This window comes from Mytilus galloprovincialis, chromosome 1, assembly GCF_965363235.1.
Source record: "Mytilus galloprovincialis chromosome 1, xbMytGall1.hap1.1, whole genome shotgun sequence".
Classification (NCBI taxonomy): Eukaryota; Metazoa; Mollusca; class Bivalvia; order Mytilida; family Mytilidae; genus Mytilus; species Mytilus galloprovincialis.
This window is the reverse complement of record NC_134838.1, coordinates 42,469,970-42,525,465: the sequence shown is the minus strand read 5'-3', so window position 1 is coordinate 42,525,465 and position 55,496 is coordinate 42,469,970. Positions and strand designations below refer to the sequence as shown.

At 31.0% G+C, this 55,496-nt stretch overlaps 3 protein-coding genes across 4 annotated transcripts; 1 reads left to right on the top strand and 2 right to left on the bottom strand.

Moving 5' to 3' along the window:
* Positions 1-6,022: 6,022 nt before the first annotated feature.
* LOC143075140 (uncharacterized) lies at positions 6,023-28,448 on the bottom strand. 2 transcript variants are annotated; one of them, XM_076250460.1, is made up of 10 exons: positions 28,307-28,448; positions 18,876-19,026; positions 17,400-17,556; positions 15,614-15,731; positions 14,564-14,647; positions 11,793-12,571; positions 9,686-9,800; positions 9,295-9,364; positions 7,649-7,700; positions 6,023-6,104 (listed from the first exon to the last, which is right to left on the bottom strand). In XM_076250460.1, exons 1-9 carry the CDS (start codon positions 28,367-28,369, stop codon positions 7,696-7,698), a joined length of 1,542 nt encoding a protein of 513 aa, XP_076106575.1. In that variant the 5' UTR covers positions 28,370-28,448; the 3' UTR covers positions 6,023-6,104; positions 7,649-7,695. The 2 variants fall into 2 exon arrangements, with proteins under 2 accessions (XP_076106575.1, XP_076106584.1); XM_076250469.1 differs by having other exon boundaries at positions 17,412-17,556.
* A 10-nt stretch (positions 28,449-28,458) lies between these two features.
* Positions 28,459-54,859, top strand: LOC143075124 (ATP-binding cassette sub-family D member 1-like). The gene is made up of 10 exons (XM_076250435.1): positions 28,459-29,485; positions 32,063-32,249; positions 33,008-33,132; positions 34,544-34,697; positions 35,575-35,669; positions 36,135-36,280; positions 38,208-38,353; positions 39,531-39,615; positions 46,474-46,599; positions 48,624-54,859. The coding sequence occupies exons 1-10, from the start codon at positions 28,565-28,567 to the stop codon at positions 48,859-48,861; spliced, it is 2,223 nt and encodes a 740-aa protein (XP_076106550.1). The 5' UTR covers positions 28,459-28,564; the 3' UTR covers positions 48,862-54,859.
* On the bottom strand, positions 40,568-44,870 carry LOC143075130 (uncharacterized). Its single transcript, XM_076250448.1, has 2 exons — positions 44,670-44,870; positions 40,568-43,908 (listed from the first exon to the last, which is right to left on the bottom strand). Exons 1-2 carry the CDS (start codon positions 44,688-44,690, stop codon positions 41,938-41,940), a joined length of 1,992 nt encoding a protein of 663 aa, XP_076106563.1. The 5' UTR covers positions 44,691-44,870; the 3' UTR covers positions 40,568-41,937.
* Positions 54,860-55,496: the final 637 nt, after the last annotated feature.

Sequence of the window (55,496 nt, the reverse complement as noted above, 5' to 3'; positions counted from 1 at the left end):
ATCTGTAATTATTACTTTCTGTCAAACCATTTAAAACCAGATGATCTGCAGGACGCAACTTTATACGACCGCAGAGGTCGAACCCTGAACAGTTGGGGCAAGTATGGACACAACATTAAAGCTTGATACAGCTCTGAATTTGGATTGTGATTAAATAGTTGACACAGCAAAGGTTTCTGACACAGAATGAATGTGGTCTAATGAACTTCAAAAAATCATTTTTTTGCTTTTGAGCACTACACTATGCTGTTGAATATAAAGCCCCTCAAAAAAAATATTTGAAGAAAAATTCTTTTTAATTTCTGAAACCTGAAAAAAAAATTTTTACCACCAAACCCTCCCCATTTTTTTTCACCTCCCCCAATCCCTTATTCCAAAAATAATCTCTATTCAAATTTCTAATTTAGTTGGCAACAATAACTACTCATTTAAATACAGTTAACTCTCGTTGTCTCGAACTCGGTTGACTCGAAATTTCGGATGAGTCGATGTTTTCACGTGGTCCCGAACTTTATTCCATACAAAAGTATGTAATTCGACTCCTGATGAGTCGAAATTGGATGAGTCGAAATTTCGGTTGAGTCGAACTAAATTTACGGTCCCAAGGTTAACAAAAGCATTCACAATTCAATTTTTATCTCGAACTAATGCACATATGTCAAAACATGACCTCCGGGATTTAAATGGATTGAAGAGTTAATCTGACAATACACGTGTAATTAAATTTCCGGACACTGACCACTGTATTGATTTATGACATGCTATTTCCATGAGTGTTTACCTAAGATTATCTTTTATAGAATTTTGATAAATAATTAGTGATACATTGGTAATGTTAATGAAAAAGTATTTAAAATGTTTACAAAACAATTAATTTGTGATTTACACTTATGAGCTTGGGTGTGTATAAAATGAGGATTATGGATTCCGATGATGATCACCTAAAAACTACTCAAACGGCATCTTTAATCTTGTTATATTTTCTTTTGAAAAGAAAGAGTGAGATAAAACAAAATGAATAGAAATCAAAATATCCGAGAATACACAATTTTGTCAACTATAACCGACCTGAATAACGAAATTATCGATTGGAAATTACTCTCTTGGAAAAGCCATAGGATTTTTTTTTTTCATTAAACAATGGAATAAGTAAAATTAATGTCATTATAATAATAAAAGACTGTGACATACAAATACATCGATCTGATATTAGAATATCGATCCCCTTGCCATATTCACCCGGATTTATTTTAGCTTTACCAAGCTAAGCAAGAGTTGTGTCCCTTAGATTGTCGAACTTCCGGTGTTCGTTTGAGTCGAACTACGTGTATCTCGAAATATTTCTCTGGTCCGGCTGACTTCGACATAACGAGAGTCGACTGTACATCATAAAGTATTAAAATCATGAAAATATAAAATAACTTACAGTCATGGCTTAAATTAATATTAATTAACAGTAACTTCTAAAAATAAATTTACAGCTACACATCTGAAGACAATTATCACTTCCCTTAACATAATTTTCAAGCAGAGTAAGGGAGGTAATCAAGTAATCAAACATATATATAACTGTATTCTTTAAATTTTAATTGGAATTGGATTACCTCCCTTACACTGCTTTTAAATTGTCTAAATTGTCCTTTAACCAGAAAAACCCTTGTTCCCCCCTAATTCCTTAATGATTTGATCCATTACCCCGTAAAACCATCCCTTTGTAGTATTGAAACTTGTGGTATAATTTCAGAGAGATTTATACACTTATACACACGTTATTGACTGAAAACTACAAAAATGCTTATTTGGACCCCTTTTTTGGCCCCTCGGTTATTGAACCCCCTTTGGAGCAAGAACCCCAAAACTCAATTCTAGCCTTTCCTTTGAAGTAAGAAACCTTGTAGTATAATTTCAGAGAGATCCATACACTTAAACACAAGTTATTGTCTGTAAACTTGAAAAATGCTTCTTTTTGGCCCTTTTTGGCCCCTTATTCCTAAATGTTCAGGGATATTAAACCCAAACTAATACCAAGCCTTCTATTCATTATATGGAACCTTGTGGTACAATGTAAGAGAGATCCATACAGTTAAACATAATTTATTGTCCCGAAACTTCAAAAATGCTTGTTTTTGGTGCCTTTTTTGCCCTTAATTCCTAGACTGTTTGCCCTATAACCCTTAAAATAAATCCCAACCTTCTACTTAATAGTATGAACATTGTGGTACAATTTCAGAGTAATTAAAATACTGATACACAACTTATTGTCCTGAAACTATATAAATGTATGTGTTCGGCCCCTTTGGGCCCCTAATTCCTAAACCGATGGTACCATAACCCCCAAAATCATTCCCAACCTTCCTTTTGTGGTTATAAACATTGTGTTAAAATTTTATTGATTTCTATTACCGGTAATTTGTACTAAAGTTAGTATCTGGAAACCATCCGTCTTCGGACTACGCTGACAACGACGTGATACCAATATACAACCACAAAAATTTTTCCGTCGTATAAAAATGATTGCTTCCCAGGCTAATTCAAATCAAATATTTTAAGAAGAAACAAAAAGAAATGCTACTATGTTATGATTGTATGATACTAAACCCCTAACGGGAAGAATTGTGCCTGATATTCATATGATGAAGACATAATCTTTCAATCAGTTTAATTGAAGTCTAGAGCTGGCATGTCAGTTAACTGCTAGTAGTCTGTTGTTATCTATGTATTTTTGTCATTTTGTTTATTTTCTTTGGTTACATCTTCTGACATCAGACTCGGACTTCTCTTGAACTGAATTTTAATGTGCATATTATTATGCGTTTACTTTTCTACATTGGCTAGAGGTATAGGGGGAGGGTTGAGATCTCATAAACATGTTTAACCCCGCCGCATTTTTGGCCTTTGTTAGTCTTGTATTATTTTTAATTTTAGTTTCTTGTGTACAATTTGGAGTGTAGTATGGCGTTCATTATCACTGAACTAGTATATATATTTGTTTAGGGGCCAGCTGAAGAATGCCTCCGGGTGTGGGAATTTCTCGCTGCATTGAAGACCTGTTGGTGACCTTCTGCTGTTGTCTGTTCTAAGGTCTTGTTGTTGTCTTGTTAACACATTCCCCATTTCCATTCTCAATTTTACTATATAAAATATCATTTATTAATCAAATGTAGATTCAGAAATTATTGCTTGTATTTATGAATGTGATTTTTGAAGGATGGACAAAATATGTGATTAATTAATGCAATTTCAAGAAGATCTGCCTGCAGATGTATAAATCAGATATCTGAATAAGAGCTCTTTTTATTGCAGTACTCACTATTACGTTGCATTATTCGCAATATTAAAAACCTCACAATAGTTTCTGAATTTACTGTAATCATATGCAAATACTGTGAATTCATTTTTTTCTTGGGTACCAATTTTCGTAGGTTGAGAGAAAATAATTTGTTTTCTTGGATATTTGATTTCGTTGTTTTGCCAGAGTCTGCATAAAAGCTTATAAAAAATTTGTACTGCATCAAACATTGAAATTGGTGGTTCATCTATACAGATAACAATAATAGTATCCAAAGAATAAAAATTAATCCACAGTTAAGTAGAGCCCAATAAAGATAATAAAACCACATTATTTTTAAAGGAATTTTCAAAGAATGTACCACAAAATTTCCTTTAAATATAATAGTATATATGAAGTTCATGCAACTATATATCATGTTAAATGAAATACTTACTGTAGTTTTCTTAGCTTTTTCTTTATTCTTCTTTTCATGAGAATCATTCTTGCAAACTGGTCAAAGAAAAATGATAATAAAAAGAGAGAACAACGATAGAAAGAAAATCTTTGAAAATCAGGAAGAAACTTTTTTTGTGTGTCAAGCTTACAAGTTATTGGAAAAGTCAAACTAACAAGCAATTTTTTTTTCACAATGTTTGTCATACCTTTATATAATATTTCAATCTTCTATTTAAATAATATCCTAATTAAGTTTTTTCAATTGGATAGCTTGTCTGTTGATGCTAAACATCTGTTTGATTGTCGTCTGTAAACATCTTTGACTACCGTATTGTTTGATTTCAGCGTTCCAGATGAAGATAAATCCACAAAAAATGCCACTTAGGACACCCAGATTTACAAAGTTTAAAAAAATTACACTCAAGTGAACCAATGCCTGGTATATCTTCTGTCAGTAGATTCAATAAAATGGATACCTTGGGCATGCAGGGTTGTTACAATAAAACATAAAATGTAGAAGGTCCTATAACAACAACACTATAAAGAATGCTCCAGTAATTTAAAATTATGTTTCGGTGGCTAAGGCCAATGTTTTTTATTTTGTCATCATGTGTTAGCAGTCTTGCACTGTGCAGAATAATTTTAACAAACATTTTAACAACAAAACATTGTATTTTTGTTTTATTTTATTTTATTTTAAAAGTTTACTTCCATATATACTTACTTTCGCTTTCACTATCTCTTTCAATTGCCATTTATAATGTTACTCATCATAGCAACATTGTGACGTTTTAATTTTCTAAACCCCTTTTTGTACATCAGCATGATTTTCTGTATTGTTTTATACCCTGATGATGGTGACCATGTCAATCTCAATCAGGTGCTCTGCAGGGCGCAGCTTTATACGACCCCAGTGGTCGAACCCTGAACAGATGGGGCAAATTTGTTCACAATATTCAAGCTTGATACTACCTGAATTTGGATTGTGATAAAAAAATTGACATAATATAGGTTTTTGTCACAAAATAAATATCCATGGCCAAAGATCTAACAAATCTATTGCACAATACTGTGCAATTGAAGATTTCTTCTTGAAACTTTTCAAAATTCGAAATTTGAAAAAATTTGAAAAAAAGGAATCCCTTAAAAAAATGGTAAACAAAAAATCCCCCCCACCCAACTTATTGAAACCCCCCTTGGAGCAATAACCCTTAAACTCAATCCCATGCTTTCCTTTGTAGTATTGAACCTTATAGTACAATTTCAGAGAGATCCATACACTTAAACACAAGTTATTGTCATGATTGTTTGGAAACTAGAAACATGCTTCTTTTTGGCCCTTTTTTGGCCCCTAATTCCTACATATTTTGGGCAATTACCCCAAAACTTAATCCAAGCCTCCCCTTTGTTCTATGGTACATTGTGGTACAATTTCAGAGAGATCCATACAATTACACACAAGTTATTGGCTGAAAACTAGAAAAATGCTTGTTTTGGCCCCTTTTTTGGCCCTTAATTCCTAAACTTTGGCCCAATAACCCCTAAAATGAATCCAAACCTTCTACTTGTGGTTTTTAAAACATTGTGGTATAATTTCAGAGCAATTGAAATACTTGTACACAAGCTATTATCCTGAATCTAGAAAAATGTTTGTTTTTTGGCCCCTTTTGGGCCCCGAATTCCTAAACGTTTGGGACCATCATCCCCAAAATCGATCCCAACCTACCTTTTGTGGTATTGTACCTTTTGAAAAAATTTCATAAAGATCTATCAACTTAAACTAAAGTTATTATCCGGAAACCAATGTGTCTTCGGACGACGCAGACGACGACATCATACCATTATACGATCCCAAAATTTTTTTGGGGTAGTATAAAAATTACTGGAGCATTCCTTAAAGTGCTGTTGTTATGAGCTGGACCTTCTGCATTCATAAATTTATCATTGAATTATTTATTTCATTTACAGTTTGAGATTTAAAATCTTCGCAAGCGAATATCATGCAAAGTATCCCAACTTTTGTAATGCATTGCCATATATTTCTGCATATATTTACAGAAGATAACAATTATCTTGTACCTCACAGGAACCAGAAAAGTCCTCCAATCCTATAAATTCTGGACATTTACTTATATTGATTTTCTACTTGTAAACATTTCATTTCATAATTTAGTTATTCATACAATAGTGATAACTATTAGGGTCTTTATTTTTTTGTTATACTTTAGTCAGTCCTTTCTTTCTGTATAATGTACAACTTGTAACTATGATATCCATAAGTTTTTAAAGATTTACCATCAATGTCCTCTCCATTCATGAGTGTCTCTTCCATGTCAAATACATCCTCTAAGCAGTCTTGTTTTTCCAGTTCTGTTAACTAAAATAAAACAAAGTTTAACATTTTACTTGAAGTGTTGTCATCCAACAAGTTCATAAATTTACTCTAAATATATTTCTATTTTCAACATATCAACAGCACCTGTGTATGAAAGCCTTATCTTTTCACTGGTGAAATTTCATAACTTTTTAGTATTGTTAAAATTGCAATGAACAGGAATATTTTATGGTTTGTCCAAAATATGTATACAGTATTTCACAATATTTGAAAAAATAAATCTCACATTTTTGTGCAACAATCACAAAATAGATGCATGTAAATGGGGCCTTTTATACCCAACCATACATTGTAGATTTTTTTCTCACTGTTGAAGGCCATATTGAAGCCTATAATTGCTTACATCCACATCATCTGAACTTTGGTGAATAGTTGTCTCATTTGCAATCATACCATATCTCCTTATTTTTATAATAAATTTCTGAATTAACCATATTAAAATTGTTAAGATATGGAACAACCAAGCAGAAACTTCAGACACTCTGCAAAACCAAGTGGGGATAACTTCTGCAATATTAAAATCAATCACAAAAGTTACAGGGTTTTTCAACTTTTTAATAATCAAAATCCCTTTACTCTGGAAGGACACATGACAGACTCTTTAATTTCATTTACCTAAGGCCCTTATTTGCCTAAAAAATTACTGCAACTTTAAAAGTTATCATGCATATTCTTAAATTACTGAAAACTTGACTAAGACACAAGGTATTCAGTAAAACAAGCAATTTGACAGTGAACAAGTAACCATGGCAACAAATTATGACTTAATTTGATATTTTGTAAAATTTCGTGATTTTCCTTGTTATTCAACAATTTTAAGTATATTTTAGATTGAAAAAGTATGTGTGCACCCAAGAAAGAACTTCATTTTGGGAGATTATATCGAAATGTATAATAAAGCTTCTATTAAATTATTTTGTTGTTTCTCGACTACGCATGATGTTTCCACCACGGAAATAAAGATAGAAAACTGCATGAATTCTGTATTTTTCATCGTTTTTGTGAAAACAGTACATTTCATGACGTAATTGTGACGTCATCTGAAAAAAATCTTTATGTTTTTCATTTATATTTCTTGACCCTACCAAACATTATGTGCCAGTTTGAAATAGTTATTAAACATTTTATTTGCTTGGAGCAAAACTAGGCCTAAATGCCCTACTCCTTTAAACTTAATCTGAAATTTGTGGTAATACGCATTGTGTATAAGATTCATATCATTTCATTGAGGCAAACTTAAGTTTGAGAACAGAAACAAAAATATCCATTTGTAAAGGGGCTTAACTCTAGCAAGCTTAAAGTGATTTCATCAAAATTCAAACTTGATCTGTGTTTTGTGGTAATTAGCATTGTGTATATGATTAATAACATTTGGTTGAGGCAAACTTAAGTGAACAGAAACAGAAAAATCAGAAATTTTTCCATTGGTAAAGGGCATCACTCTAGATAAATAAATTTAAAAAACAACCATTTCAACAAAATTATATTTTCAGGAGTAAAGATGGGTAACAAATTACTATAAATACCTCTTCTAGCACTTCTGCCATCTGAGAATCTGTACTGTTTTTTCTCTTTATACTGAAATACAATCAGAAAATGAGCTAGAATTGTCATACAACTTTTTAATCATATTAAAAAATATTTTCAAAAAACTTTTTTTGATATAGAATTACATGGAAAGATTTTTGTTGAAATATGCGTATTCTGTGCAAATGTTTATACTTGTCAACATATCAAATTCTTTTAATTTAGCTGTATTCTAAACCTACCTTGGGGATTTTCCCCATATATATCTAGAATAGTGACAGTGTGATGACATTGTTATCATTTTTGTCATAGTGAAGACTTTTATATACATTCAAGCCATTATCAAATTTCCTTCTGTGCTTGCCTAGTTCAGTTATATTTCAATACATATTACATACATATTTAGTAAGTGATTAAGAAATATTAAATAGACTCACTGTTGAAATTGTGATATACAACTAATAAATTTAAAACAAAAAATAACAAGCTCATGCAATGTAAATCCGTGTTGTACCTTTTTTAAAGAAGAAAAAAACTCAATGAAAAATCAACAATAATATAATAACTAGAACAAAGCAATACTATAAAACTGTATTTAAAACAGTGGTCAACACTGTAGACTAATAAAATCAGGATCCAATCTAGAGTTTTTGTTTAGTTTTGGTAAGTTTTTATAAAGTATTTGACCAGCAGATCAGATAAAAATGTTTTACCCTAACTTCCCCCTAATAGGCCTGGAGCCATTACATTGCAATGTAATGTAATGCATTACAATTACTTTGTGATTCTTCCATTTGTGAGTCCCTATCAATATAATGGTTTCTAGATTAGTACCTGAAGCAAACAATAAGCATTCTTACTTTTCTCCTCCTTAAAATAAGAATATATATTTACACAGTTATTAGTAAAAAAAAAAGAGTTAAAAGGTTGGCATTGCCAACAGTTGATCCCTGTAAAATTAAGATATTGGAAGAAAATAAAATGAGTATTGTACCAAATGTAAGAGGTGTGGTTTAATTGCCAATGAGACATCTATTATCAGAAATCAAAAGATGAGAAGGTCATATATGGTCTGTCTTGTGTTTGATAATTCAAAAATTATAATGTATGCTTGGTTAGAAAAAGTAAACATTTACAATATTCATAATTGGTAATTTTCAAACCTGCAAATATTATTATACTTTATTTCAAAATGCCATATTTTGATTGAATATGAGGTAGATAATTAACTCTATCCCATAACTAAGCAGGTGATAGTTTTATGAATGTCACCCTCTCATTTAGACCATAAAAAATTGATAATTCAAAGGACAATAATTGAATTTATATCAATAAATTAAAGACAATGCTCAAGATCTATGTTTTTGCCACAGAACTTTTTATAGATAGTAAGAATAAAAAAATATATCTTGGTTCACTTCTGTTGTTTTACTAATAACTGTTGTTATGTACGTGATGTCATAGTTAAGAACTGTCAGCTAACTAGAAATGGCTACACCTAAGATGTAAAAATTGTAAACCAAGCATTATCGAGCTGCAGAGCAAATATTAAATCACAGATGAAGATCACATGAAACAAGTTTGATGAGCACCACCTGTGCATTGTGATAGGAAACATTTTATGTTTTGTAAATTATATAATTACCTTCTTTTCCTGAATGAACTGTATCAGATAGCTCTGCAGGGCTCCTTTTTAACCCTATCTTCATTCCTATCTGAAAAAAAAATCTAGGTTTAAAGCCATTGTTTTAGACTGAAACCTTGTGTATATAACTATCTGTGTATATAAAATATTATTTGCAATTAATAGATTAAGAGACATTTTTTTTAAAGATTTTTGATATTAGAGTTGAGATGGATTTAGGAGTGTAGCAATTAATAGAAACTAGTGCTAAAAAATAGGTGATTTGATTAGTTTTTAATAACTTTCAAATGTATTAAAATAATTTTTATGACGTTAAAAGGTAATATATAGTTATAAAATATTTTCATCTTTCAAAGCAATAATTATTGTCAGAGTTAAAATTTAAAATTACCAAGTTCATATCTAATTTACACTTGTAAGTGTTTTCAATTCTATGATCTCTAACTTGGTCATCTGGAAAATCTGATGTTTCACATGGTGGCAAATTTTCCAAATCATTTGAAGTCCTGAAAAATATAATACGACATCTATAAAGAAACCAGAAATCAACTACTCCAGGCATGTATGGTTATAGAAACTAATTTTAGCATCACAAAAGACCCATGAGCAGAGATGGGTCCGATTACTTGCAATGTAATTGATTAAATTACAATTACTTTGTCATTTGTACGATTAAATTAAATTAATGATTACATCATTTCTGAAAGTATCTGATTAAATTAATGATTACATTGGCAAAGTAATCATGATTACATCTGATTACAATGAATTCAAAAACAAAACATTTTGAATGATGTGAATGAATAAACGTTCAATATATCTATAGCATTTTTGAGAAAGTATTTTATTTGATACATAATAAAATGATAACTTCGAACTTCATCTATTTAATAAACACCAAATTTCCCTACATATACATACATGAACATTGTGCCACTGGTTATTATACATTACACTTTATCACCAATGATCTCTGAATTATTTTGAATTAAATTTAATAAAGATTTATAAAGAGGTTTTTTTTTGGTCTTCTGACCTCTTTCATACTTTATATGTATTCCAAGGTGCAGTTTATGGAAGTTAAAATATGGATGAAATAAATTACCAGTTAAAACTATTTTAAATTTTAATAGAAATTTTTAATCAAATTTTAAACAATATATAAGTACTAAAAATCATTGCATTTTATATGTCCAATCCAAAAACATTTTTTTTTTAAATTTTAAACAACATATTTGTCCAACTTTTAAATTAGGTTGTGCTAATTAGATAAATTTTTATGTCTGATTTATCTTTTATCATACATATTTCCCTACAGCTATACTCAATTGGTAATTGCAATAAAAACAAACTTTAATTAGTCTCCTACCTGTCAATTCAAAGTTGACAAAATTCACAAAAATTAACAAAAGATTATAATTCAGTGTTAAAGAAAAGTACTACTTGAATATATAAAAGTTATTATCAAATATTAATATGAAGATCATTACATGTAAATGATAAATATAATATGTACAATATATTTTACTAAGACAAAAGGTATATAATTGTATTATATGTCTCTGCTTAGGCTAATGATGACTTTTTAATACTGTTTATTTTTTTACTGAAGAAGACATGCTTAAAGTAAACCAAACCATTTTAGCATGTTAAATATTTATCAAATATGAATAACAAAGTGGTTCATTTAATGACCAAAAACACAATTTTAGATTTTTTTCATTGTAATCAGAATGTAATCAAAAAGTAATCAGGATTACAGGGTATTTTGAAAAGTAATTGATTAAATTAAATTACATGTAATCAGATTTTTGGCTGATTAATGATTACAGTGATTACTTGAAAAATTGTAATCAATTACAGCTGATTAACGATTACAATTACAATTACCCCAAGTCTGCCCATGAGGAACTTGCATGGTTGGCAGTTGCAGTTAATGTCAAATATCAAAAGCCAATGTGTAAGTGCATATATTTGTCTTTGAGATGTATAGAAACAATGGTACATGTATATTACACTTTCTATAATGATGACTCATCTGCTTCTAAATATGCTATGAGAAATGACAAGAATACTTTATGAACTAGTAGATCATAATGGTACACAACATGAAGGCAATGAATCTACAAGTAAATTAAATGTATCTCTAGTCTGTTCTGTCAGAGATAGATTTTAATTCTCATTGTTAAATAGCATCCATAATCTGACTTTGTCATCAATGAAAAGAATGGGACCCTGTAACTGATAATAAATTCTTCATGAAAAATACAGTATTTCTAGAGGCTTAGAAAAGTTGTCACAAAATAGACCTATTCTGGTTCATTAATATATTTCACAGATTTGAAGAGTTCATATATCCACAAAAAATATTAGCCATGATTATGTATTTCTTATCTATTTTGAAAGTAGTAAACTAAGCAAAAGTAAACATATAAAAAATAAAAAAATAAAAGTGTATGCACTTATTCCTACAACTTCAAACTTAGAGAGCAAATCACCTTTTCTTTCTGGAAACATTAGAACCTGCAACAGTATTTTCATGATCTTGGAAATGATATGGTTTCAAACCTCCAGCTTTTGCCATTAATACTGATGACATGCCATGATCACCTGCAATATCTGGTATGTGCAATTGTTTTGTCAGAATTCTTTCAACATCTAAAGCAGCTTTGGTGGACATTTTAGGTAATGGTGTTGATGTTTGTGGATATAATTGTGGTGTAGATTGTGGAAAAGTAAATTTTCTTCTCTTCAGTGGGGTTTCTATAAAATCAGAGGAACTGAATATTCTGTTATGGATGTCTATTGGTGACTTGCAGTTGAATGAAATCTGGTGCCTTTCTTGTGTGTTACTTTGTCTCTGTGTAGACTCAGACTCTTGCTGGTACTTCCTCAAAGGTGTTATCTGGAAGTCTTCAGACACAAACATACTTTTTGTTGAAGATTTTTGTGAAGTATTTTTATCATACTTGTCCAAAGCCCTTTTATGTTTACTTCTTGAACAATTTGTAGGTACATGTATTTCTGTTGTTCTGTCACAGAATTTTACATTCAGTCCATTACTTGATCTCTGTGAAGACACAGATTTTTCAATCTGAGTGACGGAAAGATCACTGGAAGAGTCTGTGTACAAATTTTTATTTTTTCTATCTAACACATGCTGGTGGGGGGTTGTAAGTTTAGTATTGTCTGTGTTGAATAATGAATATTTCAAACTTTTCTTCAAACTTTTCTTGTCACTCATGTATGGTTCATGAAAACTTTCAAGCCTTGGTGTCTGAAAGAGAGAAGTAAAGCAAAATCTTACTATGTTCCCATTTATCATGCTTAAGGGGGCTTGAGGGTATAAATCCATTTTTTGTAATATAGGTACCAGTCTTGTACTACAACTCCAGTTTCAGGTGCACATCAAAACATGGAGGGAAATAAAATAGGCCATTTTTTTCTGAATTTTTTTCTGGACACATTTTTTTCTGTTTGATTTAAAGTTTTTGCTGAATTGAAACATATATATATATATAGATTTTAAAAAATCTTGCATCTTTTGGGGATATCAATCCAGGAAAGTGGAAGGATATCATGTTTACTGGAACTTGTGCGACCTAGTAAAAAAAGCAAACAGAAAGTAGAAAAAAATAGTTTATACTTCAGGGTTACATAACTTTTTATTCTTCTTGGCATGACCCTTTTTGATTAAATCACAATTTTACATTAGAACATACATAATATGAACATGAAAATAAAATTCTATAGAGAAATAAAATTAAAAAAACAGGTTTACCTTCCATTTAAACTCAAAATCTGCATTCAAAAGAAGCATACATTTTTGTTAAGATACTTTTTTTTAGGAACTAATACCGGTTGGAGAATTAGAGGTAATATCAAAATAAAAAAAGAACTAAATCACAGAAATCGCTTAAATGTTACCGATGTCAATTAAAAACCTATTTCAATTTTAATGCAAAAAAAAAAGGCATATTTGCAACTAAGGGAGATAATTTGGAGCTTTTTCGATGATAAAAACATTTTCATAGCCATCCTGGTCACAGACAAAATTGATTTGTTTGGTTGATTTTTATACCGTATTATAAAATTACAACTATTAAATAGTGTAATAACTAGATATCATTGAGATGGGAGCCATCTCTGTGGGCCCCGCTGTGAATAATGTGCATTAAAAAATTGTATCTTTACCATAGGACATGGAGTTGTCAACTGAAACCAAGGTTTTTGACCTTGACCTTTGACCTAGGAAGTTGTACATAAATTATGACACACCCTTTGGTGTTGGTTTATTTACATGTCAAGTATAAACTTTGAAATGATAACGGTTATCTAGATATTGAGCGGACACGATCTTCACCACAGGACACAGGGTTGTCAACTGAAACCAAGGTTTTTGACCTTGACCTTTGACCTAGGAAGTTGTACATACATCATGACACACCCTCTGGTGTTGGTTAAAATGGATGTCAAGTATAAACTTTGAAATCATAACGGTTCTCAAGATATAGAGCGGACACGATCTTCACCACAGGACACAGGGTTGTCAACTGAAACCAAAGTTTTTTTACCTTGACCTTTGACCTAGGAAGTTGTACATACATCATGACAAGCCCTCTGGTGGTGGTTAATAAACATGTAAAGTATAAAGTATGAAATCATAATGGTTCTCTAGATATGGAGCAGACACAAAGTTAAAGTGTTACGGACGGACGGACGGACAGACTGATCACTAAAGGGCGACCCGCCTAAAGGCGGGGCCCTAATTAAAATATGCAATGAAAAAAAAATGTTTTAAATTTTGCTGAAATTTTTGTACCCTCAAGCCTCCTTAATTTTGGCATAGTATGAATTTTATATGAAATATGTTTCTACAAAAAACTAAAAATCTAAATAATTTTATCTATGTATTCATGAATAGGTGCATAATTCCTATAAAGAGTTATGTCCCCTTGATTATACAGGCCTTTGTTTATTATGAATTTTAATTATTTGAAAGAAGAAAAAAAGTTTTGAACAAAAGTGTTGAAGCAGTACATTTGTATAACAGCATTTATTGTCCAATGAAATATATCTCTGACAAATTCTTTTCAAGTTGAAAATTTCATTCTTACAACAAATTTAAATTATTCAAAATCTAATTTTCGAAAGAAGAAATTAAAATTTAATCAATCTCAATATTGATCAATGAAGAAATTGACTTTTACTATCATTTTTGAAGAAAAGCAAGCTTACAATAAACTTTCAAATCCCAATTGCTACAAACCTTAGGTTCCAAATCCTTATGCTGAAATTTCCTAGGAAAACTCATGTCATAATCTGTAAACTGAAATTTCAACTTTGGCTCAGGCTGAAAATATAGATCAATATCAATAAAGCTAATGAATTAGCATTAAATGATGAAATCTAAATTCAAATAATAAATTAGCATCAAATCTAAATTTAAATAACCTATCAAGCTATTATTTGTGCTATCTTTTTTCATATCATTTACATCCAAACTCATACTTAAAATGCATCTTATTTTCTTAAAACTGTTTGCTTTTATTCCTGAGATATTTCTTAGTTATCGCAATGCAGGGTTAACATCCAACATCAAATTTGACATTCATATTTAGGACCATAACATGTTATTGGGATAAAAATATACTCTGCTTTGTACTTGACCATTCACCAACATACTGAATAAAGTTTCAATTTGTTAGGCACAATAACATTTACAGGGAGATATGATACTCTACTTATATCATCTATATATACATAGTTCTTACTTGGCTAGAATAAATTTTGTTCTTACTTCTTAAGTTAAACATTGAATGCAAAGACTTTTGTTTGAGGATTAATATGAAAGTAGAATGATCTATGAAAAATGAGACAGTTATCCAACAAAGACAAAATGATGGAAATTTAAGCAATTATATATCACCCCATGGCCTTCAACAATGAGCAAAACCCATACCACAAAGAAACCTATAAAACCTCCCTGTATGACAAAAAAATAAAACAATCAGAATAAGAAATTGAAAAAAACAACTAGCTGATTTCTATATGAAATAAGAAACGAGATAAAGCTCACCGAAGACAGCACTCTACCAAGTAGGCAAGTAACGCCAAGAAGGTTTTCAGCATCATGAAATTAAGAATGACAACAGGTAATGTGTCAAAGAGTCAAAAATCTGACCAAAGAGCAACCAAAGGCTGGGGTCTTCAACACAGCGAGAAAATCCCACACCAAAAGCATGCTTAAGCTGGCCCCTAAATATTCATTTATAAAGTATCAATCAAAGTGATCAATTTGAAGTGTTGAATGCCTTACCTTTTTAAACTTGTATGGATTTGGACTAGAATATGGCTCAAACTTCATACTAGATTTACTAGTCTTTATATCTATCTGGTTTTCTGGTTTAACAAATGAGGAGAATTTGGTTGCCTCCCTAAAAGTAAAAAAAATGTACTTTAATATTTTTATCAAAAATTTATAATAAACCAACCAGACAACATGGCAGAATTATTTTGTATTATAAAGTTCAAATTATCAAATTTAAATATAAGCAAACAATTATGTCTGAATAATAAAATTTAAAAGAGGGAACTGTAAAATTTTTGCAGTGTGACCCATCTGTAGATCTTTTCTCAATCATTATTTTGGCTCTTTACATAGAATTATAGGTTTTGCAAGAATTGGGTAAAAATCATCATCATCACAGAGGAATGAATTTATAGAATTGACTGACAATTTCTGTAAAGAAACTTGTATATCTTGTGTTTCTGATAATTTTTCTGTTAGGCCAAAAAAAAATATATGTCTGTTTAAGGTTACATCATCAAAATAAATAGGGTAGGTAGGTCGGTATTTTTATTTTATTATTTTTCTACATTTTATTTTTTGCGCCATGATTTTGAGTTGTGTGGCCTGTCTTGCCTTAGTCCAAGTTGTCCATGGGCCAAGTTTACCCGTATTTTTAATGATTGGATTATTTCCCTTGGTAATTGGTTGGAAAAAAATTGCGGCAAAGTTTTTATTTCATGACACGAGTTGCGAGTTTCCTTAAAACAGCTGTCATATTCATGATTGTGAACATTGGGATGTATCAGGCACTTGATTAAATTTATTGGCAAGCCTTACTTCTCTTTTTACACAAGTTCTATTTTTAAAAATTTCACTTTACGACGGAAATAAATTGGCTTAGGGTCGGCGCTTAAATTAGGGTCGATCGGGTAACTGTAAACAGACATATATCTTTTTTTGGCCTTAACAGTTTTCCTTAACATTACCCCAGAGCAATGAATTTATAGAAATTGGCTGACAATTTGTGTAAAGAAATTTGAAATTTGTAGATCTTGTCTTGTGGATAATTTGTCTGTTTACTGTTTTCCTTATGTACTATATCCCCCCCCCCCCCCAAATACAAAATCATTCAGGAGTAATAACTCCTATATTTATATCAGTCCACCAATAATTTTGGCCGGGTGAAAAAGATTGCTTGACCCTTTGAATCTAGTGTCCTTAAAACGTGTCTTTAAAAAATGACCATATCATAACAATTTAATCATGATAATAAGGTCATCATGTTCATGGTCAGATGATTCCATAATTCCATGACAGACTTAAAAAATTACAACAATGACCCAGGCTTATTATTCATAATAATAAAAAAAAACTACCTTATCATTAAGGTGGTACCTAACACTACAGGGAGATAACTCTGTAAAATCAGCTGAACATTTTAATTATGTTGCGTTGTTAAGAGAATATTAAGCTTCTCAATGATCAAAATTAGTGTTTGTCAAACTGCTATATAACCAGTGTAATTTTTCTGATAAAATGTTTGGTTCAAATTTTTTGAAATTTTTATATTTTTGTCAAAGGGTCAAAGTAAATACTTTGTCAAAATTTTATGAAAATTAAACGAGCCAAATTGATTTTAGTGAAAGTGTTAGGTACCACCTTAAGTATTATATTGATAAATATGAGTTTTTTTAAAGTCCAGATAAAGTCTTTCTACACCTGCAGTTGTTCCATTTAAAGCTGATTCATGATGAACTGCTATACATTTTTGTATTTCGTCAACTTTGTTTTATTTTTGTCAAATTGTACATACTTAGTCTCATACTTTGGTTCATTCAAAGTGATTTTTGAAACAGATGATGTTGGTGATACAGGTCCAAGATTAATATCTTCTACCATACGAGAGAATGCAGGCTTGAAAACATCCAAATCAACCTTTTTTACTTGTCTTGCTGGTGTATCACATCCTCCTAAAACAAAAATTTTCAACTTTAGTACCTTTTTTATGCTTTATATTTACAAAATGTCTCCACATAACTTTTTTTGCAAGAATTTTGTTTTTTTTACTTTTTTTTCAAGTCACATGACCTTTGAAAGATACCTAGACAACATTGTCTTGCTGGTGTATCACATCCTCCTGAAACAAAATTTTCAACTTTAGTACCTTTTTTATGCTTTATATTTACAAAATGTCTCCACATATTAAACTTTTTTTGCAAGAATTTGTATTTTTTCACTTATTTTTCCAGTCACATGACCTTTGAAAGATACCAAGACAACATTAAATTTAAAAAAAAATATTCATTAATCAACTTTCATATAAATAAAAAATGCATGACCTTTGTGTTAGCTTTGGTACGAATGTTATTCCTGTGGAAATAATATTCCAGAATATTTCTTCCTTTTGGAATTTATATTAGAGGTCGGTCATTAAAGACGTATCAACAGTATCATATACGTTGATGTATCCGCATCTGCAGATATACCAAAAAACAGTATATGATCCCGACCTTTAATTTTATGTACTTTCAATAATGCAAATGGGCGACTGATTAATTTCTAATGAGGAAATTTACAAAACAATAAGGAAATATCGAGTTTTTGTGGAATATGTAACCCTACTTTTAAAGATATTCCGGATAGTTGGAACAATTTACAGGTATGATAGGAGTGAATACGGTAAAAATTATTTGTTTGTGAATGAACTTGTGCTCACGTAAAACCAAATTTCTAATTGATAAATAGAGTGATACTCAGTACTTTCTGTTACCTTTTATGATAAAATCGCAAATGAACAATATTCAAAGTTCCTTACATGTATATAAGTAGTACATTTGATTTTTTTTTGTGTTTATTCATATAAGATCTTGAAATATTTTTTAACTAGATTATTAAAGGTTTGTGTACAATATTTTTTTTACAAAACACCACTATCACAAATATTGAAAGTGTATGTTTGATTGTTTCGAAGAGATTCCAATTAGTTTTTTTTTTAAATGAAGTAAGGTCTTATGAATAAGCTCAGGCGGGTATCACATATTATTTTTTGATATATCTGCAGATGCGGATACGTCAACGTATACGATACGTTTGATACGTTTGTAAATGACCGACCTCTATTATGAAGGAATTTCTATTCTGAATTTCTGTGACACATTATACTCTCTGAAAGGCTCTAAAACCCTGCTTAAGTCCATGTTTTCTTATACCTTTATTGTGTGAATGTGCTACATTAACTGTCTGAAAGGATCTCAAACCCTGATTAAGTCCATGTTTAAAATTCTTATACCTTTATTGTGTGAATGTGCTACATTAACTGTCTGAAAGGCTCTAAAATCCTGACCAAGTCCATGTTTTCTTATACCAGTTCCAGTTCCAGTTCCTCCAATGCTTCGGTAAACTTGCACTTTATCTGCAAATTTCTTTCTTTCAAAAAATTCCTAAAAAGTATAGGTGTTAAATACAATTTTTCTATCTATTTGAAACATAAACATGACAATTTTAATGACAATCTCTTAAAATAATTTCAGAAATAATCATGAATTCACTTAAACATCAAGTATATAGTCTTTTAAAAATTGTATTCATTGAGGTCATACTTATCAGATATGGAATGATTACCCTAGTGGTATTGAACCAGGAATGATTACCATGATTACACACGTGATTTTGTTCCTGGAAATTAATTTGATTTTTCTGGTTATTTTGAACAAGGAATATGGAACATTTTCAACTCAATTTCTTTCTTCACATCCATGACAACTGCAAGTCCCTCATTTCTTATTACAGATTAATTTATTCATTCCATCATCAGTGATGAATCTGGGTCCGTCCGCCCTGATTTTGGTTTGCCCTAGTTACTGTTCGCCCTTAAGTTCTGTTTCGCCCTGAGACTGTTCGCCCTGATACCTGTTCGCCCTGGGTATGTTCACCCTGATTTTTATTTTTTATTATAGTGTTGTGTTGTGTGTATTTAATTGAATATGTTGAAGTCAGTCTACAATTTCGCCGAATATTTGCGATTTTTATTTTTTAGTATAGTGTTGTGTTGTGTGTATTTAATTAAATATGTTGAAGTCGGTTTACAATTTCGCCGAATATTTACGATGTATTATGTTGTCTACAGCTAGCTGCTACTAGGTTATAAGTTCATGCCTAACAATTTGTACATCAGTGTTTTTACCCATCCAAGCTGACTATTTTATTTGAGAAAAATGTTATTTTCATTATTAATCCATCAAAGGCAATTCATATACCAATCAGTGATATCAAAGATTTCAAATCATACCTAATCAGCAATAAAAATTCAATCAACAGTAATTTAAAGTAATTCATGGATTTTTCTAGCATTCCACAGGGTCCGGTTTTCGGACCCATTCCCAACGGCAAAAACCCTACATTTTTCCCAATTTTGGGAGTAAAATTCCCAAATGATCACAAAAATTATTTTCATCTTTATTATTCATGACAGAGATGTTTATTTTATTCAACAGCTAGCTTTATGTCAAAAATCGTCAACAAGTAATGTGTAAATCCAAGTTGAAACATATTGAATGACAAACGACATTTGACAAACAATGGCTGCCATAAATAAACAGGAAGTGTGGGAAAATACTAAAACCAGATCAAATCCGGAAACGAACAAGTATATAATCAAATACAGTTAATAAAAAATGAAAAGAACCAAACATGTGACAGCTATCATAGCAACACTAAAATTGAAAAGTAAAAGATATATATACAAGGATTTGTATAGTAAGAACCTTCTTACTATACAAATCCTTGATATATAAAAGAAAATTATCAAGTGGGTGAAATAAAAGGAAGTCAATAGGTATAATTTGTATTGCCTGATATAAATATTTTTTCAATATATTACAAAATACAATATATCATAAATAATTAAATACACAAATGAAAATACATAAACATAGATATATAACCAATTTTTTTGGCAAACATCCGCCACTATGAATTTATAAAAGGAAGAAAAAAAAATTTAACAAGGGAGGGAGGGTGGGTAATTTCAACGTAATATCAAATTCAAAAATGTAAATAAAACACTTTGCAATAGTATAAATAAACAATTAACAACAAAGGAAAAGTTTATATCCAATAAAAAGAGCGAAATAATATAGTGAGTAAATTTAATGCAAGAGTTTATACTAATGAAAATCTAGTTTGAACCAGTGTGATTACTGAGGTGTAAAATATAAATTTCACTGTTTTGCTAATTAAATAATTTAAATCTTAAATTAAACCAATTATCAAGTGGGTGAAATAAAAGGAAGTCAATAGGTATAATTTGTATTGCCTGATATAAATATTTTTTCAATATATTACAAAATACAATATATCATAAATAATTAAATACACAAATGAAAATACATAAACATAGATATATAACCAATTTTTTTGGCAAACATCCGCCAAGCCTGCAAGGCCGCCAAAAAAAATAAAGATAAAATAATAACTATCAAAACAGTTATAATGATGATAAAAACCAGACATACTATCATCACTCTTTTTTCTCACTTCAAATAAGCTCCATCCTTTCAAAATGTGTATAGATAATGAAAGGACAAAACAGCAAACCAACTCAAAATATATGTAGATCTTGAGTAGTTAGAGGAAAACCAGCATCATATTCAGGATGCAAGTTCTCTGAAAAGAGAAAAAAGAATAATTACAGTAAACAATATACATGTATGAAGTAAATAAAAAACACAATTGTAACACATTACAATTTATATACTCTGATGCTTAATAATATTGATTATCTTTTTTCTGAAAAGTTCTGTACCAGCAAAATTTAAATGAAGCCCGTCTCTCGGAGCAAATAAGGAAGCATCTGGAACATTGTCGAGTAAGAAACTCCTATACAAATTACAATATAATAAATTATTTCTTTTGCACAATCTTTTTAACTCAGTATTAACTTTATTAACTTTAGCTCCAGTTTTCATGTGATCAACTGGTCTAGGAAGAATAGAAGTAAAGATCAACTTAGCAAATGTCATCTTTTTTAACTTGTGAATTAAATCTCCGAAATATGATATAATAGTATCTACGGATTGAGACGAAGAAATATTATTAGTACCAACATGAACTATAACGAAATCTAATAAAATTAAATCTACTTTCCCAGATGTAATTAACTCAGTAAGACGACCAATAGTGGCACCAGGAAAGGCCTGAGTTGTACACCCATCTATTCCACTAACATATTTAGGTATAGACGCTGACACAATGGTCGCCCTTTTTTCAAAGAAATTCCCTGTAAAAATTTATAATAAAACATCTGAAATGTGTGCCGTCATCTTTTCTGCTACTGAAATCTTATCATCTAATGAAAATTTTAAATATCTTTTATAAGCATCGCTTTTCCAATCACCGTACAATTGAATTAATTCAGTAGGTACTTCGGCTGCAAAAGCCCAGCTAGCCCCCCCTCGCCTAAAACTATGTGTAGAATATGAACAAGCATCTAAACCAATCTCAGTAATTAACTGTCTCAATATTGTCTGAAATTGTCTATACGTGACAGGTACACATAATTTATGTTTTATAAAACAATAAGCTGGACTCTTATCAGAAGTACAAACTAAAGACTTCATATTCAAAAAAGCTTGAACGGGACACAATGGAGAATCTGGTATCGAGACTAAAGGTATCAATAATTCTCTCTCACCAAACTGAATGGTTTTCGACCATTTAACACTGATCAATAATAGCTTACGCTTACAATCGAAAATAATACTATCCCTACAAAGCTGCTTATTATGATCAAAAGTAGAAATGGAGTCTGGCACCAAATTAGATTTTCTAAACATTAGAAAAAAGGCATGTAAAAATAAACACCATATAGTAGCATCATATGCACTATTCATATCCAGCTTCTTATAAATTTGAAGTAAAATGTGAGGAGTAATTGGCAAGGCCTGTTTTTGACAATGTGCCTTAATTCTACATAAACCTCTTAATACTAATCTCAAATGAAAAGCTTCAAACTGTGGATATTCTAAATCTAACAATAAATGCAGATATCTTACTGAACTAAGATAATTCTTTATAGAGTCAACAGATTTAAAACTTCTACTTAGAAACTGTGCATATAGTGTCAAAACATGAACTGTAGCAGGAACAGGCATAAGTTCAAAATATATACAAAACATAAAATATGATTCTAACTGAGTTTTCTTATTTTTATAAGTACTCTCCGCAAAAGCATGTTTAGCAGAATCTTTACATTGAAACCGCAGAACCTCTAACTCTGTAAAATAAATTACCAATTATTTAAAAATGAAAAATCTGACATGAGAACTGGTACCTCTTCATATCTATCTACTGAAATAGCTGACTTAACTAACTCTCTGTATTTATGACTACAATGCCATCGAGACAAATAGTCAGCAAGTCTATTTTCTACACCTAAAATGTGTCTGGCTCGAACTTCAAACTGAAAACTTGCTTGAATAAAACAAAGCTCTCTCAAACAAGTTTGCATAAAAGCATCCTTAGATGAACCTGAATTGATGACCTGAACAGACGCCTCATTATCACAAAAGATCAGAATTTTTTTCCCGCAAAATGTTTTCCCCCAAATTTTAACCGCAACTACAATAGCAAGTAACTCCAAACAATTGATATGTAATTGATCTTTTGTGATATCAGAAGGAAAAACAGCATGAAAATACTGATTTGAAGTAATAGCTCCAAACCCTTCTAAACAAGCATCGCTTGAAAAAATCTCATCTGGAGACGACCAATCTTCAAGAGACATCATCGAGATACCATTATAGCTCGACAGAAACCTATGCCACCACAATAAGTCTTTCTGTACCTCTACCGGAATCTTTCTATATATCTTATGTCCACTGCCCACGACATTTGAAGGGAAAGCACTACGAAGCCAGTTCAACAAACGACTGACAAATAATCTACCGGGTCGTACACAGGTGGACACAAAATGAAGTTTCCCAAGTATTGACTGTAACTCTCTTAAAGAAGCTTTTTTCTTTCTTAACCAAGTCTGAACTAACAACGAAATCTCTAGAACACGATCTGAAGTAACTTCCAAAGTCAACTTCACAGTGTCAACTGTGATACCTAAAAATTCCATCCTCGTAGTAGGAGCTACTCCTTTTTGCTTTGACTCCTCTAGCCCACAATTTCAACGTAATATCAAATTCAAAAATGTAAATAAAACACTTTGCAATAGTATAAATAAACAATTAACAACAAAGGAAAAGTTTATATCCAATAAAAAGAGCGAAATAATATAGTGAGTAAATTTAATGCAAGAGTTTATACTAATGAAAATCTAGTTTGAACCAGTGTGATTACTGGTATCAGGTCCGTTCGCGCCCAATATACTTTCGCACCCTACACGTTCGCACCTCGCACGTTCGCACCCAAGGTCCGTTCGCACTCTACACGTTCGCGCCCAATTTTAATTCAAATTCCAGTTGAATAATTGGAAAATCATCATTGTTGTTTTTAATTGCTTTCGTGTAAATACTGGATGTATTTATAGCTTGGTATGAGTAAAAGATTGAAGATTATAAATGAAAAACACAAAAGATAATTGTTTTTAACAGCTTGGTCCCTTTGATCTGAAACAATGAAACAATAAAATATAGCAATACACTATTATAACCAAAACATGATAAAATTTATTCAAGACTCAAAAAAAAAAAAAACGTAGTCAGAATCTCACTTCATTTTAAAACAAGTCAATGAAACAAAGTTATACATGTTATAGTAATACACTAACCAAAACATGATAAAGAGTTATTCAACACAAAATAAAACGTTGACAGAATCCCACTTTATTTAGAAAGGAATATTTTTTTTTTTAACAATACACTATCCAAAACATGATTAAGATTTATTCAACACAAAAAATGCTGTATCACTTTATTTTGAGACAATGAAAACAATAATTCTTATAAGAATACTACTTGATTACAAAGTTGAAATAGGGCGCGAACATGTAGGGTGCGAACGGACTTTGGGTGCGAACATGTAGGGTGCGAAAGTGAAAGGGGGCGAACATGAGTGGGTGCGAACGTGAATGGGCGCGAACGGACCCGGATTCGTGATTACTGAGGTGTAAAATATAAATTTCACTGTTTTGCTAATTAAATAATTTAAATCTTAAATTAAACCAATAGAAACAGGATATATTTTATACAGAACTCAAAATATTTTAGTTCACAAATTTTCATGTCAAAATAAAAAAAAATAACAATCCTTTAAAAAGTTAGAACTCATTATTTTGATACTCAAATAAACTTTAATGCCATGTTGTTATATTTAAAAACAAATTTAATGAACTAAACACACTAAAACTAACATCTGGTATATTGGTTGTTTTTCCCAATTTCATTGAAAACTGCGCTAAAAAATTCCCAAAACTGGCCAGGGTCCTTTTTCCCAAAATACCCAGATAAACCCCTGTAATTATAAAATAAAGTGTAACAATGCAGCCAAGAATTTTATTTAATTAATATTCTGTATTTAACTGTTAATAGATATACATAAATTTTAACATATACATATCATAAATGAAAATAGGGCGAACGAACCCAGGGCGAACGGATTACCAGGGCGAACAAACTCAGTGCGAACGAACCTAGGGCAAACATGTAATCAGGGCGAACGATCCCGATACCATCAGTGATCATGTGTTTTGATTTATACAACTACATCTTTTATCGCTCTATAATTCCTCCTTTTTTTCACATGAGTCTTCAGGATATTTTTACAAGTACTGGAGATTTGTTTCTCATATTCCTTATAATCTATTTCGAAAGTTAGTGCAAAAATCCTGTCAAATTATATTTTATGTTTAAGGAGGTAGACCTAGGTTAAGGGAAATAACTCTTAAAATCATCAGTACGTTGATGTCAACCATTTTCATCAAAATGTTCTAAGCTTCTATGTTACATGGATTATTTCCAATCTGTTTCAGGTAAATGTTTAAAATACATTTGATGAACTTGACTTTTACAAACCCTTAACTGATTTAAAGAGTTATCTCCCTGAACCAAGGTCTACCCCCTTAATATACATACTATAAAAAAAAAAATATCATTCAGATTAATTAAACTGCATGCATGGTTCCTTGAAAAATCAAAATAATTCTAATTTTAACCCAATATTTTATGTAAACAATAAACTGCTCTAATTTAAACAACAATATCAAGATCAACGATTTCACAATTTTTTTTACACATGTTACATCAAATATTCTCTATAAAAAAAAAATAGTGAAAAACAGTTACTCAGAATAATTACATTTATAACTTAACCAATTGAACAGCTTATATACATGAGGATAAAACAGGTAGACTAGCCTACAAGGACAGTCCTTACTAAATGCCTCAGCCATGGACCTGATAGAAATACTAATTCTAAAATTCCTATCATGAATCATGATCATCTTTAAAAATTGATGACTATTGAGTATTGTGATATTTCAGATTTATGTTATATATGTAACACTCCAAAACGTGTCCGATTCCCCCAAATGTGTCTATTTTCCCCAAACGTGTCCGTTATATTTAATTTTCCCCCTAACGTGTCCGATAATTGTTATTCACCAAAACGTGTCTATTGTTATACGCCAGAACGTCTCACGTCTTTTAGCGCTAATACATGTATGTCCTTAATGAAATCAATACCGTTTACAACAATTCTATAAAGGGGGAAACAGTTGATGAGGTAGCCATTTATTAGCATTAGTTTGTTCACTGCCAGTTTTTATATATTGTTGATCATAAATGAAATTTAATCTGTATCATATATGAATTAAATTTTGACTGAAATTTCTTATTGTCCAGTTGCAAGTATTTCATGCTCATTTAGAGCGTACATACTCAAAATATAGTGCAGTTGAATTAATCATTTACTGTGTAAATTATTTGTTTATTATAAACTCCGGTGATGTCTTTTATATTAATCCGACAGTGATCTTTCAGCAAAATTTACTTCCATTTTTTCCACAGTTCTGATATTTTAAAAGCTCACAGGATCAAGAACATAACGTCCAGTGCCAAATATTTCATGCATTATTTGAACGACATCATGTTAACAATACATATATGGTAGATAGGTTCTACAAATGTATTATCATACCGGGAGCCAGTCCACATTTTTCAACACTGGTATCATACAGTACTTTGAACAAATGTATCCTGTTGAATTGTTTAGTACAAACTCCCTGCATGAAGGATATGAACATGCAGCTACAAATATTACAACAAAGGAGATATCGTTGATTACAAAAAACAATCCTGCTATGAAAAAAGAGACTGCTAATTTAGTAGCGGTTTCTGGAGAAGAGGTGTATATATAGTAATACAAATAAATAAGTGTCCTAGACAAGCACATTTCACACTGTTAAAGATGATATATTATATTTCTGATTTCATATAAACAGACACCAGATAAGAATGGTACAATAAAAATGTATTTTTACTAGCACTGGTTCATTTTATCAATATGATTATTACGTGATCAACACCGGTTGTTAATTACAATAATTGCAAATTTAATTTGTACTGTATCTATAAACTTTAGACTGTTGATTGCGTATTGTCCAGTTGCAAGTACTTCATGCATATTTAGAGGGAATATACAAGTTTTAATGTTTTTACAGTTGTACTGTATAAATTAACTTTAAACTGATGATTGAGTATTGTCCAGTTGCAAGTATTTCATGTATATTTAGAGAGAACATACAAGTTTTAATGATTTTACATTTCTAGTGTATAAATTAAATTTAGACTGTTGATGGCATATTTCAAGTTGCTAGTATTTCATGCACATTTAAAGAGAACATACAAGTTTTAATGTTTTTACAGTTGTACTGTATAAATTAACTTTAACCTGATGATTGTGTATTGTCCAGTTGCAAGTATTACATGCATATTTAGAGAGAACATACATGACATACAAGTTTTAATGATTTTACATTTCTAGTGTATAAATTAACTTTAGACTGTTGATTGCGTATTGTCCAGTTGCAATTGTTTCATGTATATTTAGAGAGAAAATAAAAGTTTTATTGCGCAGAGAAAGGGACATTTTGTGTATATGTAGTTTATATAAACATGTTTGCTAAAAAAAAAATTAATAATTTATATACGACATAGCCGAAATGACCCCCCCACTTTTACCACGTTTATACTGCCGGTTTAAAAAAGACCTTACGACTTTATCTTTTTTTTTAATGAAATGGTAAAATTATTATACGATAATGAAATAGCAATAACCAAATAGCGTGTGATATGACACGTTTGGGGGATTGGACATGTTTGAGGGTTATAGTTGAAAAATGGACACGTTTTGCCGTTGAACACTTTATACAATTGACACGCTGTGGCACCCATACATGTTTAGCAGTTCAGTTACGTCCATATGGACATGTTTGGGGGAATCGGACACGTTTGGGGGGAAGGACATGTTTCTGAGTGTTACATATATATTGACTGGCATCATACAAGGAAATAAAATGTAAGGCCTTTGGCTTATTTTGAGCCAAGGACAAGGTACAAAACTATCATGTAATAAACATTTGCCTTACTACGACATAATGTTCAAGTGACCTCAGGCTTACAAGTTACATATATAGTTACACTCTGAGTCCATAATATAACAGAGATGGTTTGTAAAAATATGTATTCGTGAGGATAATAAAGAAAAGATAAATACACGCTGTAGTTTCCTTTCATTTTGCGTTCGTATTCGACTTCTAGAGCCTCCCACCCAGTTCATTTCCAGTAACACCAACAACAGTCAACAGGAAAGCAGACGATTACAGCTCTTCTTCGTTGAAAACTAAGAAAAGTACAAAGTTCAAAGTCTCGTATCACATGTGATCTGTCATGGAGGACAAGAGGAACAAAATTTCAGATTTTGGTTAAAATTTTACGATTGAATGATTAATCATCGGTTTACATTCCAAGAAAGATGTCTAAAATGGTAGGATCAATTACTTCTACCAAAAGCTTACAGGAAAAGATTGCCAAAGGAGCTTTAATAGCTGTTCTACTTGCAATTGGTGCCAAAAAATTGTCTCCAAAATTCAGAAAAATATTATTTGGCTCAGAGAATCGACCAAATTCAAAAAGCAAAGATTTTGTAGACGAAGGGATTGGTTCTGTGAATGACAAGAAGGGGAAAGCAAGTTTAAACAAGGAATTTTACAGACAACTTCGTTATCTTCTGAAAATACTGTTCCCAGGGTTAAAGAGCAAAGCTTTTGGCATTCTAACACTTCATACTGCAACTCTAGTTGCAAGAACATTTTTGTCAATTTATGTTTCCATGCTAGATGGAAAAATTGTAAGAACTATTGTTAGACGTGATCTTAGAGCATTTTTACTACAACTGTCTCAGTGGCTTCTAATATCCATTCCTGCAACATTTATTAACAGTCTCATCAGATATCTAGAGTGTGAACTTGCTTTAGTTCTAAGAACAAGATTAGTGAATCATGCTTATAATCTGTATTTTGACAATCAAACTTATTACAGAGTCAGCAACTTGGACAGTAGACTTGCTAATGTTGATCAGTGTCTTACAGATGATATAACCATGTTCACTCAGTCTTTAGCACACTTATATTCACATTTGACCAAACCATTGCTTGATGTAACATTAATGTCTTTCACGTTATACACACTTGCAAGCAGAAGAGGGGCAAGTTCTAAATATCCCTCAATAATAGGAGTAGCGGTTTTATATTTGACAGCACAAATTCTAAAAGCAATATCACCAAAGTTTGGTAATCTTGTTGCAGAGGAGGCTAGACTCAAAGGTGACCTCAGATTTGTGCATTCAAGAGTAATTGCCAATGCTGAGGAAATTGCATTCTATGGTGGCCACAAGGTAAATTATGAATTTAGAGTTATGGTTGCTGAAGTTTAACATGTTTAAATATTACATGTAATTTGATTATATAAAAGAAGATGTGGTGTGATTGCAATTAAGACAATTCTTCACAAGAGACCAAATGATACAGAAATTAATATCTATGGGTCACTGTATGGCTTAGCTTTCAACAATGAGTAAAACCATTAATGCAGTCAGCTATATAAGGTTGGGATGTTTTTAATAAAATTGAGAATGGAAATGGGGAATGTGCCAAAGAGACAACAACCCGACCATAGAAAAAAACAACAGCAGAAGGTCACCAACAGGTCTTCAATGTAGCGAGAAATTCCCGCACCCAGAGGCGTCCTTCAACTGGCCCCTAAACATGCTAAACAAATATATACTAGTTCAGTGATAATGAACGCCATACTAATTTCCAAATTGTACACAAGAAACTAAAATTAAAATAATACAAGACTAACAAAGGCCAGAGGCTCCTGTCTTGGGACAGGCGCAAAAATGCGGCGGGGTTAAACATGTTTGTGAGATCTCAACCCTCCCCCTATACCTCTAGCTGATGTAGAAAAGTAAATATGTATATATGTAAATAAAATTGAGAATGGAAATGGGGAATGTGTCAAAGAGACAACAACCCGACCAAATAAAAAACAACAGCAGAGGGTCACCAACAGGTCTTCAATGTACAAATGTAGCGAGAAATTCCCGCACCTGGAGGCGTCCTTCAGCTGGCCCCTAAACAAGTATATACTAGTCCAGTGATAATGAACGCCATATTAATTTCCAAATTGTACACAAGAAACTAAAATTAAAATGCTCTTTTGTTCCGACGTTGGAAAGTTCTGGGCGGAAAGAACTTAACTAGCCGGAGGAACTTATTAACTAGTTACTTTGTTCTTTCTCTGGTTTAAAAGTTCCAGCGGAACAAAGTGACTAGTTGAAAAATTCCAAAGGAACATAATCAACAAGTTACAATTTTTTGTAAACAAACTTATGAACGGAAAGTTCTTTCATTACTTCAATGTTTAAAAAAAATGCAAGTTAGAAAGTTGAATTTATTACGTCATATTCAATGTTCAAATATTGTGGTATACACTAAAACCTTGGTTTTCTCCTTACTAATGAACATGTCATCGCTAATTTAAAAGCAATGACTGCCTGTAACAAACGCCAAAATGATTACCAGAAATGTCAATCAATTCTGTTAAGCACGTTTTGGTTTCTGTTTTGCTGTTGTAATGGGTTTTGGCAATCATGCGGTTGAAACTTTAACACATGTTTAAGGCTTTAAATGTTTTTCTGCAGTCGATTCTTTGGCAGTTCAGTTAATGGGAAACATTTTTGCCATAAATCTGTGCAAAATGGCATTTGGCAATTTGATTCGCAGTTGATGTTGCGGCCGTAGACCTGTCTCACAAACAATGTTGCGTAATCAAATTCTATTGACGTTGCATTGTCTCTACATGTTGATCTGGTCATTGATGGTCTTTGACAAATCCTGTCTACTGCTATAATTGTCGGAAGGACAGTAAGACAAGTTTCTGATCTCAAATTGTCTGCAGGTTGCAGCACGTTTATGTTTTCCTGTTTACAGTATTTGAATGGGTTGATTCAGTTTTTCATTCCTCAGTCTTAGCAATATGGAGATTGAACATTTTTTAACTGTTTTAAGTGTGGCCAAGGATTGAAAGAACTGTTTCACCAAGATAAGAAAATTAAAAAAATCTTTTATTGGTTCAAAATTTGGCTTTCTGAAATTCGTGCAATCTCAAAAATCCAGTATGTTCAATAAAAACAGGTAGGTCAGATGTTGATTTTTTCGAAAGAGAAATAAGTATGATAAGCATGAATAGTAGTGGTATGAAGATCAAGCATGATTTGGTAAATAACATCTAAAAAATTAGTGTTGCATTTTTCAAGCCAGTCAATTTCAGATTACTGGTAATGTATAACAATAAATTAGAACTTATTTCGTTATGACGAAAACATTCTGACCGAATTAAGTAATTGTTCTGTTCCGTCAGAACTATTGAACTAGCTACATTGTTCCGGGACTTTTCAACTTGTTACTTTATTCCGGAACTTTTTGACTGCGCTCGAATAAAACAACTAGTTGGAAAGTTCCATTGGAACGAAATGACTAGTTGAAATGTTTCGCCGTAACAAAGTAACTGACGGAACATAGTGGCTGTTACATATACAGTATATACAATGTATATACATGTACATGGTTGATACATGTAGCCAGTACACAATATTGTTCCCTAATCAATTATTCTTATACAAAATGAACTAGTTCTGTAAGCATGGTAAGTAAATAGTAAATTTATCCAAAGCATGTTTAAAGTAGTTAACTCATTTTAAAATAAAAGTTAATTGAAATATCATGAATATGAAATTTCTAATCCATGTTCAGATCTTTATTAAATTATTTATCAATTTAGCAAGATTAAAAACAGTCCTACTTAAGTTATAAATACATGTAAGTGTATACGTAAACATAATAATGATATATAATTTATATCTTATTGACTTAAATGTCAATGACTATTGTCATGATTGTTATTATTTCAGATAGAGTTGAATCTTCTACAGAAATGCTATAAAAAGTTAGCTGAACAAATGCATTTGATATTTAACAAACGATTGTGGTATATCATGTTTGAACAATTCCTAATGAAGTATGTTTGGAGTGCCAGTGGTTTGATTATGGTAGCGATACCTATTCTTACAGCAAAAGGTGGTGGAATAAGAGCTGATGGTAAGTATAAGATATGATGATTAGGGATACACATCAAAGAAACATCAATCAAAACACATAAGGAATTAATAAAAATAACAACATTTACATACCAACAAACAGTCATTTACTACTTTTCTTTGATGTCAAGCTTCAAATCATTCAAAGTTCACTGTACATGCTGTAGAGACATATATATAGTGAAGAAAAGCAGTTAGTTTATATACATGGTATAACAGACTAAAAAAAATTGTAGAGATTCATATATGGTACATGTATACATATATGTCTATATGATAAGGGTGAGTGTACATGACCTCATTTTCTTATGTTTTCATGGTTAGGTCTAAATCTCAGATACTACATACATAAGCAATAAGTTTGTTTCTTGGATATTTTAAGTAATTAATACTACACTTATATTTGGTGTATCATGTGTATGGAATGATTGCAAGGTGTTCATGTCTGACTGGCAAGGTTTATGACTTTGACTCCATGTTCAAGATTGACATTTAGTTATCGTGGTAAGGACCCTTCCTCATACATGTATATGCCATAACAAAAATTGTCATCTCAATAAACTCAAATACTGGTGTTGTACAAAAATAAAACACAGATAAAAGTAAATAACATTAAATAATACTCTTATTATAAAAATACTGAGGTTACTGAATAACTGAAAGCAAACTTAAATGTGGGCATTTATATTTTTATGTAATGACTGTTTCTGTGCATTCATATAAGTCACTTCTACTAATACATATCTCCTTTTTATAAAGGATCAGAGGTGGATGATGACCCAGATGGAGGTGTTAGTGACAGAACAAAAGCCTTTACTACAGCTAGGAACTTACTGATCAATTGTGCTGATGCTGTAGAAAGAATGATGTCTTCTTATAAAGAGGTAACACAAAGATACGACAAAGAAAGCTTTTGGACATTTTTTAAAACTTAATTTAAAATTTTGAGAATATAAGTTAAAAACAAATTTGCAAGCATGGAAATGATCTGTAATAATGTATAAAAAAAACAACCAAGTTCAGGGGTCACCACACTTAAAAATTATAGGGAGAGGTCACTTCTCCCTGGCAGCCAAAAAGGGAGAAGTGAAGACCCAACAGGGAGACTTCAGGGAGAAGTGAAGGCCCAACAGGGAGACCAGGGAAAATTGACAGATCGCGTTTATACTTTTTATGAATAAAATTTTCTAAGAATCTATACCTTTTTTTTTACTTAAGTTTTGTTATTCTTTAAATGCTCTTGAAAATTTTTATCAAGTAATACAGTAATATTCATTTTAAATATCACATTAGATATCTCTATTTGAATTCATATAATGTGCAACCTGTTGGAACAGAACTCCTTAAGGGTTGAAAATTTATACAGTTTAATCTTATGTTTGGTTTTGTACCGGTTTACAATTCATTGATAAGACCCAAATTAAAATTTGAATTGTGTGATGTTGTTTACCTACCCACCTAAAAAGCAGCTTACCTGAAATATTTTTTGACACAAATTGTTTCAATTTTTCAGCTTGAACAACCTTGACTCCCTGCGAGGGTAAAACATGTAACTTATGTTGTTGGCCTAAGAAATAATATCATAAAGCGGGTTATTTTTGCAGGGTGAAAATTTTCGCTTACCAGTATTTTTCTATATATACAACAAAAATTGCCAAAACAAATTCATCCAAATTAAAAATGTACATGATAAAAGTTTTGAATCGGCCAAAATAATTCGTTTACCTTATTCAATGAAATTTGAGAAATTTTACACATGCAAAAATAACCTGCTATACGGTAAGACCCCTACTTACCTACCTGACCCAATAAGGCATAGGTAGGTAACATCAAACATGGAATTTCTTAAGGTTGGCCTTATTCATAGAAGGATAATGGGGAATCACCAAAAATACTGTATAGTACAACCTCAACAGCCAACACATTACTCCTGGAAAAATACATTCTAATAAACATGAACAACACATGGTCCAATCAATGCGGAGTTAGTCTTGTTAAGGCAGATTTTTTGTTAAGTCAGGGTTCAGTTATTACAGATTTAACTGTAAAATGATGATAATCATATGATTAAAAAGATATTTGTTTTTTGATGAACATTGCATTATACTTTAATTCTTTAAAACAACAAACAGGAACATACTGAATGATAATTAATGGATTGGTCTATTAAAATTACAGGTACTTTTGGATAAATTTATGTACATGTATGATCAAAGATTATAATATTCTTTACCTTGCAGGTGTAAGTTGTGTATATATATTATCCATGTTTATCATGAATAATTTACATTTTAGATAACTGAACTAGCTGGATACACATCTCGAGTTTCAGAAATGTTTGAAACTTTTAATGATATCAGACAGGGAAAGTACAAAAGGACAATTGTGACAAAGCAAAAAAAGGGAAAGTCAAACTTAGAGAAAATCTCTGGACCATTACAAATAAAAGGTATTTGATAATTATAGATTATTGTTGGTCATCACAACAACATTAAATTTCCTTGCTTGAGCTGGTACTGCAAAATTAAAAAATGCAAATCGAGTTGAGATGACCAATGAAAATCTGTTATCTATGACGACATTGTTAATTTTATTGACAACGTACAGCACATACACCTTTATTTTTCATATCACCCTTCTGTACTGAGAAAGGAAATAATAAGTCAGTAAGATTCAAGAAAAATTTGGAAAAAAGTGATAAAATATAAATATTTCAGCGCACTTCCCAAGCCATAGTCCATGTAAGGCTTTAGTCTTTAAAAAGTCCTCTTGAAAGGGTAAGGCAGGAATTTGACTAATTGGTACTGTTTATAAATCATGTTTATTTTTATGGTGGTCAAAAACATCATTTAGCAATAACCAAAAAAAATCAAAGGATGGCATTGATTACTACAGGAAAATGAGGCTTTCCAAAGTGCATCAAAGAACTGTAGCCTGTAAGACAATTGGTCTGACTGACCAAAAATCAGTTAGACTAAAGCCATTTGCTAAAACTTATAAGCTTTTCATGAAATTGATTCTGGTTCATACTTTGTATCCAATGTTTAGTGCTCAGTAGAATTAAACACAAAATCATAATGTTTTTCAAAAAATTATCTGGTTTTCTACATAATAAATGGTTTGCTGGTAAAATTAAAATATAGTAGTTTTTTTTTAAATGTATACTTTACCAAATACATGGTAAAGTGTGCTAAAGTCTGGTGAAAGTATATTTGAAAAGTTAAGAATATAAGTTATTACATTTCTTTTTAACTGTAAATATGCTACTTTGAAAGTTATTCATGTTATGGCTTCACAATTTATGTAGGTTAAGAAAAATATTTCAGGGGAGGTAATTGACACAGAGTCTGTCATAGACACAGAAGATTTAGCCATCATTACACCCAATGGAGATGTTATTGTAGGCAGTCTTACTATGAGGGTAAGTTAACAACAAAGGATATGTAACTTGAATACAAAAAAATGAGATTACAAACACTGTTGTATAACTAGCCTATACTAGATTTCATCAGCTGATTGTCATGTCAGTTTCTAGAACAATTTGAAAATTCATCAAAATATGCAAATGTTTATGGTGGCTGAAATGAATCCAGCTGTTAATTGAATAATAAAGCAAAGTTTTTTTTATCAAGCTTTCCTGTTCATCAACATTACTAAATTATATGGGTTTTAAACCAAACTACAAATATCTATAACTAAGCATCCAAGGTTTGTTACATCAAAAATACTCTTAATTTTGCTTTTAAGGGAAGATAATTCTAGATTTTTTTTAGGGAAAATGATACTCAAATTACAATAATATTTAATTACTAGTCCTCACATTCCATTGACCATTGCATGCTTCTTACATGGAGGTGAATATTAATCTATGTATTTCTTATTTCAGGTTGAACCTGGCATGCATCTTCTTATAACTGGACCAAATGGTTGTGGAAAATCCTCATTGTTTAGAATTTTTAGTGGATTGTGGCCTGTGTATAAAGGAAAACTTCAGAAACCTCCACCAACTTCAATGTTTTATATTCCTCAAAGGTATCAATTTATTTTGTATACTGTGGATTCATTATTTTTCATAAGATACTAATTTTTCGCAAATTTCCTGGATACAGGTGAACCATAAATTTAAATGTTCAACGAATTACAAGTTTACCATTGACTTAAAGCTTGTATGCAGACATTAGCAAAACCACGAAATTAAATATATACCAAAGTGTAAGTTTTCCTCAATCCACCAAAATTGGTAGCAACGAAAATAAATGAATCCACAGTATTGAATAGTATTCTATTATATATTAAAAAGAAGATGTGGTATGATTGCCAATGAGACAACTGTCCACAAGAGACCAAAATGACACAGACATTAACAACTATAGGTCACTGTATGGCCTTCAACAATGAGCAAAGCCCATACTGCATAGTCAGCTATAAAAGGCCCTGATATGAAAATGTAAAACAATTCAAACTTTTATATTTATATATATGAATGAAAGAACCCACAATATCGGTATATATATATATTTTGAAAAAAAGGTACATTTACATGATGATATTTTCAAGGGGCAACCATTAGGTACCTATATGTTTTTAAAACTAATTATTTATATGACACTTAAGACTTGGTGTGTCCAAAACACTTTTCAAAAGAAACCTACATCATTGACACTTGAATCCCAAAATTTGGAAGTCAAGGATACAATTTATGTAAATACTTGACAAGGTACATTTATTAGGTCACCGTACAGCCTTCAACAATGAGCACAGCCCATACCGCATAGTTAGGTATTAAAGGTCCTGAAATAAGTCTTTTTTGACCTGAAGGATTTTGAACCTCAGTTGGTACAATTTCTTAATTTTATAAGTATACTATATATTTTAAAAATCCTTTCATTTGCAAGGCTCAAATTACACGGCTGATGATACCAGCAGTTGTGTCAACCCAGTATTAGAAAATGAGAAAAAAATATGACATATATATTATGAGCAAAAATTTATCCTTGAGATTTTGATTTTTTTTGTCTTTAAAATGTATTTTTTTAAATGTAAATCAAGATACATATTGTAGTAAAACAAATGAGTGAAGAGTATATGTATTGTATGAGAGAAAGTCGGAGAGCAAGAGAATATTATCAAATAAAACTTATATGTAACCTTAAATACTATAATTGTAAAAATCAATTTGCCAGTGATATAAATTGTATACTGAATTATTTCTATATGTAACCCCTTGATACCATTGTCAGGTGTTAGTGATGGGGTACATGTATTTAAAATCCTGACTATTGAAAAACAAATAAAAGATATAAAAAAAAGTATTAGAAAATGAAACTTGTTATAAATTCTGAGTGTCAGAAGTGCTTTTCTGTATTATCTTTATCTGTTATGTTCCAATCCAAATATTTGAACGCTAGGGATATATAAATACATGATAAGTTATACAACAAAGAAGAACTATAAAAAGTAAAAAAATATTGTCTAAGGTCAAATTCAAAAGTGGCTCCCTGTTGATATAAATGTATTCATGTTAATTGTCTATAAGCCATGCTATTGAACATGATGTAATATTTAAGTTACACAGTGTGTGATTTTCCTAAAACAGGAATTGTTTGACCCAATTGATTCCTGTATTAGGGCAATTGCACACTGTGTAACAAATTTATCCTGATTTTTTGTTATCATGCACTTATTTATATTTTTTTTTTAAGATAATTTTATAAAAATAGTATTTTTTTTTCAATTATTTGGACAATATCAATCAAATGTATTTAGATATTCATTCTTAAACTGTGAAAAATGAAAAAAATTAGGACTTTTTTTATTTTAAAAGTCAATGGTATAAGGGAGATAATTTGAATTGGCTTAATAAAAAACACACTGAAAATTAGGACAATATCAGCCAATCAAATTGCAAGAAATAACTCTAAATCATAAAAAATTATAACATTTCTTATATATTTTACAGACCCTATATGTCTATAGGAACATTGAGAGACCAAGTGATATATCCAGACAATGTAGAAGATATGAAGAAGAAAGGCTTGACTGATAAAGACTTAATCAATATACTGAATATAGTCAACTTACAACACATAGTCGACAGGGAAGGAGGTATATTGTTTGAAACTTTTAATAATTTTTTTTCTTACCAGCCCTCATATGTCATTTTGCATGAAGGGGCTTGCATGTTTTTTTTTTATTTACCCATACTTGTTTTGCGGTAGTTAAGAAATATAAATGCAGTTTTGTGTTTCAGTTTTTTGTTCGAAATTTTTTGATACAATGGGCTTGAATTTTTTTTTAACATTTTCACTAATTTTATTGAGAAACCTTCATTGACTATCATTTGATAAAAAAATTATAATGGAACTGTAATAACACAAGCCATATGAGATTGTAATTAGCCTAATGCATAAAACTTGTATTTATGCAATTTCATTTTCTGTATTGGATTACCACAAGAGAAATGAGAGTTTTGATACTGTGGATTCATTTATTTTCATGGATACCAATTTTCGTAGATGAAGGAAAAACCACATGTTCGTGGATATTTTATTTCTTGGTTTTGTCGAAGTCTGCTGACAAACCTATGGAAAATTTTGTCATTCGTTGAACATTTAATTTTGTGATTCAACTGTACCCATGAAATCAATGAAAATTGGTATCCAACGAATAATAATGAATCAACAGTAACTAGAATGTCTTGTTTGCCACTCTTAAAGAAAAGTCACATGTATACAACTTGGTTGCCAAGTAACCATTTGAAATGTATCCATAAGCTGATTAAATGCTGTATTTACTATGATTGATTGATTGATTGTTGGTGTCAAACACCACTTTCGGCATTGTGGCTGCAAGTTATTATAGGTTGATGAAGCCAGAATGTCCAGAGAGAACCAGTCAAACCTGTTCAATTAAGATGGCACATAACACTACAGGGAGATAACTCTGTAAAAATCAGCTGAATGTTTTGATTACTTTCTAATGTTGAAGAAATGTTAAGCTTCTCAATGATCAAAATAAGTTTTTGCTAAACAGCTATGTATAAAAAATTTTGAAGATTTTTTGTCAAAATTTTATGAAAGTTAAAAGAGCCAAATTAAATTGAGTCAAGGTATTTAGTACCACCTTAAATTGGAGTTCAAACTCACAACTTCAGTGTTGACTGGCTAGTGATATTGTAGATGTACTCCCTAGACCAAAGCCCCTACTTGCAAAAAAGATGTTTGTATGTTCATGATTTTTATTTCAAAGTCAATGTCTGATATAAACCATGTATCTTCTGTAGGTTGGGATTCAGAAAGTGATTGGAAAGATGTGTTATCTGGAGGAGAGAAACAGAGAATGGGCATGGCTAGGATATTCTATCACAGGTTTGTTACTTACATGTATGATATTATAATCTATAACTGGTACAGTCCAAGATTAGAAAATGTCTAACATTCAACAGCAAGATTTTATGTGGTAAAATTTCAACAAAATTAAGGTTGTCTGGTTTGGATTGTGCCTGATGTTCATATGATGAAATCATAATCTTTCAGTCAGTTTAATTGAAGTCTGGAGCTGGCATGTCAGTTAACTGCTAGTAGTCTGTTGTTATTTATGTATTATTGTCATTTTGTTTATTTTCTTTGGTTACATCTTCTGACATCAGACTCGGACTTCTCTTAGACTGTATTTTAATGTGCGTATTGTTATGCGTTTACTTTTCTACATTGGCTAGAGGTATACGGGGAGGGTTGAGATCTCACAAACATGTTTAACCCCGCCACATTTTTGCGCCTGTCCCAAGTCAGGAGCCTCTGGCCTTTGTTAGTCTTGTATTATTTTAATTTTAGTTTCTTGTGTACAATTTGGAAATTAGTATGGCGTTCATTATCACTGAACTAGTATATATTTGTTTAGGGGCCAGCTGAAGGACGCCTCCGGGTGCGGGAATTTCTCGCTACATTGAAGACCTGTTGGTGACCTTCTGCTGTTGTGTTTTTTTTCTATGGTCGGGTTGTTGTCTCTTTGGCACATTCCCCATTTCCATTCTCATTTTATATTGTACTTTTTTATTTGTATACTATTTTTTTAATTACCACTAACATCAAAATTCACAAAATGTCAATTGCGAGTTGTTTTACAATTTTGACAGAGTGAACCTCAAAATTTTATCATTATTGGAAATTTTAGCTTTTTTAAATGTTAACTTCACTTTGCAAAAATCACTCTTTTGAAGTTGAGGTGTTCTTTTAGAAGAATTTATTTAACTTTCCTCACAATGCATAAAACAAAATTTAAGACAACAACAACCGTGTATTACTGCAAAGTAATGGTTTATTATGGTCTACATGTTTAGCTAACAAGCATGACATCTTTGAAACACTGAAGTACAAAACTTGCAGTTTCACAATTCTCTGGAAGTGATGTCACAATGACAATCAAGACAATGTTATTTTTAAATTGAAAGTGAAAGTAAAACAAATGTAGTTATTTATAGAAGAGTTAGTGTTTTCTTGCAGTTGTATTGTGGTAATAGGGTTTTGTTGGGCTGCTGTGTCATTGATTCCCTCCTCTTTTTCAATTCATACAGTCATATTTGTTTTAGGGTGCTGTTGGGCTGCTGTATCATTAGTGTTTTATCTAAAGCAGTTTAGCATGTCGCGACGCCATGTCCTTTTGCCCATGACGTCATGCCCTTTTTCTTCAGAAATATTTGACTCCATGTGCCCTTTAATGTTATATGGATCGAAAGGTCGTGGTATTGTGTTCTTTGCTGTTCCAAGGGCAACAAGCTTTGACTAAAGTTGGTTGCATGTTATTTTAATCACTTCTACTAGACTCGAAAGTGTAAGTCAAATCATGCTATCTTTCAGCAAAATTATTTTGCGATACTTTAGAACCTGATGAAAGGTGCTTAAAGTAAAATTGAAATCCATTGATTGCATTAAAGACGTCATATTCCTTTCCAAATTACAACTCAAGCATCGTTTATTTTTTGTAAATTTTTCTTTGTCCGCCATTGAATATTTGTACAAATTAGGAATCTTGAGTCCGGGAAACAGACCAGCTATGAATGAAATCTGGATTCTAACGATATGACTGCAGACTCGTAAATGGCACAACTTTTAAGTTATTTATTAGAATTGAACAACTGTGGGACTCTTAAACTTATATTATGTCCCATCTTAACTTTGTTAAATTTATATATCTTTTTAATGAGAAACACTGAATTTCATAAACATGATAACATCATGAACATAGTAGTTGAACTTTGAATTTGAATTGTTACTTTAACTTAGTATGAACCCAAGTATGAATTGAACAATACAAAAAAATTATATATGCACACCATGTACATATAGCCCTTTTTATTATAGTAAGAACCAAAAATACCAAACATTGTAAGGCCTCGAGAAAACAAGCACTTCTCCTTTAAATTCTCACCACTTCTGCATATCAGTTTCAAAAAGAGAAGTCAGTAGTATGAGCCCTGAATATGTAAATAACTATATTATTTGTGTGCCCTTTTTGGAAAAGTCAACATTAATTAATATTGTTAGTGCCCAATGACATCTTGTAACCTTGATAGTGTCAGATGACATTAAATAACATTGTTTGTGCCTGATGACACCTTGTAAATTGATAAGAGTCAGCTAACTTTTAATAACGTTGTTAGTGTCAGATGACATTTTGTAATGTTTATAGTGTCAGATGAGACCTTGTAACCTTGATGCTGCACTGGTTGAATTATCTGGATCAAACATGGCACACATTTGAAATATTTGTCTAGCAAAGTTTGTCTCACCCAATAACTGATGAGCAATACCACAAAACAATGGTGAACATGTGAAAGCATCGAAATTTGCTTGTAAACTTGGATATGTTATTGTTGATTTAAGCAGTTGTAGAAAATGTCTGCATGATGTTATGTCTTGTCGATGGTAGTAACATAGGAAGCTAAGGAAATATGCAAATCCTATTGGATGATACTTTGCATGGTTGTTTGTAATATCTACATCTACATCAACTCGTAACTCTTCTGGAATTATTGATGACTTATAATAAAATTGTAGAGGAAAAATTGTTAATGTTTTATATATCGTATAAAGTTTTTCTTTCTTCATCAGATTCAGCTCCTGTTTTTGGAAACGATTTAATGTGTCCTCAGTCGTGGTCAATACAGTATAAAATTTCTCATCTGTGTATTTCTGCAATGTATAATTTACTACAGATAATGAGGCAACATAGTTTTTGTGCACATAGAAGAAAGATGCTAATGTCAGCCATCCTGATACTGCATCTGAATTAACACCAATCAATAAATGGCCCAAATCATATTTATACTTCAAGTATTGGTGTTTGTTTTCTGAGCTATAGCAATGTTTTGAAGCATCTAGAGCAAACTTACATGCGTTTGATAAATGTAAAGCAAATAGTCCTCTAGATAAACCTGTTCTAGAACTATGTAGAAAATGATATAGTAGACGCATATTCTTTATACTTGGAAAATAAGAAAATGTTTCTGGTATTATTCTGATAACTCCAAAAGATTCTGGGATTTGGAAGGACAGTCTTGGATAATCTTGAAGGGTCTCAGAAGACTTGAAACAGTTTATTCCTTGTTCATTTGAATTCTTAAGTATGGTGATTAATTTTTCTTTGTTCATCACATTGAACCGTGTACAGAAAAAATTATTATCAGGAATAAAATAATGTGGCAAGATTGAATATTTTACACAGTACAACAGTCTTTGTAAACATGACAAGAAACATGTTATGATATTATCAGGTTTCCATAAATTTTGGTCTGTTTCTTCTGAAATCCAAAACATAAGTGTTTTCAAGAAGTATGAACACAATAAACCTTTCAAATCTTTATGTTTCTCTACTATTTCCTTTAATAAGATTTTTAACAAAGCATAGCATAATAATTGTGTGTGACTGAATGAATATATAAGAAATTTTTCTGCTATGGAAAATGAAATTCGCCATTCTAGATTTTCATTGACAGATCCTTTGCAGCCTATTGGCACAAATAACACACCGCAAGATATTATTTTAAAAATAATTTCAGGTGAAGGCCATGTAGATCGAGATCTACTAACCCATGGCTGTGCCTGAAATATCCATCGGTCACATTTCAGGCAAAATGCTATATCCACAGCATCATTTGTATCAGATACACATGGTCCATGAATAATTATAAACATTGTTGCAATTTTGGGATGATAAATCGACAAATGGACTAGTTTATAATTTTCACTCGAAAACATATATCCAAGGTGAGTTCTTTGCCACTTGTTTTTGAAAGATGGCAGCAAAAAATGAAAATAATTAGGCAGGTGTAATTGTGTAAAACATGGTAGGGTCTCCTCAGTGTTCATAATTAAAGGAATAAACGGACCATCAAAAACAGCCTCTTTTTCAGATTGATATACCTTAAAGAAAGGATCAATACCCATTAGATCAAAATCACTGCTTTTGAAATAAAGGCCTTCCCCTTTACTTCCACTTGTTATGTTTTTAAAAATATCTGTTTGTCCCATATCAATCATAGTTGTAGTTAATCTTCTAATTTTCACAACTTCCTCAGATCCAATCTTTCGGCAAAGGTATTTGTAAAAATTTAAGGATTCATATTCTTCTGTGGACATTCCAGCCATTTTCTGCATATCAGTCTACAAAATAAATAACCATTAATCCTAATAACAACAAACTTCTTATTTTTATTATTTTACAATACTTTTGCTCATTATCCCTCTATTTCATGTAGCAGAGTGAAATATCTTTATTACCGGTAAAAGTGGGAGGTTATAGTTTTTGACAAGCAATAATCACTCATTTTTTTTTAAGTTCGAAAATCAATTACAATGTAAAGGACTGCTTCTGAAGTTTTCGAGATCAACTGAGTTTGATAGGTTTTGACCTTAATCTGGTAGATTAGTGTCACAGAATTTCAGTACCCTGTATTTATGTTTGTGCCCCTCCTTTTGATAGATACCTACTTTGTATTCATTAGTATTCGTTGTATACCAATTTTTTTAGGATGATGTGGGTACAGGAAAACCATGACTTAAAATGTTCTACTAAATACGAATTTTGAGAAGGAATATATGTAGATTTTGCCAAAACAACAAAATTAAATATCTAAAAAAATGCAACTTTTCCTCAATCCAAGAAAGTTGTTACGCATGAAAATAAATGAATCCATAGTCATTAAGCAGAGGCATACTGTTCTTTTCAGTTGTGTGTTCTCTGTCCTTTTTGTTCAGATGGAAATGTGATATAGTGAGCAGAGCATGGCTAGTTGTTCCGTAGATACAGTCATATTCTCATATCTAAAAACACTTTGATGAATTAACGAATATCTTGGGAAAGTGAAAAAATCAACACAATTAAACACGAAATTAGTTTACTGGTAAATATCTAAATTTCTTACCATTAATTCTTTCTCCGCCATTTTCTATATTAATTATTGTCTTCTCCAGTTTTTTGCAGGCCCAATAAGATCAACAAACTGCAAACAACTTTTCTTTGGCTATGGTACACATATTGTCAATTGTTTGAAAGAAAATTATTGTTCTATACATGTATATATATACTTTCAAACAATGCAAGGAACTGTTAAAACAATGGAAAGTTTGAAGTTGTTGAGAACATAAAAACTGAAACTAAAATGGCAGGTTTTTTCATTTTATTTGTTAAATAGAAGACTTTAGAAAACAATCATGAGTATAAGTATCAGCATTTCATAAGGAAAAACAATTGTTTCTTGATTTTATCTTTTTACTTTCTTAGTGTCAGTTTCCTTGAAATGAACTCAGGTACTTGATATGATAAGGAAATTTACGCCTTTTTGTCCTTGTTATCTTAATCACCAAAATGCATAATTGGGCAATGAGTGTACGTACGAAATGGGAAGTTCCAAAAAAAAATCCAGTTTCAATTTTGAATTAAGTGTTTTAAGCTCAAATGGCCTGAAGAGCTTAAGAAATTTTAGATTTCAAAGAAATGTGAGAATTACCAAATAAAAAAAAATATGTAAACAAATAATTTTAATATATCATGTACCATTATATAAAAACTGAATCAAGTTTTGAATCAAGACACAAGATGGATATTGCAACATTAATCTTTTAAGTGGGGTGGGTTGTGATATTTCAGACAAATGAAAACCTGAACATGGTGAATATTCAAAAAGATTTTGACTATGTTTGTGCTTTCATTCATTTTGTGTAATGTCCTAATTGAATCTGCTGCAGGATTCCTTCTGTTTCATTCCTTCTTTTCTTGACTTTCTACTTCTGATGATTATGTGCAATCTTGCTCATTCCTCAATAGGGAATCTTCCAAACAGTCTGTGTTTTCGTCCATGCTTGCTGGTTTTACAGTTTCACTGATCTAGTACATATGTCTATTAAGGGGCCATCTGAAGCCTGCCTCAAGTTGTGGGATTTTTTTTTCTGTGTTGAAGACCAATTGGTGGCTTTGTGCTGTTTTATGCTCTATGGTCAGGTTGTTGTCTCTTTGACACATTCCCTGTTTCTGTCCTAAATTTTAGTGAGGCATAGGTATGAAATTAAACACTGAAGTATAAATTCATACTGTTGTGTGGTTCTCTGGCATTTTCAGTTATTTATAATCCTAGTACAATCTGAATTTTTGTGCCCCATTTATTATGCCCCATTTATGGGCATTATGTTTTCTGGTCTGTGCGTCTGTCCGTTCGTTTGTCCGTACATCCCTCCGTCTGTCCATCTGTCTGTCCATTTGTCCCGATTCAGGTTAAAGTTTTTGATCGAGGAAGTTTTTGATGAAGTTGAAGTCCAATCAACTTGAAACTAAGTACACATGTTTCTTATGATATGGTCTTTCTAATTTTAATGCCAAATTATAGATTTTACCCCATTTTCACGTTCCATTGAACATAGAAATTGATAGTATGGATGGGGCATCCGTGTACTTAAAGGACACATTCTTGTTTAATCAAAAATAATTTGACTTCGTAAATTACTAGTAATACATTGGGTCATAATTAATGATTTACCTTTTATTTGTGTTGCAAAAAATGTTGTTACTTTGTTGATTTCACAATAGTTTCTACTTCATGTGCATTTTATAGTTTTTATGAAAATTTTAACCCCACAGCAGTTGATAAACATCTTTGTTTTAATTGCTTGAAATAATTAATTTTGACATTTCAGATGCTAGGCAAAAGTAATATTTATCTTATGTTATTTCAGACCACAGTATGCCTTACTAGATGAATGTACCAGTGCTGTTTCTATAGACGTAGAAAGTAAGATATACCAAACAGTCAAGGACAGTGGGATAGTATTACTTACTATCACTCATAGACCTTCATTATGGTAAGTAAGATATACCAAACAGTCAAGGACAGTGGAATAGTATTACTTACTATCACTCATAGACCTTCATTATGGTAAGTAAGATATACCAAACAGTCAAGGACAGTGGGATAGTATTACTGACTATCACTCATAGACCTTCATTATGGTAAGTAAGATATACCAAACAGTCAAGGACAGTGGGATAGTATTACTTACTATCACTCATAGACCTTCATTGTGGTAAGTAAGATATACCAAACAGTCAAGGACAGTGGGATAGTATTACTAACTATCACTCATAGACCTTCATTGTGGTAAGTAAGATATACCAAACAGTCAAGGACAGTGGGATAGTATTACTTACTATCACTCATAGACCTTCATTGTGGTAAGTAAGATATACCAAACAGTCAAGGACAGTGGGATAGTATTACTTACTATCACTCATAGACCTTCATTGTGGTAAGTAAGATATACCAAACAGTCAAGGACAGTGGGATAGTATTACTAACTATCACTCATAGACCTTCATTATGGTAAGTAAGATATACCAAACAGTCAAGGACAGTGGGATAGTATTACTAACTATCACTCATAGACCTTCATTGTGGTAAGTAAGATATACCAAACAGTCAAGGACAGTGGGATAGTATTACTTACTATCACTCATAGACCTTCATTATGGTAAGATAAACTATATTTGTAATTATTTCTTTGTGTATCATGGAATGATTTGTTATTTGGCCTGGAATTTTGTAACATTGAGTTGAACTGTAAAATCAGTTTTTAGATCTCTAGGGCTGTTACATAATGTTTGACTTAAATTTTTATACACCCATTTACATTGTTTATATCTATTGATGTAAACTCCCTTTTGATTTTAAATAATTTCTAATATGACATTGAGAAGTAATTGAACTTTATTCTTTAAAAATGTGACTGCATATCATGAGCTCATGGCGAAGCTGTTTATTTTTTTTTTATACCTACTAAGCATGGACAGTTGACTTATTGTCTAATAACAATCTTCACCCTTGAAAAACTTTGTTTTGGTAGAATGAGCTAGTGACTAAACTAAGTGCACATGTGTTCAAAGGATATGATATCTTATGCAGATCACTTTGACCAAACACCATCCATCTCTATGTTTAAGGAGCTTACTCTATATAAAGAAACATAACTCCTGACAATCACAACTTGTTTAACCATTTTTATTAATTTAGTCCAAACTGCAAGAAACACATTATAAAAATAAGGAGATGTGGTATGAGACATTGAGACAACTATCAACCAAAGTTCAAAAAAAATCAACCATGCAGCCTTCAACAATGAGAAAAACCCACTGTATAGTTGGCTCTAAAAGGCCCCGACATGAAAAATATAAAACAATTCAATTGAGAAAACTACAGATTCATTCAATTCTGATAAATGTATAAAGCATTTTTGAAACTGTCTATTGTCAATGCTGTACTGATATAAAAATTATCTATCTTAAATAAAGCCTATCTAACCCGTCTCCTTAAATTTCTTATCACATTGACACAGGCTTGAATTACAAGTGACGTAGTTAATCAGTTGGTTTTCAAATGTTGATAGTTTTGTCAATACACTACAATTTCTATTTCCTTCACAAAAAGTATGAATTATATAAATCAATAGAATATTTAAAGCAGAAAGCTTTAACCAATAGCAGCTACAACAAGTTAAAAAAGAATAAAAGTATCTGCATATTTTTTCACCTACAATAGCAGAGGGGCATTATGTTTTCTAGTATGTGTGTCCGTTCGTCAGTTCGTCAGTCCTTTCCTCCATCTGTCTTGCTTCAGGTACAATTTTTGTGGTCAAGGTAGTTTTTGATGAAGTTAAAGTCCAATTAACTTGAAACTTAGTACACATGTTATCTTTCTAAATTTAACGCCAAATATGAGTTTACCAAAATTTTATAATCCACTGAACACAGAAAATGAAGTGCAATTGGGCCTCCTTGTACTATGAACACATTCTTGTTTTATTTCACTTGTGATTAAATTTGTATTTTACAGGAAATTTCATACCCATCTGTTACAATTTGATGGAGAAGGAGGTTGGAGAATGGAAGAACTGGATACAAACACTCGTCTTACCCTGAATGAAGAAAAACAGAAGCTTGAGACCCAATTAGCTGGTGTCCCTAAGATGCATAACAGACTATCAGAGCTTTGCTCTATATTAGGAGAGGATTCAGTTTTACTATCCAGTCAGGATAATTTAGATGATGTAGATGAATTGGTAGAGAGTTGATGCACAACATTCCTTAGTTTATTTGTTTTATTTCTACAAATTTTCTTGCCAGTGATATTATACTAGAGTACTTCTGTTAGTGAACTGTTTTTTCGAGAAAAAAATCATGTCTTAGATTCTGGTAGATGAAATGTTGTATTAAATGTTAAGTTTACAATAACTAATTATGTATTATTGGGAATATTCCCTTTGTGATTACTTTTAATAAATTAAACATCATCATGATTATTGATTATTGCATTTTAATTTGATGATTTTATGTTATGATGTATGAATGAAAATCGGAAAATCAAATTGCTGTGTTATGAGTTATTAAGCTTAAATTTTCTGAATTACAAAATGTAGATATGAAAATTGATTTTGCAAAAATGTTTGAAGCAAAATCAAATAAATAGATACTGTGGATTCATATATTTTCATGGGTACCAGTTTTTAGTGGAAGAAGACGTCAAGTCTTCTGAAGACTTAAGGGGCCGACCATTGGCATTGAGTCTCCGTATGCCGCATTCATTTCGTGTATTACAATTTCAAAACAACTTAGATTCCTGACACCGATTTTTACACATGATTAGGCATCCGAATCATTTTATTTGTAAATTATGATTGTAAAACAATCACTATCGTAAATATGACCCTTTTATTTATGTAAATTATTAGATTTCATCTCATCCACATGAACGTAATTTGTTTACTTGTAACAGGATGTTTTAACTGTAGATATTTGTATTACGCATGCGTGAATTTGGTATCGGGACAACTCGCCCTGTTTACAAGTTCGCCCTTGAAGTTACGAATTTGCAATCCTGCAGACAAGAAGATTTTGTTTTTATATAAATAAAAAGGATATATAAAGTGTTGTCTTTATTCATGGTTTTCCTTTGTCATGTGAATTAGATGCCCTTCGTAACATACATGTGAACCTCCCGTTTAGGAGAAAAAACTCCCGTGTATGAAATTTTTCAGACGCCATATTTGATCATTTCTTACTACTGTACGGGTGTAATTGACACCTGTGTTAAATTTTACCTGAACATCAGAGAAGATGTATAATTATATGGCTTCACTTGACAGCTTGGGTGTCAAACATACTGGTAATCAACGATGTTTACCTCCGGCTAACTGCCGTTGTGTTATCAAAACGATGTGTATTGGGGATATTGAAATACTTTTTTGTTACTTCCCTTTGTTTTATCCTGTTTTCAGTTATTTTGCTTTTAAAAATGTAAATTGTAAAAAGACTATAAATGATTAATATTTTAATCAAATAATCATAAAAGGATGTTGATTAAATGTATTTAAATGATTTTGGACAAATAAAAAAATTAAAATTTATAAATTATTTTAGCAATCTAGACCTCCTTTCAAGGATTAAATTGAAGTTTATATCATAAATTTGTTTATAACTGATTAGAAGTAAACATACAATATGTGCAACTAGACTAATAAAAGGTCTAGTAGTTAGATTAATTCCTAGTTAAATCTTGAAATTTAAATTTGTAAATGTTAGTATATATTAGATTTTATTGTGTAAGCTAAGAAATAGCAAGACATTTTACACTGTTTTTAAGTCTTTTTAAGCTTTCTACAAATATGACTATCATAATGCTTAAAATCCATGCAGTACTAGTGTTAGTGTATGTTATTTTTTTAAATTAATTTACGATGTTGCAAATATACATGTGGAGCTTATTTCTCTCTTATTTGTCTATACATTTACAAATGATAAGGAGATGGAGACATGAACAAAAATATATACAGATAAGATATATAAATATAATGATTCATTTGCAAGCAGTGAACAATCATTTGTCAAAAACAAAACAAAACAAAACAAGAAACAGATTCTTCTTCTTATTTTATTTTATTCAAATAGAGAGGCAATAAGGGAACTATAAACATTACAATTTGATGGAAATTTGAAGAAAAAACACAATTTCTACATCATTTGGTTACATTTACGACAAAATTTATGTCGATAAAAAAACATGATGTTTTGACCATTCAGTACTTAATAGATGCATAGTTCTTGGGGAAAAGTTTCATCAAATAATATGAATATAAATGACTTTTTTGTGCTCATTTTTTACAGTGGGTTGTGATGATCTTCCAGTTAGGTTACCCTCATTTGGAGTGTTGTTCCCAACCTGTTAAAGGTCCATCTTTGTGCATAAATCAAAATTGGAAATTTCAACAAGCATCTAATATTCTTAATCTGGAAAATAAACCCTGGTCTGCTAGCTTCATGTATATTTTTTCTACCGATTTAATATATAACTAGAATCATGCAAACAGACTTAATGAAAAGGCATGTAAGTTCATCATACAAATATGACACTTTTTCTAGACAATCCAGATCTTGCAAAATATGTCGCTAAAAATTGTAACCTTTAAAATTGTTGTTGTGCAGTAAAAACCCATATGGGAACTTTCAAAAGTTGGCAGGTATGTAACAAGTCTTACTATTTTTATGCTTCATTTACGGGCAATATGTTTTCTAGTCTGTCCGTCTGTCCTGCTTCTGGTTATAAAGTTTATGGTCGAGGTAGTTTTTGATGAAGTTGAAATCCAATCAACTTGAAACTTAGTACACATGTGTTCCTCTTGATATGATCTTCTTAATTACTGCCAAATTAAAGATTTTACCTAATTTTCATAGTCAACTGAACATAGAAAATGATTGTATACGGATGGGAAATCCATGTACTTATGACCTTTTCTTGTTTGAAGAAAAAAAATACATTTTAACGATAATGGAACAAAGCAGCCTGGGTAAGTGGGGCTGCTTTTATGGTAATTCAAGTTACCTTTTATTCACCTTCTTCCACTTCAGAGCTATCAGCTCTTTGATTGTTGATTAAGGAAAACTTATATATTCATGGATATTTATTTTCATGGTTTTGATGAAGTCTCCATATAAATCTGTAGATTGTTTTTATTCTTTGAACGTTTATTTTGCTAATTTTAGGTTCTTCTGATAAACAAATGATTTTTTTTATTCTTTCCAAGTTCTTAATTTTAAATTTACGAATAGGCTATACAAGTGCGTACTAATAGAAATTACAAAATCTCTGTATTGCTCTATCAGGTAGATAGAAGCATCTCATCTAAGTATTTTATTAATTTATTTATGTTTTTTTTTAATTTCCACAATTTAACACATTCTGTAAATATTTGAACAATCAATATTTATGAATAAGTAGAAATACAGCATTAATTTAAATTTTATGTTTTATTGTTGTTGATTAATTCCATATGTATCTAGTCAGTACTGATATTTGTGCTCAGGGTACCATATATGAATGTACTTATGTTATGTCTTTGTAAATGCAAAGAAAAAATGACCACATTTTCATTCAAACTTGTTTGCCTTCATTTTACAATAAAAAAGATACTCATAGTTTTTATCCTCATAACCCTGGTGGTTGTTTGTTATGGGATTGTATATTATAACTAAAAAGTTGGATGAGAAAATTGGACAATTTTTTATTTTGCCCTAAATGTATAATGGTAGATTTCCTGTTAACCTGCAGTAACCCATTTTATTGCATAGCAATATAATATTTCCCACAGAAAGTAACCAAAAGTTAGCGTGCAATAAATTCCAATATTGCACTAGTGCAATAAATCTTCAAAATTCATGACATCATCAACAACAAAATCTTAGTTTAAAACTATATTTACTTTCAAATATTATATTGCTATCGATAAAAGGATTATTTCATGAATTGTAGGGAATATTGTCCCTCATAGAACATATATTGCACTCGCAAGCTCGTGCAATATAAAATTCTACTCGGGACAACATTCCCCAATATTCATGCAATAACCCTATAATATATATTCTTTATTGCCTCCAGAAGGAGAGTGTAAACAATAAACATAATAAACAAAAAATTAAACAATTGAACTAAATAGGCAAATTAAATCAGGAATGTCATGATCAGTTGAAGTGAGTAATTGTCAGTAACCTGCTGTTTTTCATTTTCTTTAACAGTGAAGTCAGCATCAAACTGGTGAAGCATGAACAAAAATTCACAAGGTTCTTTAATCATTAGATACTTTTACAGACTGCATAGATTTCTTCTTTTAATATCAGAGATACATGTTTTAATAATGTAGTGAAAGGGAGGCAATTCATTGTTCAATCTTTTTTTATTCTGTTAAAAATTAATAGCTGTTAACCTGTGTTTCTCATTTTCAAACTGAGTAAGGGGTAGATACTCCTTTGCAGATTAAACTTCTGGAATTTTCAGAAACGCACTTTTTGTAATTTTCCCATCCCTTAAATAAAAGTCCCATCTACAGTTAAGTTGTGCATTTCAATCCTTTAAAATTTGGAATGAGTGTTATTTGTTAGTAAATAAATTACTGTATGATGAACAAAAAATACCATCTATTATTAAGACTGTTGAAAATAGTGGATAGCTTCTTAAAATTAAAAAAAAATCAAAATTACAACTTCAAGCTTACTTTTTCGATTATTATATGATTAAAACAACTTTCAAATTTTGAGAGACTGCCATCTTATATAAAAATCTTTATGGCAAAATCTGCTGTAACAGTATTATAATATACGATAGTATCTAATGTGAATGTATTTTCATGGAAATATTGTATTATGTTTGTAATATTAAATTAAGGTGTCTTAAAAAGCTGTATCATTTTATCTTTGGTGTATTGCCACTAGTTGGCATGTTGTGCAAAGCTTAAATGTAATTATGTTTGTATGATAAAAAAAAATATGTATTAGCAAATGTTTGAATGTCATTTCACTGTCACAAAAAGTATGCTATGAAATATGAAATCTCAATAAAATGTGTATTATTTTAAACAGAAAAAGGCATGTTTGCATAAATAAGGAAATCCACATAAATGTTTTGCCAATTTTTTACATAGATTTAGTCTGTTTATAAACATATTTTCTAAATTTAGCTACATAGCTTTGACAAACAACGATTCTAATTCTACAATAAGAAAAACTCATCTACAACCACCAAAGCCAACTATTAAGGTAGTTAAAATACTCATATTTTGTTTTTGTGATCCATTTGAAATAAGAGTTGGTTCTCATACAGTCTGTAAAGTAACTTTCAAAACTTAAACAGATTTGTCTTGGCATGATTTTATCATAATTTTTTTTTTATTTATCAGTTTTTAAGTTTAATGGGACTGTTTTGTCTTCTTCTGTTTATCTATGTACTATATTTTGTATTTCTTTGATATACTACAGCTGTGCTATTATTGCAGTCAAATTGCATCAACTGTATTATCATTAGTGATATACAATTGGTGCCTTGTTTATGAGGTTGACAATTTGTAGAGTTTTATTTATGGCGTTGTTAAAAAATGCAGGATCTCATCATTTTTAAGTTGTTCTCTCCAAATTCAAATGCGATCATTTTACCCTAAATATTTCATTTGGAATAGATGTAGGAGTTACAGTGTATCAAAATTAACAGTACATCGTCTTGAAGTATACATTTTATTTGTACTCAGCTCTTAACAGAATAGAAATGCTCTGCAAAGCCTGGCTTTCTATTGGTTTTTAAGCTATGTACAATTGAAATTTATATTTCAAGACAATGTACGGTTATTCTATATTCATGCTATATAGAAATTGTTATTTTAACACCACTTTCTTTATGTTTCTACATTTGACACTAACATCAGGACAATGCATGTTTGTCACACTTTTTTCAGTTTTAAATTTGTTTAGGGGTATTTTAATACATAAACATTAACCATAATTGATAGAATGTGAAAAGCTTTTTGTAATACAATTTAAAAAACCTTAAGTATTTAATTGATTATCAGAAGATGACTTGAACAAGTCAGTGGCCCTTAATTATTAGAATATGATGCACAGAACAATCATGTTTTTACATTACATATTGTGTGTTGTTATTGTTGTGTAGAACAAATGTTGTGATTGTGTTTTAACTTATAATTGACTATTAAATTTAATTTTAAGATCACCAATAAAGATCCATGAGACTGTCTTGTTTTTTTTCCCCCTAATTGATAAGTAATTCAGGTAGAACTGAAAGATTGTCTGTTTGTAATGTACTTGCATTTTGTGGTAGTTCATGAATATGTTACATCTCTGTGATAAAATTGAGAATGGAAATAGGAAATATGTCAAAGAAACAACAACCCATTCAAAGAGCAGATAACAGCCAAAGGCCACCAATGGGTCTTCAAGGCAGCGAGAAATCCTGCACCCAGAGGTGGGCCTCAACTAAATAAAATGTGTACTAGTTCAAAGATAATGACCTAAAATTCTAAAAAAAAAAAATGCAGTGGGGTTAAAAATGTTTAGTGAGATCTCAACCCTCCACCTATTCCTCTATCCAATGTAGAATAAAGAAACAAACAGCAATAAGCACAGTAGATGACAAAGTAGGTAACAAGAGAAAATAAGCAAAATGACAATGATACATAAATTAACAAAAGATTAATAGCAGTTGCTAATTTGCCAGCTCCAGACCTCAATTAATTGAAAGATTATGTCTTCATCATATATGAACGAATAAAGCACAATCCCTCCAGTTAGGAGTTTAGTATTATTCCATCAAAATAAAGCACAATCCCTCCAGTTAGGAGTTTAGTATTATTCCATCAAAATAAAGCACAAT

Bases quoted from the DNA above. Each gene is read 5' to 3' on its own strand.
- LOC143075140 (XM_076250460.1), bottom strand. From the start codon at position 28,369: ATGAACTGGGTGGGAGGCTCTAGAAGTCGAATACGAACGCAAAATGAA. The intron at 17,557-18,875 runs GTATAAGAATTT...TTTTTGTTTTAG, and splicing joins AGCACATTCACACAATAAAG to GAGGATGTGATACACCAGCA. The intron at 15,732-17,399 runs GTATGTACAATT...TTTTACTTTTAG, and splicing joins GAACCAAAGTATGAGACTAA to GGAGGCAACCAAATTCTCCT.
- LOC143075124 (XM_076250435.1), top strand. From the start codon at position 28,565: ATGTCTAAAATGGTAGGATCAATTACTTCTACCAAAAGCTTACAGGAA. The intron at 35,670-36,134 runs GTAAGTTAACAA...TTCTTATTTCAG, and splicing joins TAGGCAGTCTTACTATGAGG to GTTGAACCTGGCATGCATCT. The intron at 38,354-39,530 runs GTATATTGTTTG...TATCTTCTGTAG, and splicing joins CATAGTCGACAGGGAAGGAG to GTTGGGATTCAGAAAGTGAT.
- LOC143075130 (XM_076250448.1), bottom strand. From the start codon at position 44,690: ATGGCGGAGAAAGAATTAATG. The intron at 43,909-44,669 runs GTAAGAAATTTA...TTTATTTTGTAG, and splicing joins TGGCGGAGAAAGAATTAATG to ACTGATATGCAGAAAATGGC.